This window comes from Vicugna pacos, unplaced genomic scaffold, assembly GCF_048564905.1.
Source record: "Vicugna pacos unplaced genomic scaffold, VicPac4 scaffold_21, whole genome shotgun sequence".
In the NCBI taxonomy this organism is placed as follows: domain Eukaryota; kingdom Metazoa; phylum Chordata; class Mammalia; order Artiodactyla; family Camelidae; genus Vicugna; species Vicugna pacos.
Window position 1 is genome coordinate 12,446,617 of NW_027328742.1, and position 70,511 is coordinate 12,517,127.

General features: G+C 53.0%; 1 protein-coding gene across 1 annotated transcript; it reads left to right on the top strand.

The window, feature by feature from the left end:
• Positions 1-5,873: 5,873 nt before the first annotated feature.
• LOC140694413 (rho GTPase-activating protein 20-like) lies at positions 5,874-35,667 on the top strand. The gene is made up of 9 exons (XM_072957672.1): positions 5,874-6,024; positions 10,069-10,135; positions 12,495-12,683; positions 19,766-19,944; positions 21,361-21,522; positions 24,837-24,946; positions 27,613-27,802; positions 28,958-29,072; positions 30,222-35,667. The coding sequence occupies exons 1-9, from the start codon at positions 5,881-5,883 to the stop codon at positions 32,069-32,071; spliced, it is 3,006 nt and encodes a 1,001-aa protein (XP_072813773.1). The 5' UTR covers positions 5,874-5,880; the 3' UTR covers positions 32,072-35,667.
• Positions 35,668-70,511: the final 34,844 nt, after the last annotated feature.

Here is a 70,511-nt window from a genome sequence, read left to right on the forward strand (position 1 = left end):
GAAAATCCTCTGGCTCACCAGGGGCACCCCAGTCCCCGGACCCTGTCCCCATCACTGTCCCCTGACTGCACTCCGCCTGTAGTGAGTGTGTCTGTCCGTCTGCCTGCCTGCCTGCCTGCCTGCCTGCCTGCCTGCCTGGCTGTCTATCTATCTGTTGGAGGAGGGGAGAGGCTAGTCTATGTCTGTGTGTCTCTGTGTGTCTATGGAATGGAGGAAGAGGAGGCTAGTATGTCTATCTCTCGGCCTATCTATCTCTCTGACAATCTATCTAAGCAATGGAGGAGGCAGAGGAGGCTAGTGTGTTTGTCTATCTACCTAATTGAGGAGGAGAAGGAGTGGTGTGTGTGTGTGTGTGTGTGTGTGTAAGTGTGTGTGTGGGTCTGTCCATTTCTGTATTTGTCTATCTAATGGAGGAGGAGGTGGAGGAAGCTAGCGTGACTTTCCGTCTGTCTGTCTGCATACGCACCTAATGAAGTAGGAGGAGGCTACTGTGTTCGTCTAAGTGTCTTTCTATTGGAGGAGGTGAGTGTGTCTGTCTCTCAGTCTGTCTGGGTGTTTCTTTATCTACTAGAGGAGGAGGCTAGTGTGTCTATCTACTTACCTACCTGATTGAGGAGGAAGAGGAGGCTGCTGTGTGTGTGTATCTCTCTGACCATCTATTTCATGGAGGAGGAGATTGGTGTGTCCATCTACCTACCTAACTGAGGAGTAGGAGGGGGCTTCTGTTTGTGTGTGTGTGTGTGTTGGTGTGTGCCTGTCTGTCTTTGTATGTATGTATCTGTGTACCTATGTAATGGAGGAGGAGGACGAGGTTAGTGTATCTATCTGTTAATAACAAAGAAAGAGACTAGCGTGTCTGCCTATTTATATGTCTGTCTCTCTGTGTATTGGAGGAAGCCTCCCGGGACTCCATTGACCTGGAGAGATGTCAAATGCCACCCTGAGGCAGAAGAAGGCGCCCAGAGAGCTGGCTGAGGGGGACTCGGGAGGAAATCCACAGGCTTGCCTGGGCAGCTCGCGTCCTTCGCTGCTGCCCTCTCTGCAGCCGCCCCGCCCCCTACCCCAATCCCGGCCCCTGGGCGTACAGCCCCAGCATACGCAGAAATACATTCAAAATGGCTTAGACACTTAAACGTAAGACAAGACACCACACACCTCTCGGTAGGAAACGTAGGCCAAACAGTATCCCACGTACACCTCACCCATTTTCTCCTAGGGTAGTCTCCCCAAGCAACAGAAAACTCAGCAAAAATACAAACACAAACGGGAGCAAACTGAATTCATCAGCTTTGGCACACCAAAGGAAACCAGAAGCAGAACTAAACCACGGCCTACGAAATAGGAGACAATCTTTGCCAAACATGAGACTGACTAGGGGTTCATTTCCACCATATCCAAACAGCTCATCCGACTCAACGGACAGAAGACGACCCAATCCAAAAATGGGCAGAAGACGACCTCAGGAAGCAATTCTCCAGCGAAGACCCACCAGCGACCAATGAGAGGCACATGACAAAACAGGCTCAAGGTTGCTAATTATCCGAGGAATACAAGGCAAAACTACAATGAGGTGGCATCTCGCCCCAGTTAGAGTGGCCACCATTCCAAAGCCCACACAGGATCAAGGCTACAGAGGCTGTGGAGAAAAGGGATCCCTCCTACACTGTCGGTGGGAATGTCGTTTGCTGCAGCCACTGTGCAAAACAGGAGGGAGAGTCCTCAAAAGACGGAAAATACACTGGTCAGAAGCTTTGGATCTCGGGGGGGAGGCTAACAAGCTCCCAAAGGCCCGGCCTCGCCCCTGCTTCTGCCCCAGCTCGCCTGTGCCCCACAGGGTCCGGGGCGGCCTCCACTCCCAGGGCAGGGCCACCCGCGCGGGAAGGCCTCGCAAGGCCTGAGGGCCAGTCTCGGCTGGCCCGGGGCCGTCCAGCGCCCTCCCATCTCCCGGGGCTGCTCCCACTTTGCCAAAGCCGCCTGGGAGCGGCGGCCAAGAAAGCCGCGCGGTTCAGCCAGTACTAAGGAGGGGGAGGAAGGCACCCCAACCAGGCCGGGGGGGGGCCCCGGGACCCGCCTCACGGTCCCAACCTGGACGCGCGGCCTGGACCCCACCGACGCACCCCTCCCCCCACCCCCGGGCGCCTCCCCAACTGCACAGCCCAGGCCTCACCCGCCGACTCCCCGACCTGCGCGCCCCCACCAGCGCCCCCTTACCTGGCTCGCGACGGCAGCAGAGGCGACAGCAAGCGGCGGGAGGCCGACACCCCAGGCAGCCTTCCTCCTCCGGGAGCTGGTCCAGGAGCACCCAGCTCCCGCCCAGCTTCCTCACGTTCTGGGCGCGCCCCAGCGCCCCGGCGTCCCGGCGCCCGTGCGCGCGCGCGCACGAGCACCTTTCAGCGCCCCTCCCCCTCCCGCCTGCCTGACAGCAGCATGGAGGCTTGGCTGCGACTCCAGCAGTAGGGATGCTGCGAGTGGGGCCGGGCGGTGGGCCGGTGGAGCTTCGGGCGGTGGGGCGGTGGGGCGGTGGGGCGGTGGGGCGGTGGGGCGAGCCCAGCCCGCGGCCAGGGCTGGCCGGGTCCCCAACACCAACGCGGCCCCCCACGCCCTCCTCCAGGGTCCCGGCCCCCAAGTAGGACCACCACGGGCCCAGGGCCAGGCCTCACCCCACCAGCCCCACTACCACTGCTCGCCGACCCCCCACCCAGTCAATGCCTCCCCACCCCCTGCCACGCCCGGTCCCCGATCCACTGCACCCCCGAGACAAAGCTGCTTCTCCTCACACCCAAATCCCGCCCCAGGTCTGCGCCCCACTCGGTCCTAAGCTACAGCCCCTGTAAACCGCGCTCACCCCAAGGGCCTCACCCCAGGTCCCCCCACCGTCCGGAGATACTCCCCTAACCCTTCACCTAGGAATGAGCCCCCACCCTTCAGCCGGGTCACTTCCGCTCCCAGCAACACCTCCCCCTCACCCTGTCCGCCCTCATCGCCAGATCGCCGCACACCCGGAGTGCACCCCTACCCCAGATGACCCCCTCAGCCCTCTCCTCGCGAGGGCCGGGCGCTCCGGGCTCCGATCACCACGGCGACAGCCGCTAGACAGGGATGCCCCGGGCCCACGGCAGGCACGCAGTCCTGGCTCCCAGGGGCGCGGCCCCGGCGGCCGGGTGGGCGGGGCTTGAGGCCATTCCAATTCCCAGCCCCACCCCCACGCCCCCATCCCACCCCGAAGCCCAATGCCTCCTCAGAGCCCATGGGATAGGTGGTCCCGAGCTGCACACCGCTTGCCAGTGGGCCTTGGCTGCTTGATGCTGGTGCGGGGAGGGAGGGTGCAGCCTTAGCCCGGCCCTCGGCCCCCGGGATGGACAGCGGGCAGCAGTGGCAGTGGCAGTGGTAGTGGTAGTGGGGGTGGCGGCGGAGGCGGCGGAGGCGGGACAGGGCGGCTGTCCTGGGAGAGCAAGTCCACTTGCTCCCACTTCCCCCGCCGCCTGGCCTCTGCTGCCAGAGCTTCCTGGAAGGAGTTTCCCCCTGTCAGCCTGCCCCTGGGAGGCAGGCCGGCTATGGCCAGGGGGGCGGGCCGGCGGCAGTAACACACAGGAGAAACAGTAAATCCAAGTGGTTCAGAGCCTGACCTGCGGGCAGACGCGGTAGTTTCAAGCCTGGCTTCACTGCTTACCAGGTGTTTAACAAGTTTTTTAACATCTTTGCAGCATGGATTTCCCATGTGTAAAATCACGTGTGTGAATATCTACCTTGTAGGATTATAAGGTAGATTTACGTTAATTAATATATTAAAATGCTTAGAATAGTGTCTGATATAAAGAAAGCATTCAATAAATATTATCTTTTGCTACTACAGAAGGTGTGCTCAATCCTGTGTTTGTGTGTTTGTGAGTGTGTGTATACACATACAGATATAAACATGTATATACACACATATACATATATATCCACATACATATGTATTAGCATGACTTATATAATTAAATATGTGTATGTGTGCATGATTTATAAAGCCTGTGTAAGCCTACTTTAAACCACATGAGATGGACAAGGCTCAAAATGGGCTGGAACATTTTCCCCCCATTACTTCCACTATAAACAATTCCGGGCTTTGGTGAGGTGTTTGTGTGTGGGTGTGTGTACGTGTGGGTGTGTTTTGGACAGCAACTCCTGTTTGGAATAGGGCCGGCCAGAACCCTGTTCTTCCTCAACCTGTCCCGGTAACAGTCCAATCCGGCAGGAACCTCGATCTGTTTCTTTCTTATCACAAATACAAACAAACCCCTTCAACAAGCTAGTATCATAGAGTGGCGTGCTTCATCACTAATCCGCCCTTTCTGCAGTCCTGACTCCAAGGGAAGAATGCCACCTACCCAACCATCCGCACCAGTCAGCCAGTCCTGCAAAGTGCGGCAATGCTCAACTCAGCCCGGGTCGGCTCCAAATCCCCTCCCTCTGATTATTCTTTGGCCTTAAAAAAATTTGCCACTATTCGGGCTGACAGGAAGTTATGCTCTCAGCACCCATACCTGGTAAACATTTCCGCATATTGTAGCCTTCTTGAGAAGCCAAATTTCGGATTCCGCTCTCTGCGTGCGTTTTCCCTAATTGCGCTTGCACTTTTGGAATGCCCGGGTCTCTGCTGCTCACAGACAGCGGAAAACGCCGGTGCAAATTGTGTGGGGGCTGCTGCCTGGCCCGGCCCGGCCTGGCGGCTGCAGAAGCCAGCGCAGGTCCCCCCGGGAGGCTAACGTGCAGGATTGCACAGGAAGTCAGCCGGTGCTTCCAAACCCCTCTGTGACGAGCGACTCCGTCCCGGGCCTCCCGGGCGGGGCGGGGCAGGGCGGGACGGGGGGCGGAGGCCCCCCCTGCTGCACGGAGAAAGCCTGACAGGCATCACCGGCGCTCCTCTGTTCGGTCTGAGGTCGCCACGGCCTCGCCGATGCATGGGCTGCCGCGGCGCCTTTCCCGCGGGCGCAGCGCGGGAAGGGATGGGGTCGGGGGCGAGTGGGCTGCGCGTCGGGAGTGGCGCGCATCCGCGCGCTAGAGGCCCGGTTAGTGACACCGGCCGCTGAGCCCCTTCGGACGGGACCCACTCGGCATCGCGGACTGAGAAGGTCAGTCGGTGGCCGGTTTCCTAATGTGTATCTAGAAAGGCGCGCGGCAGGCCGGGTCGCCACAGGGAGGGCCGTGGCCAGAGGAGGGCAGCCGGGGGCGGGCCCGGCGCAGGCCGCCTGGCACGGTGGGCGGACCCGAGGCGGGGTGGCCGCCGCCGCAGTTGCCTGCAGCCACGCTCCGGAAGGCGGGCGGCGGTGCATGGCCCCGACGGGAGGTGCGCGTCCCGGACCCGGAGCTCCGCGCGCCTCCTGAGCGCTGCAGCCGCCTCTGCGCTGCGAGTCCTAGGCACTCCGGCCGCCGTCCCGCGGACAGGACTGCGTAGCCTCCTCTTGGGCTGGGATTTGCTTGGAAGTCTTCTTCCTGGAAGCGATGTCCCCCCAACAGGAGACGCTAGGGGGGCAGCCGGGGCGCTCCTCTTCCCTGACAGGAGTGTCTCGAATCGCGGGCGGCCCCAGCACCAAGAAGGTGAGGACGCCGAGCGGAACCCCGCCCCCGCCGCCGCCGCCGCCGCCGCCGCATTCCAGGCGCGCGCCCTCTGCGCCCGTCACCTCCGTGGGGTTTAACGTTCGAAGCTCGCGTTCGGTGCCGTTTGTTCCAGACCATTCCCTCCTTACCCGCCCTCACGCCCGCGGCGCTCCCAGCACCTCCTGGCCTCTTCGCGTCTAGTCTCACTCGCTCCACAGAGGACCCCGCGGCAGCCCATCCACCGCGGCCCCGGCGGCCCCGCTCCCGCCCCCGGCGGGGGCGGGGGCCGGGAGCCGGGCAATGCCTTTTCCGGTCCCCTCCTGGTGCCGGCTCTCGGCGCCCCGCCCGAAGTCCCCCGGGCGATCACCGCTTCTTGACCGGGTCAGCTCCGACGTCGTTCAGGCCGGCGGCGTCTGCCTGGGCGCGGCTACCGCGCTGAGTAAGGTAGACGGCCGTGCTGTATCGCCCGCGGGACCCAACCCCTCACCTGGACCCCGCGGCGCGGCCGCTCCGCGTGATTTGATGGGGTCGGGGAGTGGGTGCGCGCCTCGCACTGCGCTCCTGGATGGACTCCGGGTCTTCGAGGCGGTGGGCAGCCTCCTAGGTGCGCTGGGGATGCTAACGGTCAGCGCCATGGAGGAGCCTGAGACCGTGCTGGGTGGGGCCGGTGAGCTGCAGCGGGGGGTCGTGAGGGCTGCGGTGAAGGGCCTTGGCCCTGCGCTCGGTCCTGGCTCCAGGAATCGGCGGGGCTGGGCAGGGGCCGGGTGTCAGTGTGGTTGTGCCGACAGTGCGCTTGATCCCTGTCAAAGCTCGGAGGAGGGATGCGGGCCACAACTTGCAGCGTACCATGCCAATAAACACAGCCGCCCTGTGGCGTGTCCATTACGATCAGGTGAGGTTTCCTTGGAACCGTTCCCTCCGCAAGTGCACGCGGCCGCGAGCGGCAGCCTCTGCGGCTTGGCTCTCTCTCCAAGTGATTGATTTGGGTGTTTCTAGCCTTGCCTTCTCTCGCTCCTCCCCTCCCCCAAGACCTTCTGCTAGTTGGCCATTTTTGCTCTGTGTCCTGGTGGTGCCCTTCCAGCTTCTGTGGAACCAAGTTGGGATTCGAGGGATAACTTAACTCTTCCTTAAGAAATGCCTTGAGGCATTTTATTTATATCTTTGGAGCCCTAAGGGACCGCGGAGGCTCCCTGATGTCAGAATCTTACAGCCTTTCATGACTCCTCTGACCAGGATCCAGATGGGCTCCAGGTCAGTGGAAGAGCGGCGAGATCCGTGCGTCCGTGCGCCAAGTTCAGAAGTGTGTGTGAGCTCCCAAGGACCATGACCATGTCAGCAAGCCATCTAGGTGTCGGTGAACTCGATGTATCGCTGTAGTGCAGGCTCAGCCTTTGATGTATTGAGGCTGAGGTTTGTCCTTGTTGCTTGTCCCCTTCAGAGATGCACGGATGGGGGGGGGGACTCACTAGGTTAGAGCTGTATTTGGGACGGTAATTGAATGTTCAGTAATTAGCATTTTAAAGCATTTTTATTCTTGTAAACTTAAGGAATTGGGAAAAATCAAATATTTCTATTCGTGAACAGATCTCTTCCTTTTTTTACTAACGGTAATTAGGCATACTGGTGAGGGGAGAACACATTAGAGGAGCTTGCTCATGTATCAGTAGTATTGTCCAATAAATGATAGGTTGCTTTGCATCTTAAGCCATTGTCCTAAGATGCTGTCCTTCATTATAAAACATAATGGGTTGTCTCGTTACCAATCCAGTCTTTTCCTTTTCCTTTTTTAAAAAAGTAAATGGATGTTGCCAGTCTGGTCTTTTGACAGCATTTTACTGCCTATAGAGCAGGAGTAAGGTTGAAGAACTGTTTCATTTTGCTTTTAACATTTTTTTTTCCAGAAAAGTGCGTCTCCGCCTGTTTCAAATATTAGTAGGCATGTCTGTTTGATTTCAGACCCCCAGAGCAATAGAAAGTAATACTAATAAAAGATTATTTACAAAAGCATAGCTCAGAGAACACTGCCATTTACACTCATGGACCGCAATCTTCATGTATCCCAAATACTCAACAGACTGATCTTTTTCAGATTTCATCTCACCATTCTAGTGCTTGGTAGTCCGAGTGAGTCATGGGATTTATTTCTAAAAAGTCTACTATGTGGTTGTAATGTTAATTACTAGGATTTGGATCAATGTTGTTTAAATTACCAGTTATAATCAACATTTAAAAATGAAATAGAAAAGAAAATATTAGCAGGGTAGTAAGGGTAAAGACTGTTTTGTGTAACTTCTTTTTCTCTGTTTCACATCCGTATATGTATTTTGGGTAGGGATGTAAAATGTATTTCTTACTGAGTGGTCAGAATTTTTAAAGATAGGTTTATTGGCCAGACCACTGTATGGGATGAGTTCACTTGGCTTTTAGTTCTAGCTCTATTACTGTCTCAGTAATCTTGACAAAAATCACTTAACTTGTTTGTTTCCTCATCTGTAAAATGGGAATCAAAGAGATAATGCTGCAGCAAGTGCTTTGAGAAGCATACACAGTGGACAGATACATCTTTTACTCTATGAAAATAAGATGCTCTTAAATAATAGGCCTTAAAGGAACACGCTAAGCAGTAAAGCAGTAGGATCTTTCAAGCTAGTCATCCTGAGAGTCTGTGAATTCAGTGGTGTTACCAGTGCCTCGAATGTGGTTCATGGTCCTAGAAACTGTTGCCAAGGATGCGGTTTTGTACACTGTGATGAAATTTGGAGTGTGATGACCTAGGTTCAATTCTACATTGTTTCTGTCCTAGCCTACTGACCTACTGAACCTTTCAGTTTCCTATGTGTAAAATGAAAATAACAATAGTACCTAACGCCTCGAGATTTTGGGGAAAATCGAATGTGAAATTGAGTGAACATTGACATATAATAAGCACTCAAAAGGTGTTAGCTCTTATTGTTTGTACTTAACGTGCATGTCTGTTGTAATTCATAGTACTATGTCCCAGTGGTTCAAGCCAAAAATCTAGGATTCATTTTCAGCTCCTGGCATTTCCTCACTCTATAGCAACCATCAGAAAGGCCAGTTGACTATCACTTCAAAACATGTCTTGAATTTCTCCACTTCATCTCCACTGTTGTCACTGTAGTCCAAGCCAAACCATCACCATCTCTCTTGTACCTTTGCAGAAAGTCCTTAACATGCCTAACACCTTTTCTCTTGCTCTTCCCTGACCCAGTCTCCATTTTGAAGCACCAGAGTGATCTTTTAAAAACGTAAATTGATGTTAATTAATGACATGACTCATTTTCTTATTTATGCTTTTCTTTTGGGTAAGTGATCGGTCTCATCACCCCAAAAGTATTTCTGTTCAGTGTGTAGTTAGGAATTGAGTCTCTCTGGTTATACTGCTCTAAGGAATTATTAATGTGTACACTACACTACATGAAAAGAAAGGATTTTTACTAGATTGCTCTTCCTGTTTGCAATAAAAATTTTTGACTAGAGGATAGGAAAGGAAGTGACAAAGTAGGGGAGGGGACTTGGCAGGATGATCTCCTAGCCAATTCCCTTCATTATAAGGTCAGGGTCATGATTTTTAATCAGAAGATAAAGGCAAGAATATTAAATATTGCCATTCTGTTCTGACTTCACTTTAAACATTTTTGCTTTATCCTCTTCTAGACAATACAGCAAAGTCTGTATAATTTGGTATTATTTCTTTCAAATAGGATTTTTAGTATTACTGGGTTGTAATTCTGCTAGTGAACGGTTTCATTGTTTCCCATAACTGGGCCTATTCTCTAGACAGAATTCTTGTCCTTTCTGTCCCCAGGACTGGACTTGCCCAAAATAAAGCCAGTGTACACTGTGCCAACTACCTGTCTCCTCAAAGCCCCTTGGTCAGTCTTTTCTTTCCACTCAGGAGCAGCTGACTTAATAATCAGCCTCTGAGATTTTACTTTTTCATCACAGACACAGCAGTGTTGTGGTTTTCTGGATAACAAGATTGTCTTTGCAGGGGCACATTGGAGATTAATTCTAGTATTTGCTAAGTAGTGCAGAGACCTAACAGAAGTCAGGACTCTAAGTAAGATAGATTGATCTTTTAGTAAACCAGGAAGGGTTTGGGGTTTTTTTTTTTGGTTTTGTTTGTTTGTTTGTTTGTTTACTTTACACAAGGGCATGTATGTGATCTCACATTCTGTGGGCTACCCTATTTATAATACTGAGAGCCTGATTCCACTGAAGTTCATGGATCCCTCATCATCACTAGGGGAAAAGGGCAAGATTTCTGAATCCTCTGTTAGGGGTTAGAGGAGAGATGGGTTGTAGGAACCAGCATTACCACCTTTTAAAACCATATCACCCCCATGAACCATGAAAGCATTTATATTGGCCCTATGTTTTTGCAAAACATAGAAATGCCAAAAAATATGTCTTTGTTTAGTTACCAAATGTGAGAGAATGATTGTTAATTCTTTTATCTCCAAGGGCTCTGAGAAAGAGTACCATTTCTGGGCGAATTCTAGCAAAGAAGAGGCACCATACCCACTTATTGGTAAGTTTCTGTGAAAATATAAGATGGATTGTGTTTTAATTATAGTTCTAAATGTCTCAGAGAATTGGTCATATGGCCCTAAATTTAAATACTATTAAATAATTAATCCCATGTAATATTCACCTATTCATTTAATAAATACATATATCAAGTATGTCCTATGTGCAGGTAAATGATATCTCTTCATTCAAGCAACTAGTGGTGTAGAGGGGAAGAGAAATGTCAATTTTCCTTTCTTTTTTTTTTCACTTTACAAACAGAACTATTTTGTCAAACCTTTTAAAACTTTCTTTCTAAGAGAAAGCAAGATGTGCTGGAATTCCATTTTCCCTGTATATTTATTTTTCATATTTAGTTCTTGAATCTCCTTTCCTTTTCCTACCGTTTGCCTCTATAGAAAACCTCCTATGATCCAGTCATGCCTCTTAATCTATCAGTGAGTACTTAACACTTGCCCTGTACCCAGATCTTTGCTAGGCATCAAAAAAGAAAATGAAATTAAACCGTTTAGATTCCTAAGACTCTTTATTGACTTATTTAGCAATAGGTAATACCTTACCAACTAACTACTTTGCTATTTCTCCAGCCAAATTTCCCAGCATCTGTTTTGAGGAATTACTGGTAAATAGGTCACATCTCACCTTATTTAAACCATTTAGCTACAAAAATATTTCTTGATCAGTGAAGTCCTTCAGTATAGTTAATGGAAGTAGGACAATTAAAATAAGGGACAGCATCTGTAGCAAATCTTGAGATGATGACACTGATGATGATGATGATTTCTGTTAATGATTTTTAAATGCTTGCTATCTGCCTAGCATTATGCAGAGCATATCACATGAGTTATCTCATGTAATCCTTTCATTGACCTGTGAGATCACTACAGTGTAATTTAGGTCTCAAGTGATATGAATAATCTAAATCCAAACTTTTCTATGAAATGTATATTCTCAAGCTTTAAAGCAAGCCATCATGCACATAGCACAAAATTCCCTGCATTTCCAGTTTATTTCTTAATGTTGTCATTTGTGTAAAAGTCAATGAGCAACAATTAAATCTGTGATGAAAAGTCAAATAAGTACTTAAAATAGTTGTTTTAATAAAATATATTAATTTAATTAAAACTATGTAGGTAGTAACTGTCAGGCTTAAAACAACATGAAGCTTCATTTTTAACTCACTAAAAAAGACACATAGCATATGGGACATGGTTGTTACTTAGCAGCAATTCTCCATTGTATATTTTACTGCATCTTGCAAATTTCAGTTGTGGATTAGCTACTGGCTATTTTGGTAAATCAATTTTGTTTTATTGCTGTCATAGAAGTCTTTATTTTTCTGCCTTTGTCCCTGAAAGTTGCTGTAGTACTTAATATCAATGAAACATTGACACTGTAGGCCTATGCGAGATGAAAAGGAAAAGTTCACTGAATTAGATTCAGTGATAAGTCTGGAATGGAAGAGACCTTACTCTCTGTACTTAAAAAGTAAACAAATCTACAGCACAATGGTACTTAAGAATTGAGAAAATGAAATTACTCAGCGTACTAAAGAGCAAAAACTGATATTGCAGTCAGATGTCCAGGGTTTAGTTTTTCTAGTTTGAAAATTCCTTTTTGAATCTTGTTTTTGTGTCTCTCATGCCCTGCAGTCTTCCTCCTAACTATTGCCTGTGAAAAACGGCCTCAGAGTGGCGTGGTGGGAGGGAAGCATAAGTCAGACAAGCCAGCCCTTGAGTAACTCTAATTGTGTATAACTAATAAAGAGTATAAAATGTCTTCTTTCAGGCAGATATCTTGTACTGAATAATAGTAATAATAGTGATCTTTGAAATATATAGTTATTTGCCCTTTGTATTTAAATACTATTAACCACTGAATTTTACTTATTTGATCCTTATAATACTGTGTGATGGGTAGGATAAATATTTTAAATCATGGATTTAAGGCGGAGAGAGGTCAGGGATTTGCTGAAGATTTACAGAGGTAGGTAGTGTCAAAGGAGAAACTAGAATGCCTTTCAGTATTCTCAGATGTGAACATAGGAAAAGTCAACATGATGCAACTCACAAACTAACCTGTGCATTCCCAAACAAGATATTCTTTAAAGACTTTTTCCTCTTTGTTTCTCCTCTCTACCCCCACCCCCCCCAAAAAGAACTACTTTGGTGGGCCACCTGCATTACACAGTGGTCTCCAAGTGTAAGAGTGTGCATGGTGATCGCTCAGTCAACAAAAGGATTCTTTATACCAAAAGTCCCAGGAGCAAATTGCAGGACATTCCATCCTGTAGCACACATGCTCATACTGACACAGTGCCAGTCAGCCTAAAGTCTACATTTAGATTTTTCTCTGTGTAGGACATGAATTCCCCTATGGGATTGAAATGGGTCACCTTCGAGACACGGCACTCCTGACGCGGGGGTCGAAGGACTCCCCGACACCTTCCAACCTCCAAGAGCCCTTCCTCATGGAACAGCTGCCCCAAGAGAAGCAGTGCCACTTCATCTTGAAGCCCAGCCGGCTGGCTGTGGCCCAACAACTGGGTGGTGAGTTGTCTTCCTCTTTCATGAGAGCCTCTTTTTAGCAAAACCTTTCTTTACTGAAAACCAAGTTTTCAAAGTTCTTTGCCTTTATACAGGCAAAGACCCAAACTTCCAGCCAGATGAGGTATTTTTTTCTTTTGAATTTTCTAAGTGTTTTGAAAGGAAAGATGGAGCTTTAGAAGATGGGTTTATAAATCAGCGGTAGGAGTGACTGACGGGTAATCAGCGGTTGGTTGTGGTACGGTCTGTTCTTTCTTCACTGTCCTTCCCCCTTTAACCTTATGCCCACTGCAGAGTCAAAGGCACCAGTCAGTGCGGCAGGTGCTTCAATGCCTTCTTTGTACTGTAATGCATTGCATTGTGTGTTCCCCCTAAATGATCACATTATTAAAAGAAGGCCGTCAGTGATGGGTGTCAGGAGACGCTGGTGCCCTACCTGGATCTGGCACTGATGATCATGGGAAGATGAAGGTAATTTCCACAGAAATCTCTCCTTAGCCTGCTAAGCTAATCTGAATTTCCTGGGAACATAGCCATCTGTTACCCTCCCCATAATAAAGACTCCAGAGTGATAAAAAGTGGTGCTCAACACAGGAGGACCATCATTAATTACCCTAACCCATGTTTGAGCTTTAAACCCTCAGTCTGAAAGTAAGATTGTATAGAAATAAAAGCATATGTATCATAACAAAAAGTGTGAGGTGGGGGGGTAGCTGAAAATTGATGCTGAATTTTTGGAGCTGCTTTTGTAAACCTGAACAAACTGGGATACCCCATGGACAGTGGCCACTGTTTTATGCTCATCTCCACACACATGCATGTCCAGCCCTGTCTCTTTCGGTTGATGACCTCGCCTCAAACTTTATACTTTATTGAAATCACTGGTCAGGACTCCTCCATCTTGCCAATACCAGTGATAAAAACTGACCCTGCATTTGCACCAGTCCTCCTCTCTCCCACAGAGTTAAAGTGAGTTTTTGAACTCTAAGGCTGTTTACTCACATCTTTGGGGTGTTATGGAGATATTACAGTTTTCCATCCCCTGAAACGTGAGCTCCATGAAGGCAGAGAGTTGAGTCTGTTTTGTTCACTGCTATGTTTTCAGCACCTGAAACAGTGTCTGCATATATAAATTGAACTCAATAAATATTTGTTGAATGAATTCTTTTATTGACAGGTCTGTTGCTGGTACTCATTGAAGACACAAAGGGAATGTTGCCTTTATAACTAAGCTGAGGAAAATGGTGTTTTACTCTTCTATCTTTATACCCATGTTGTTCAAAATGATTTCTCTGGGTCCCTTGTCAGTAAAATAAATTTATTTTAACTGACTTGACCAAAACAATCAGGGGTCAAGAATCCTAAGAGTTTTACCCAACTTTGTCAACAGCTTGCTTAATTAAACTGTAGGCACCCTGTGTGTGTTAGTCCTCTGTTTCTCTCTGTTGGAAGTTAGGATAAGATTGGTTGCAGCTGTAAGATGATTCACGCTAAGGGAATGGAGTGACTACAGACCCATGGTGGCAACCTACCTGTGAAACTAAAACTTTAACAAGTGAACCAGTTTTGTATTTTTTTAAATGCCCAAGATTTTGATGAACAACTGCTTTGGAAACCACTGACTTAGAGCAGGGCTCAATAGACTTTTTCTGTAAAGGGCCAGATAGTAAAATTTGCAGATCAAGAGACAGAATTGACGGTATTACACAGGTACTTAAATGACAAGAGGAAAAGCAAATTATAACAAATTTTTTTTATTGATGACATTCGATACATAGTAATAGAGTACAATTTTGTGTGGTACAGATCTACTAATGAGAGGAATTGGATTGTTTTGGGGGAATAACATTTCGCTTAATTGAAGTGCAAAGTTAGTATTCCAATTGTCACCATTGATTGGAAAGTGTTCTGATACGTAATTAGGTTTTACGTATTTCATCATCTTTGAAAATACCTTTTCACACAAGTAGGTACTGCCAAATACTGAGATACCAACGCTACAAGTGTACAATTTTAATTGAGCATGTTTCTCTCTTCAGAGATATTTGTAGAATTTTGTTAGATTCTTCTTTTGATATTTGCCTTTTGGCATGTCGTTTCATTGCATATTAATCACTTCCACTTGAAAGTTAGGTAGAAGTGAAAGACTTTTGAAACATGAAATTCCCCTTTGCACAGGTCAATTGCACAGTTACAGGATTTTCAAATGTAGAAATATCCTTTGCACTTACCTTGAGGCAGGTAAATACTGCTAGACATGTAGTTTGAGCTCAGAAAATATCACTGCTGCAGTTTTTTTTATGGGAATGGAGATCTTGCTTCTTGTTTTGACTTTAGACGGCGAGAAAAGTGTGAAAGTAGCTTGACATTACTTCATCACTAAATGTCATTAAATGTCAAAGTAGTGTTTTTGTTTTCTTTAGATAAATACCCAGCAGTGGAATTGCTGTGTCACATGGTTGTACTATATTTACTTTTTGGAGAAACCCCCGTGCTGTTTCCCATAGTGGCTGCCCCAAGTTGCATTCCCACCAACAGTGCGTGCGGGTCCCCTTTCTCCACATCCTCACCAACACTTGTCATTTGTGTCCTGCTGATAATAGCCATTCTAACAGGTGTGAGTTTCCATCTCATTGTGGTTTTGATTTGCATTTCCCTGAGAATTAGTGATGTTGAGCATCTTTTCATGTGCCTGGTTGCCATCTTTATATGTTTCTTGGAAAAAGTCTCTTCAAATCCTCTGCCTATGTTTAATTGGGTTGTTCATTTTTTTGCTGTTGAGTTATATGAGTTCTTTATATATTTTAGACATCAACCCCTTATCAGATATGTGATTTGCAAATAGTTTTTCCCATCAACTTATTGAAGTAGGTTGATTTTTCATTTTGTTGATGGGTTTCTTTGCTGTGCAGAAGCTTTTTAGTTTGATGTACTCCTGCATTTTTCCTTTCTTTGCTTTTCATTTTTGGTGCCAAATGCAAAAAAAAAAATCATTGCTCAGACCAGTGTCAAGTAATTTACCCCCATGTTTCCTTCTAGGAGTTTTATGATTTCAGGTCTTATATTCACGTCTGATCCATTTTGAATTAATTTTTTTTTGTATGGTGTGGTCCAGCTTCACTTTTCACTTACTGCTCTCCAATTTTTCCACTAGAACAAATCATAATAAATTTTATATGGAATCCCAAAAGACCTTGAATTGTCAAAGCATTACTGAAGAAAAAGAAGGAGGCGGGAGGAGTAACCCTCCCAGACTTCAGACAATACTCCAGAGCTACAGTAATCAAAACAGCATGGTATTGGTACAAGAACAGACATCTGGATCAGTGGAACAGAATAGAGAGCCCAGAAATGAACCCACATCACTTTTGAAGAGACTGTCCTTTTCCCATTTTATATTCTGGGGGGTATCCCAGCGGCCCTGCCCCTCAGACCAGTGCCTTAAAATTAGGAAATGAGTCTCTTTAAGATGAAGTCAGTGATTTGGAAAGAACTGCCTCTGCCCTGAGCCCTGGGGTGGGTAGTGTGCACACAAGGGCTTTAAGAACTGTTCCCCAGTCCACCATGGACCACAGACCTCCTGGGCGTGAGCTCTGTTGGCCTTCAAAGCGAGATGTTTTAGGAGTTTGTCTCACAGGTGCCAGACCTTAGAAGTTGGGGTGACCTATGTGGGGTACAAACTTTTCACTCCTTCTGGGGAAGGTCTGGGTTTTGAGGAGATTTTAAGTTCCCTCCCAACTGTAGGTTGTTGCACCAGGGATGGGTTTTACGGTGAGATTGTCTCAGCCTTTTGTAGCCACTTCCCTCTCATTTGCCCAACTTGACAGTCTCTCTGTCAGTTTTTAGGTTTTTTTCCAGAGGAAACTGTTGCATAGGTAGCTGTAGATATGGTGTGTGCGTGGGAGGAGGTGAGATCAGGATCTTCCTATGTCACCATCTTGCTAAAATCTTATTAAAGGGTTTTTTGTTGTGATTATTCTTTAATAATCTATGAGGACAGACTTCTGAGAATTATACTTTTTAATATTCAGCTCCCTAATTGAAGCATGGAGAAACACCGGCTTGGACCTTGTCGGGGCTGTCTGGGATGCTAAGCCTTCCTGAACTCCACCGGCCCTGCATTTACATCTCCCTTACAGTTTTTATAGCAATTGCATGTCTTTTCATCAGTCTTTGACATTTGGAAAGTAAGAGCTGTGTATTAAAGCTCTGCAAGAAAGTAAACTTTAATGAGATTTTTTTTCTCTCAGTCCCAGAGGGAACGTGAGCTTTAAAATTGAATGTTGTACATAGTAAAAGACATGGCTGCAGCTGAAAGTATTTATAATAAAGTTCAGGACTCAATTTCTGCTTTATCCTCTGCACTCGTAGGATAGCTGGGTATATAACTTTATGATAGAGCATTCTTTCTAAGAAGCGTATGAAAGCTAAAAAAAAGCAAATAATTCTGATAGTTTTAGAAATAATGAAACCAGATTAAATGTGAGGAAACTAGACTAAGTAGAACTACTCATCATATGTAAACATACATACCCAACAAACATTTGCACAGATTGGCATTGCTGGCACACAGGAACCCCCTCCTGGATTTAAGAATGGGTTCAGCTTTCTTTCCTGTTCTTTAAGATGGTGCAAGTTGGGAATGTCAGGACAGGAAGAAAGTGCTTTAGTTAAGCAGATTCTGGTATTTCTTCCTGTCCACACACTTCCAGAAGGCTGTTAAACAAGTGGAGAATGGATGTGGGGAGGAGGTCCTCTTTCTGGGGAGGAGATTGGTGTCTTGGCAGCTCTGTACAATGCTGCTGTGGACCTATGCCCTGGGCAAAGTAACACTTTTCAAACATTATCCTACTTAATTCTCTCGGTGAGGCTGTTAGCTGTAGGTGGTGTTCTCATGTTAAAGTGAAGAAGCAGGATAAGTAACTTGCACAAATAAATATCTGAAGCAGGAGTCTAGCTGGGCTCCTGACTCTTGAAGCAAAGAACTTTACACCTGGGTGTATGAGCATTTATGATGCACTTCTTGTATCCTGAGGAAGCCAGGGGTGGATGATGGTCTAGCTGCTGTTCAGTAAAATGTTTCCTATTTGATTATCTTCCCACGACGTGGCTTTTTTAGTATTTGGTTTATGTTGGGTATGCTGAGGAAATAAACAGTATGAAACACTTGCTTGAAATGAGCACTGGGCACTGCCGACTGTGCCCCTCCCACCCCCTGGAATCATCTCCTTCGGTGTCCCCACCACCCGGAATAGTGTCCTTCGTGTCCCCCAACCCCCGAATGTTCTCCTCGGTGCCCCACCCCCCAAGATTGTCCCCTTCATGCCCCGTGGTCAGAGAGAGCTGGGGGGTAATGCACCATCTCTGGCAGCATGGCTGGGGGTCAGGGCCTCAAAGCCACAGTGTGATGACCAGTTTCATGCACTGTCCCTGGTGAAAAATGTAGTCAGAATCTATGTGGGCACCACCTGTGGGCCCGTTCGCCTCAAGAGCTGTTTTGCATCTGCCCCACGCAACGCAGGCTTCGGGGGTCAGCCAGAGGTTTGGGCAGAATTCATGCCATTATTTGGGTTGGGGCTCCCACTAGTCTGTCTGCTCCTTCCTGGGGTTCCCCCTTCACCCTCCAGCTGCTGTGGTCACCTCCATCTCCATTCTCTATAGTTTTTTCAAACCAGCAAGAGGATAGGTTTCTCTCCACGTTTTAGTCACCCCTGCCAACCCGGGGTCCTACGCTCATGGAAGAAGCTGTAAAAGTGGGAAACTCACCCAGTGCCATGCCATTCCCTTCCTCCCAGGTGTCAAACTGTTACCTCCACTCTGTGCCTTCCTTTGGTCACTCTTTAGTGTCTTCAGGTCGGCTCTTATATCTTTAAGTGTTGCCTGGAGTTTATAGCTGTTACCTGTGTGTATTTGTTTAGGCCAGGGGGTGTAGGTGGCAGAAAGGTCAAAAAGGACCCTAAAGAGCTGTCTTTTTAGGTATCAGATCCTGTGCAGATCCATCCATTTTTGTCTTAAAATTAGATGCAGATGACATCAGAACTGTTTTAGAACTATGATCTCACAAAACCATGATTCACTGCTGACCTTTCTCCTGCCTGTTTTGTTCCTGCTGTCTTGTTTCACCTAAATGTCTGCTCAGTTCAATTACTGTTCGAGAATGATTTATTGATTACTCACTAGACATGAGGGATGATGCTGGATCCTCTACCTGTTGAAATCGTGTTGATTCCAAATTCACATCCAATGCAGGTGCCTGCAGGACCACTCCCTCTCTCCTGACGGGGAGGCAGATGTGCTTCATGGTTCTTCTGAACGCCTCTGGTGCCTTGTTCCTCCCTCAGGATGTCTTATTTATTAATATACTTGCTCTCCCCCACCCACCCATCACCAGTCTTGTCCCCCTGTAAGATTATAAACTTTACCGTGGCAAGGGTGAGTCTCACTCATGTTTTCATCCATCCATGCTGCCTTAAACATACTTTTTAAAGTCAGGAACCAAAAAGATACATGAAAAGTCTGCAGTTGGAGAGAAAGGGGGGGCACAGAGCATTAGCTTCCTGCCTCTGTGCTCCACAGCAGAGTGGGGCATCAGGTAGCAGAGCCTTCTTGTTCTCAGAGAGCACCTTCATAGCGACGCCTCCTCCCCTTCCCCCAGGTCTCCTCCCTCCCCTTTTCTTCCTCCTCCTCCTCTTCCTTCTCCCCTTTCCCCTCTCTTTCTCTCTCCTTTTCCTCCTCCTTCTTCCTTTCTTTTTCTCATTACTGAATTGTGGTCTAATTTGATCTTCAGCTTTTTTGTTCACTTAGCCTCCTCTTTAAAATGGCCTGTGTGTTGGTATGAAATGCTTTGTGCTGTAAGTTCAGTAAACAGGGAGCCCTTTCACCTTTGAAAATTTGGTACCAGAATTCAAGCACATAGATCAGTGACGTCCCCAAAATGGGGGGGGGGAGAATAACCCAAGCGTTTAATGTTTCCTTACCTTATAAAATACTGAGCCGTGGTGCTGTGCATACTATACAATGGAAACTATAGAAATAAGATTAAGTGAATTAAATTAGTTTTGCTAATAATCTCACTTCTTCCTTAGATTCAGGTCAGAAGACGTTTAAAAGAAGAAGATCTATCATTCACTGGGCCTTCTGGCGAGGCTCGAGCACCCACCTGGACAACCAGCCCGTGTCACCAACGTCTCTGATGCCGGGACAGCTCTTTGGAGTGTCTTTGCCAGATATCTGTGAGAATGACAATCTACCCAAACCTATCTTGGTAAGTCTCGTTTTGGTCTGTAACACTTAACAGGAAAGGAGAGCTCCGGAGGGAAAATCTACCCCAAATGGAAAAATTGTGGACACACATGGCTTTGGCTGAGAACCTTTACTATTACTTCAAAGAATACAAATCTTGACTAAACTATTGCAGCATCATAAGGCAGACGTGATGGGGAGAGATGGTCTTGTCTGCTGGCGCAGGAAGGAGCAGCATGAACCTGCTCTGATAAACTAGAGTCTGTCTGCTCTGTGGACGGAGAATGCACTTTATCCCACACGTTCCTCTCACATCCTTTCTTGAACCCTGTGTTGTTCAGAACATGACTCTTTTAGTCACCTTAGCAGCAAGGACTAAACCTCATACTTTTTATTAGTATTCTAAGTGTTTAGGCATGAAGATACATCCTCTGGCATTTAGTTACCTTTTGTATGTACAACAGATCAGGTGAAAGCCACTGAGTGTGTATGGTCTTCAGTGAAGGTAGTAAATGAACCCTGTCAAGCAGCATTTTTTGAGTGTCCAGTACCCTTCAGGCACCGTCCCGGATGCCTGGCACTTCATGCTCTGCTGTGTGTCTGTGAGTACCAGACGCTAGTCTAGTCACTTTATCGCTTGTCTTTCACAACAGATTTAGAGGGTAGTTGTCACCATCATCATCATCACCATCACCATCTCCATCATTCCTACTTTACAAATTAAAGCCCCACTCCCCCCCCCAAAAAAACCCTCAAGCTTACTGAAAGTCACACACAGCAAGCCTGAGCTGTAACTAGGTCTAAGGTCCTGTGGGTTGCATGTCTCCGACACCCACTTGTTCCTCCTCTGCAAGCATAGGATGCACAGCTGGAAAGGAAGCAAAATGAAACACTGATTGTAATGGAATGGGACAGAGAAGGCTTCCCAGAGGTGATGATTTTGGAGCCAGATTTTAAAAGAAGTCAATATAGGAAGTAGGATGAAGTGTAAAGTAGGATGAAATGTAAAGTCACAAGAAAAGAAAGACAAGCAAGTGGAGGATGAGTTAGGCAAGAACATTTCCATGTCTGGGGACAAGATTTCGTGTTAGAGAACAGTGGGCAAAGAATAGTGAGACAGGAGGGACATGAGGTAACAGGTACCTTGAAGTGACTATTGGATCGCTGAAAAAGGACAGTCGCATGAAAGCAAGTATTGAAATGTAGCAAGAACAAATGGGAGAAAATAGATTTAGACACACACACACACACACACACACACACACACACACACACACAAAGTGACTTTAATCCTCTGGCAGCCTGTCCAGCCCCAGCCCTTCAGTGCCTCCCGCAGGGCCGCCCCGGCCCCTGGCAGCCGGGGAGGGCAGCGATGTGTTCTCTGGCTCCTTCTCCGTCAAGTGCCATTTTGATTTTTGTTTCCTTTGTTTCCCCATAGGATATGCTTTTCTTCCTTAATCAGAAAGGACCCCTCACAAAAGGGATCTTCAGACAGTCGGCCAACATGAAATCCTGCAGAGAGCTGAGAGAGAAACTGAATTCCGGAGTTGAAGTACAGCTAGACTGTGAATCGGCTTTCGTGATAGCCTCTGTCTTAAAGGTGGGGAACACATGCCCTTCGTCCCCCCCACAGTGGAGCTCTGGGGGAAGACAGCTGGTCTCCCTCATTATAACGCTATCCCCGTCTTTGAAGAAGCGTCATAGTTAGAGTTTCACAGCCAATTAGCTATGTGATAAAAGTATTTGTAGCAGAAATTCTTGTGGCAAAGATGTCTATGGCAAATAGGTTTACTTATGGGGGAAAAAAAACCTGGAACCCAGCCCCATGGTCACTTAACTCACATCCATAGTTGAGTTAGACTTCTTCTAAAATGTTTTCCTCCCCCCATTCTTGAAAATGTCTCACGTCTTTGCAAAAGCTAAAGTCAAAATGAGCTTTCAGCAGCGCTCTTGACCACAGCAATGGCTTCTGCAGACCAGCGTCAGGCTGCCGTATCTCAGCAGGCTTGGTGTGCACCCGTGCCAGGGGTAGGGACAGGGCCCCAGCCTGCATCCCAGGGCCTGGAGCATAAAACCCAAATTCCAGAAAACGTGGTGAAGAAGGCTCTTACGTGTCCCTGCTCCCAGTCAGTTGCTCACAGAACCGTACTCTATGAATTTAGGAACAGTCAGATGTCTCTTGGTAAAAGGGCCATGTCTGCTCTTAAAACAATCCCTGCCACAGACTTTGACAATGAAGTGTCACTCAGAAGAGCTGGAGGGCGGAAGCGGGGAGCATCTTGTCTATTTTACACAGGGTTTGCACTTGCCTTTCAGTCGTGGAGCTCAGTAGAGATATGTGTGGTGCGCTAGCTGAGCAAGACCCATGTCAGGGACGTGTATGCATGGTGGATTTTTCTTTGCTTTTTTTTTTAACCATATGATTAGGCTTTGTCCCATCTCTTAATTTAAGAAGTTAAAGGCTATGTTTTAGAAGATTTTCCTAATTTTGCTATTCTTCACAGCACCACACTCCTCAAAATTTTGAACTAAATTGCTGAGGCTGTTAACAAAGAATTTTGGGTGTGAAAGAGTTAAGCTGCATTTCACATTGCAGAGAAAGTAGTTGTACAAGAATAAGCAAAGGGCAAAAATAATCCAAATGATTGGAAAGTCTGGTTAGATGGGTTCCAACTAATTAAATAAAGCTTTGTGATCATGGAACTGTGCTTTACTCTCAATTTTTTCCCAAGTGGTGGCAGGAAAGGAAATGCTTTTTGCCAAAAGTTATTGAGCTTTAGTTTTGTTTTGTTTCTTGTTCTTGAGACTATTTGGGAGTGGTACTTAAGTTTTCCCTGAATTTTTCCCTTAGGCTGGTTTTGCTTAAATATAAGCTTCACTCTGAACTATAATTGGAATAAAATTGCTTGAGAAAGCATAACTCTGATCCATCAGATGTTTGAGGAAAAGTTCGCTTTTTAATCCTGTAAGAATCTCATCTCAGATTAATCTGGGAGCTCTGCTGATGGCCAGGGCCCTGCCTTTGGAGGGGAGGAGACTTTGAGTCAAGCGCTGGGCACTGGTGATTCTAATTCAGAACCAGCTTTCACATCCTTCTCAGCTGTGATGGTTGTTATTTCATAACTTGTTATTCCAGCTGTGGAGAGTCCATTACGATGTTACGAATTATCTTTCAAGTGTAGGTTTTAAGATTTAATGATGTTTTTCTTCAAGACAGATCATAAGTATGTTTTCCACTGAAGTTTAAAAAGAGAGCTATTGTCACTGCCCCACTTTGAAATAACTGATTTCGGCTCTTCTGAATCTGACTTGTCAAGTAGGTGCAGCACTAATATTAGTTAGGAATTATGAAAATTTGATAGCTTTCCCCCCAAAAAAAGGTAACTTTTGTGATGATGCATCTGAATCACGAGTATCCAGGTACATCTCTCCTGGAAAATACAATAGAACAGAGACAGACTTTAAATCAGTCACTTTCCTGCTTACTAACCACTCCAAAACATTGTCTTATAATAGGTAACATGACCACGAAGAGGCTTTTAAATTATTTGAGAGCCTCAGCTATAGTTAGCTGGCCTTCCCTTGTCCCTCACTAATATTTGGCTATAGGACATACAGCAACATTTCAGTAATGACCCCTGCTACGTCTGCGACTATGCTTGGCATTGAGTGTATGAAGTGAAAGGCAAGGGTCTGGTCTGATCCTGCCCTGAAGGAGCTCGTAGGCTCGTGGGAGACATGCTCACCTAATCAGCTGACTGCAGCACCGAGGCTCAAGGCTTCCATGTTAGTCACAGAAACACGACATGTTGTCTGTCACAAGTTGTGTGTCACCTTTAGTAAGGCACATATGTAAGGCTGCTATTTGATTTTCCAGCAAGAATTAAAATTACTCCATTGCACACCTGTCTCTGTGTTGCAAGCAGAAACTTGCAAGAGGGTGGTCAGCCATGGGTCCAGCACTTAGACATGGAATTGGGTTTTCTCTGCCTGAAGTTTCCTAAGGTGGAGATCAGACTTCGCAAGCTTGGCTTGTTAGGACCGTGCCAAAAGCAACAGAGGGTGTTGGCCTAGAAAGGAAAGGAACATAGGACCAGGACCAAAGTGTGTTTACTTTTAAGCTTTTTTATAAACAAATGTCAAACAACAACCTCCCTTGGTCAGATCCTACTTGTGTCATAGTCTGGTTTCACCCACACCTGGCCCCACAAGTGCTCTAAGGAGGAGTCTCGAAGGCCGAGAAGGATAATGTACCAGGGACATGTTATTTAATATACATTAGGGATGAGAGTGCTGCCCCAGGCTTCCAGAGCCAGCCATAGCCTGGAATGCCTTCTCCCCTCCTATGAAGAATACAGGGGGAAACTGCAGACACCTCTGGATGGAATTAGTCACCAATGCTGCTGGAATCTAAAGTTCTAAATTACCAGGGACTTTGTTTTATTTACTACCCTGTTCCCGGCACCTGAAACAGTGCCTGGCACAGATGAGTAAATATGTGTAGAATGACTGGATGACTGACTACCACATTATGAATCTCACAGATACCTTCGTGCATTCCTTTTAACCAGTGATTTGAGAGACAGAGAAAAAAAAACAAGATTAGGATGGTTTGCCAGACCCTGCCATGTTATACTAGTTTGCTAAGATGTATACAAACAGGAGGTTTCAGCCCAAACAGGTTGTCCTTTATCTTTCCCACTGTAGTCCAGACCCCAATTTCCCTCTGGTTTTTTGTTAGAAAAAAAATCAAAGCATATTTTTCTGTGTGCGCACATCATTGGAGGGCTGGCGCAGAGCTCTGTGTGTTCCAAAGAAGGGAGGACTGAACTTTCCAATAAAGTGTCTTCTTTCTAATTTCTCCAATACAAATTATTAGAATAACAATTTAAAATTTTTTTCCCTCTATGTAAGGATTTTCTACGATGTATTCCGGGAAGCATCTTTTCATCAGATCTCTATGATCATTGGGTCTGTGTAATGGACGAAGAAAATGATGAGGAAAAAATAAATGCAGTTCAAAGGTAGTTATTCCAATTTGGTCATTTCTCAAAAATACTTTTTAAAAAACTTATATTTTACAAGCTTGTCTGTTAATGTAATAATAACTATCAAAGTCATATCCATAGGGGCTAGTTTAAAAATAGATTTATGCTAGCAACTGTCATTGTTATTACTGGGTTTTTTCCTAATCTTATTAATATGGAATACTCGACCATTGTACACCTTCTGTATATTCTAATCTGATAGGCACTGAAACCCATTAGACTAATAGCAAATACTGTAGACCCAATCTACAATTTATGACCTTAATTTTGGTAAGTATTTAATTAACCAGACGATTCCTTACACACTTCATTTAGCAGCCAAATTCATACAGAGAAAATTCCTTCCTCTCAAGGAGCTCACAGTCTAGTAGAAATAGACAGATAAAACCCAGAATTCCAGTGCGGTACAGTCAGTGCCATGACAGGGGTATGTGGAGAAGGGGATGTGAGGACACTCCAGAGAGACAGTCAACTCATTGAAAAGTGTCAAGGGAAAAGGGAGTTGCAGAGCCTTAGCCTGATCACAGAGAATGCATTGTCTGTCCTCATGGAAAGGGAAGTTGCCGGCAGAACCCAGCACCCCCATTCCTGAGTATTTCCCGCATCATAAGAGAATAGGAAAAAAGTGTCCATTAACAAAAAGCAATACTTGCATTTCTGTGAAACCCAAGAATCCCAGTATCATTTATTTGCAAACGCTTGTTCAGTGCAGTGTTATCTTGAGCAACTTTCAAATGTAAATCATTATCTACACGCAGCTACTGATGGTGTAAGTGTTGAAGGCACCAGACTCAGAGCCATGCACAAAATGCTGTCTCTGCTTTCGTGACAGCTTGGTGGGAACCGTTCAGGTACAGGGAACTTGAGATTCTGTATGTTGTTGCTCATTGTCTAAAATTTTATATCGTAGAAGCTGTTAAAGGATGATTTTTAAAAGGCCAGAATTATGGCTCTCATATAAACATATACACATGAAAGAAATTTTATTTAAAACATGGATTAATAAAGAGAACTACTAAGACGTTACTGCCGCCGGTTCAGAGAAGACAGTTAACTACCACAAGTTGTAATAGTTGAATCAGAAATGCTGAAATGAATTTATAAATAGACATAAAAAACAAAACTGGCTTTTTCTGCTGGGGCATGAGGCAGTGCAAGTAAATCACGTGACTCTTCACCAGAGAGAATTTTCAGGTCTATGGACAAGTCTTATGTGTGTTGCTGTCAATATTCTATAGTTTACAGAGGTGTAAAATAACTCAAAGGCTCAGGGCCCCCTCAGAATCTGACACCCCAAAAGAGCACACTAGGCAAGGCCTCACTGTCCAATGAAAACATTCAGTAATCTTTTGGCCCATTGCAATCTGTCATAATCTGTCCCTAGAAAACCATACTCATTGTCAGTCTGTGGTGCTGAAGAAGCGCCTCTCTGGTATTTATGCAACAAGAGCCAGATGACCTGATGTTCTTCCCCAGGCTGTGATACAGGAAAACGGGGCACGAGAGGAGGGCTGTGTCCCAGGTCTCACTTGAGTCCCTGGGATGCGCCCCGCCAAGTGAGGGTCGTTGGCTTCACGCGGGAAAGAATTCAAGAGCGAGCCCTAGTTGAGTAAAATTAGATTTGTTTAGAGAGATGTACACTCTGTAGACAGAGCGCAGACCATCTCAGAACGCAGGAGAAGGGTAGAGGGGAGCAGGGTTGGGTGTTTAGTTTAAAGGAGAAGTAGACACACAGTCCATAGACAGAGTGCCGGGCATCTGGGAAGGTGAGGGAGCAAGAGAGTCCACGAGGCGCGGTGTTGCGAGTTTTTATACGTTAACAAGTGAGAGGATTACTCCAACTGCTTTGAGGAAGGGGTGGGGATCCCCAGGAATTGGGCCACTACCCTCTCCTTGACTTCCATGGTCAGCCTCAGAGCTGTCATGGCACCTGTGGGTGTGCCATTTGCGGTGCTAGTACATTACAGTGTGTGTGAGGGAGCTCAGGGTCCACTGGAGGTCAGCTCTCCATCCATCCTGGTCCTCAAGGTCCATCAGGAGTTGACTTTTCCTCCACCTTGTTGCTAACTGCTGTGTCATTCCTTTAATGGCTGTGTCCTGCCCCCTTCCCTCCTGTCTCAGTTACAGGTTCTTGTTGGAAAAAAGCAACAACCATGAAAATATATATATGTATGTATAAAATATATATATATTTCCTGGATGGTACTAAATGATGGTGAATGATAATTTAAAAATCCCTCATCAAGTACAAAATCGGAACAGTAGGAAATATACTGTTATAAGCTAGACTGACATGTGAAAGTGGTACCACTGAGATAAAGAGACATGGGACAGAATTGACCTTAGAAGCTGGTAGAGCAGAGTGTAAGCTCTCAGGATGGAACTGGGTGTCTTTGTGGCTGAGGCTTGAAAGGTTCTCACCCAGAGACAGAATATACAAAATAAATGAATAACCCCCCTGAGTCTTACTCTCTCCCCTCTGTAAGACAGTCCTCGCTCTGCACGTACCATATGAGCTGACACTCCCGCATACCTGAACTGTGTTTCTGCTTCGCGTGGTTCCCCATGAAAAGCGAAGAAAGGTTGCCCTGTCTACAAGTTTTCCACGAAATGTCTTGCTTAAAGAGCACCTTTGTCTTTAGGCTATTAGACCGGCTCCCAAGAGCGAATGTTGTTCTGCTAAAGTATCTTTTCGGGTTATTGCACAAGATTGAAAACCATGCCTCATGGAACCAGATGAATTCATTTAACTTAGCAGTGTGCATCGCTCCAAGCATCCTTTGGCCTCCTGCTTCCTCCAGCCCCGAAATAGAAAGTGAATTTACAAATAAGGTAATGAAGTTTTTCATTTTTCTGCCCTGGGGCACTGAGTCCCCGTTTTGAACCTAAAGTTTGGGGTATTAGTTCTGAAAGACACGTCCTTAAGTACATCTTCTTATAAGTCTGAGTTCATCGACTGTTCTGTCCTCTCCTGGTAGACTGCAGAAAGCTGATTTCTTAAGCAAAGAAAGTGATAGTAATTGGGTTACTTCTGTTTTCCCTTTAAGGAGGCAAAACAGCTGTGATTGACTGAAACCATAGAGGGAGAAGAGCAGTTGATAAGATTTTAAAAAGAAACAAAAGACTTTGAAATTGAACAGGCGCAGGTGGAAATCTCAGCCCTCCCCACTTGCCAGATGTACAATCTAGGGCAGAATTAGTTACACTGTTCCACAGTTTCCTCATCTAACACAATGGAGGTGGCGATGGTACCACACTCACTCAGTACTTACTTGAAATCACACTCCTGCAGTACCTGATGGTTAGTACAAGGATGGGGCACTGATTCCTCTTCCTCCCAACGTTCTGCCTGCTCCTTTGCCTCAGCTATTGGGGCAAGAAGACTATGGAAAGGTTCCAGTATATCTCAGTGGAGGCACAGCTCTCCCCAGTGAGCTCTTCTCCAAGCATCTCCAGTTCTGGCTCCTCAGGGAGGCAAATGCATAGGAAGAGGCTGGTCAGGGAAAATGTACGCTTTTCTCTCCAGCCGTCCCTCTCCTTCACAGTTAATCCACAGAGGATGCCCACCTCCCACACTTATGACACCTGCCTTTTACATAAGAAACATATTTTATAACTCTATCTAATGATGCTTCATGAATTTTAATAAGAAAGTATATTTCTTCATCCCAAATGCCCAGTACAGAGAATACTTAAAATTACCCTAATTTTAAAGACAGGACCATTAGTATAAAACTGTTAGCATTAAACCAAGGCCAGAAATAATAACTTTAAGCCACTGATTAAAATGGATTTCTATACTCAAACTACTGTTGTTTTTTTAGGGGAAACGGTCTGTTTAGTTTCCAAGCAGACATGAACTTTGAATTTTTCTCAGGATTCTTCACTTTTTCTTTTTTGGTTTGAACCAGGATTCGTATATGAAGTGTGATTTATAGGTGCGCTATGTGAAAAGTAACCCTTCATTTTTGTTCCTTTTTTGTGCAGGTTTCTCTGCTTATACAATTTCTGATTGAAAATTGCTGTAGAATATTTAGAGAAGAAATCACTTCCCTTTTGGAAGAGGTTTCAGTGACATGTGCTACGAAAGAGAATGTCTCAGGTACTGTGAATAATGGGGTTGTTTTTGTGTGTGAGAAATAGACACACACGTGAAGGTCAGCAAGGGCACCGATTACCCTGCAGCCCAGAGCAGCTCGGGTGAAGGGGCCTCTCACCTGAGTCAGGGGCCGCGGGCTTCCGCCCCTTCCTTAGAAGGCCTGCTCGTAGGTCAGGCTGTGTTAACACTGTGGTCAGGTTACCTAGTGTATAAGACAAGGTTCCCAAACTCCAAGAAGTTGTTAGTGGCAGAATTCTAACTTCTTGTTTCAAAATAAAACCTTACAAGGATATACAATAGAACAATTAACAGATTTACAATATAACAATATTGTTACAACATATTGTTGCAATATCTTACAATATAACAGAAGTGCTGTGGTTGAAACTGGAGTAGGAGACCCAGAAGCAGGCCTGGCCTGGTTGCTCCTCATCTTCCTCTCCGAGGTCCCTGACATCTCTCAGAAATCCAGCGCCCTGCAAAGTACTTGAGAAAACAGCTAGCCTCATGGGGCGGGGCAGGGTGTGTGGGGCTTGAAGACATTCAGCCTTCCAAAATATGAATGCCTGTACCACCAATTCTTGGTTATCTTTGAACAATTATTCTGTGCCACCGTAACATTAGTATCTTCTCCTGTAATTATGGGAAACCATAACATCTAACTGGTCTGATTGCTGTAAAAATAAACAAAGTAATAGATATTAAAGGACTTTGTCAAAGGGAAATTGATAAGGTTGGTAAATGGTTTCTCTGAGACTAACAGAGTTAATTAGGTGTATCCACCAGCTAATCCATTTAAAAGACACAGTCTTATTCAGAACCTGAGTGTATCTGCATTAATTTCTTTGTATTTTTTACCATTTCCTGGTATTATGACATGTCTTCATTGCTTTGAGGAAACCTTACTTAAAGAAAAGCTATTTCTTCAGGGACTGAGGTAAATCTAGTATACCCCCAAAATTTACTTTTAGTTTCTGCACTAACAACTAGAAAGATTATGAAAGATGCTTTCTTTCTTGAGAGTAGGAATTTGAAAAATCTGCATGAAAACAGAATTAAACTAAACATCATAGTTGTTTAGTTTTTTTTTTTAAGGCAGCATGTATTTGAGGCAAATGCAAATGTTAATCATGGTTTGATTTTTTTCGACAGATAACTCTTTCTTCCAGCTGAATGACTCCTCCTATGACAGCCTGGAAAATGAGCTGAACGAAGAAGTTGATGCTCCATGCAGTGACTTGGTAAAGAAACTCGGTCCAGGCAGCAGAAGCATGGACTCCATGTTAACCCTCAGTGACTATGACCTCGAGCAGCCTGAGGCGGAAGGCGTTTTAACCCTGAGCGACTTTGACTTAGACCATCCTAAAGATGAAGACGTTCAGGTGGAACAGCCCAGTGAGCCTGAGCCGGTGACCGTGGCGGCAGTGTACAGAAAGGCCTCGCTGCAGGACCAGGCCAGTGCCCCCTCTGGCATGAGCACCCCCAGCCACCTGTCCGCAGCTATGGAAGATGCTCCAAAAAGCCCGAGGCAACAGTGGCGCTGCTCGGAGCCCAGCATCGGCTACCTGGGTTCAAAGCTTTCCATTCTCAGGGCGTTTTATCAGAAAAGGATACGCAAGTCCAGCTGTGATGCGATTCTCCTGAAAAAAGATGAGAACCATCTGAGTCAGAATCCACCCCTCCAGAAAGAGGGTAAGACAGGTTTTAAAACAAGTTTAGTCACAGACACTGATGTCAAGAAAAATGCCACTGATGAAAATGATAAGAAGAAAAGCTGGTGTGATAGCGAAGGAAATCACGTAAACCTTTTTCCTAAATCCAAGCCAGTGACCATTTCTCACAGCCACCTGTCCTCACACGATTGTCCCACGAACCAGCCCATCGCTGTGGACACGGCTGGGTACTCCCCGCCATGCCCAGCAGAGCCCCTCAAAGGCTCAAGGAGGCAGCGGCGCTGCTCAGAGCCCAGCACCGATGACCGACACTGCAAACTGACCTATCTCAGGGGACTTTATTCAAAAAAGAAGCAGCACAACGCAAGCTGTGACGCCAGTCTCTTGCACAAAGAGGAGGACTATCTCAAGCGGCACAAGTCTTTGCAGATGGAGGGGCAAAAGCTTATCAGTCGGAGCTTGGTCATGGGGATCGAGGTTGGCAAGAGTGGTGCCGCAAACCAGAACACTGAGAAGGTCTTCCCCCCAAGGTTAAACATTTGCCCGAGGAGTAGCTGTTCCAGCTTGTCCTCCCCAGACACGTCCCCATCTGGCTCGCCAGTGAGCTCCCAAGACAGCGCTTTTTCTCAGATTTCTGAACAGTCAGTGTTTACACCCACTGAAACATCCTCTCCAATAGATTGCACTTTTCGACCTCAAGGAAAACAGGAAGAGCTTTCTTCTGACTTAAGCAGTTCCAGCCTCATTTCTGGAATTCCCGGTCCCTCATCAGGGCAGGCCAGTAGCCACCAGGCTCATACAAAAAAGGACAGTCTAGAGGGGCATTCACAAATGCGTTCTGTAACTCTGCACCCCAGCACATGGTTGAGAAATGGTATAGCCAGTTTGAAAAATTGGTCTCTCAAAAAGAAGGCAAGGGCACCGAGACCAGAAAACAATAAAACAGGTTCTCTAAAAGCACCCACGGAGCCACCTCCATGTGCTCCTGGCATTCCAGAAGCCAGCGCACCGCAAGAGAGACAGACAGACATTCCCCAAATGGCAGCCGAAGGGCTTGGGGCTGTGCAAACAGCCCAGTCCTGTAGTTCTTACCCCAGCCAGGAATCAGAGAAGGATGGTCGCTCTCCATCCAGCCTGGCGGAAGACGGACTTGAGCTTTGCTTGAAGTCACCTGAGGAAGGAGAGAAGGATGGGCAGTGTTCTCCTGGTACTCTGCCTCTAGAAGGATCCTCACCCAGCTCTTTGACAGTGGATGACGTGTCCAGCCCAGACTCAGGGCCAACAGTGGTTTCTGATGTTGAGGACACGCATGTAACCAAAGACATTTAACCACAATCAGAATCTAATATTTGCAAGGACAGAAACCGGGCTACTAATAACATAAAGATAATAATTACTATGACCCCTGTGTATAGAATAACCGAGACAGGTAGCATCGGGGTTATCACTGCTGATATTTAGGACAAAAAAAGAATCCTCTTTATTGAGACTATTTGGCAAAAAGTCAAGGCTAAAAGATTTTATCACCTAACTGCTTGGGAGGCTTTTCCTTATTAGAGCATGGATTGATCCTGTCATGCATTTTAAGAGATCCCAGCAGAGGGCTAAAGAAGCATCATCTCTAGAGGAAACACGCCTTAGATGACACTAAGAAGGCCAGGATATCAAAAGTGAAGAATAAAAACCATGGACAGAGGGGGAAGTCTGCAAAGAAACCATCCACATTCCATGAAATGTTTTTAATAAGCAAGAAGAATGCCACCAATCAAAGCATTAAGAAGGAAAGCATGTCAGATGATCAAGGAAATCACGCCAGACTTTTCCCCGAAACCAAGCAAGTGGCCAGTTCTGAGACATCTCATGGTCAATCACGTGCCCTCACAGAATCATTCCAGGTACCAGCCCATTAAGGCAGCTAGTGTGGAAGAAACTCGAGGAATTCGAGCCATGAGTACCATGACATCGTAGTTTTTGTTGGTCGGTTCGTTTTTCCATGAGCGTCTCACTGCTCTGCAGAGGCCCCCGGACACAGCTGTGGGGAGAAGGAAGGAAATGGGTGCTCCTTTCAGTGTTCTTTCCAGAGGTGCCTGAGCCAGAAACATTCTCCAGAAATGCACTTTTTCCTCCTAGGAGGTGCCCTCCTGACAGCATTGGCTGTCTTAGTGAGGAGGAAGAGTCTGCAACAACAGTCCTTCCTTTGTTGCACGGTCACTGTTGCCAACAGGTGATCAAAGCAGGACTCCTCTTTGCTGAAATGTTTTTCTGCAGCCTTGCCTCTTGGATTAATCAACCAGGAAAAAAATTGCTGATAGATCTTCCCTTTTCTGATGGCCATTTAACAGCTGAGAGAGCAGTTTTGAGAGCTGGCAGGTTGTAAAGAGTCACAGAACAGAAGAACCACCACAGTGGCTGTCTGGCCTTCTTTCAGATACTCCTCAATGCTGGATTTTCTCACCTCCAGAAGTTTTTACATCATTTTGTCCCCAAATGATTCATGGTGTATACCCCACCGGTCTATTCCAGTGGGGTATACACCACGGTGTGTACCCCACCAGTCTATTCCAGTGGGGTATACACGGTGGTGTGTACCCCACTAGTCTATTCCAGTGGGGCATACACGGTGGTGTGTACCCCATTGGTTTATTCCAGTCGGGTATACACCATGAATCATCTTGGGACAAAAAGATGTAAAAACTTCTGGAGGTCAGAAAATCCAGTGTCGAGGACTGTCTGAAAGAAGGCCTGACAACCACTGTGGTGGCTCTTCTGTTCTGTAACTCTTTACAACCTGCCAGCCCCTCTCTCTCAAAGGTTACACCTCTCCTGGATTACCTCCATGGATTATTAGGCCTTGCCAGACAGTACGAAGGGACAAGCAGGAATGGCTGTGCACCTTCCTTCATTTTAAACACTTACTTATTAGAAATTGCTTAGAACCCATTTGACCTCTTTAATTCAAATTCCAATGGCCCTTTCTCCCACAAACTTGCTTATTCCAAATCACTTTTCTTAGCCACCCAGAAACTTTCATGCCAAATATGCTTCCCCTGTTGTCCTAAAGATTGCATTTTTTCGTTATAAAAAAAAATTTTTTTCTGTAAGCTAGAAGAAGTCCTTTCAGTATTAGCCATAGGTGCTACCTACCTCTTGGGGACATGGCCCTTTTTGTCCTTAGCATTATAATAAACCTTTAGAATTCTGTGTCCAAAGAGCTCCTTTATGACAATGGCCATCTCAGTCACAGATGTGAAGTAGATTTTACCTTATCACCAACCACTCCTATATTTAGACTCCTCTAAGTGTCCATATGCCTCTCACGTGATATGATATATGAGAGCAGCAGGGATTCCCCTCACCCTGAGGGCACACTACTGTCAGAACTGCAATATGTGAATGAAGCTCTATGGCTTGGAGTGTCTTTTGCAGAAGCAAACTGCTTCTCTACTTAACAAAATAATAGTTCTAGCCATTTTTTTGTTTGTTTTTCTTTTGTATTGGTGGGAGAAAATCATACGCCCAGTTTGAAGCAGAGAAAAGAATAGACACTCGAGTTCTTTAATAACCATTTCTACTCTGTGTTCCCTTAGATACTCCTTACATACTTAATGTGAATACTTAATATTGCTGTAAAGTATTATATTGTATGATTTGAAGGCAGACTACATGTCATTTTATTACACTCTTGTCAACCTGTAATATATCAGACTGATGCTTTATCTAAGATTCTTTTGAGTTTGTATAATATATCTTGACAAATTTTACTACCATATGTTATATAAGAAATGTGTATTTTTGTACTTGCAGAAACCACTACTAACTTTTAAAGTTGTTTGATTTTTCAAGGCACTGATAATGGATGTGTATGAAGTCCATGCTATGTATTAAATGAAACACCATTCTTCAACAGTTAACAATCCCACCAGAGTAATACTGTCCTTTGTGTAATTGTTTTAGCTAATGAGTTCAATTTCTCCTTAACATTGGGAATTTCATAAAATGTAATTAATACTGAACTGGAACTTTGAACTTTTCGTCATAGGCCATGGTCAGTCTTTCCAGAAAAAGACACTTTTCTAATTTTATCATTTACCAAACAAGTCATGCTTTAGACACAAAGTCTTCATTTTCTTAGGTAGTATATTCTCACGGTGCTCCTAGAATCAGATGCAAACATATAGTCTACATTCTTGTAGCAAAAAAAAAATCAACTTGGTTTGATTGTATAAGATTTTCTAATCTAAATTTGAACTATTCTGACCAGAGTGTCCAGTTGATTCCAGACACATCCAGGCATCCCAGGATGTCTGGATCCAGATACTACAAGACATCAGTACTTCGAAAGTCATGTAAACTTAAGCAGTATTACTGGTTTCTTATGACTGCTGCGTTTTTGCCCTCTCAAAGCTCACGGAGTTCACTCCGTGTGAGTTTAAGCACCATTTCAAAGAGATTCAAAAATATATATACTACCTAAGTCCAGAAAAAAAAATGATTTGCTTTGAGCAGTAAAGACCTACAACCCACTGTCAGAAATGTCACTGATTAAATTTGGGCAATGTACACATATACTGATGTTAATTTCTACTTAATGTTAAACAAATAAAGTAATTTTTTGCTTTTAAAGAAGAATCTCCATCTACTGTGAAAACATTGGATTGAATAAATTGTCTCACATTGTATTTTTCTGCTTTTCATGGTGTGATACTGAATTGAAAGCGTCTAATGTATCCTTGAACCAGTGGCATATTTTGTCTGTTGAAAGGTAACTGAGAATATTATGTATCTTAGTCCGACTTCTGGTAGTAAATGTTTAACTGATCTTTTCCTACCTGGTCATGTTTTAATGAATTGAGAGGAAGTCTTTGGAAAGTGTTTATTTCAATACAAAGAAAAAAATTGAACCATAAAGTTGGGTAAAATGTTAACTTTTTAAAAAAATATCTATTCTGGTTATGAGGATATCTCATAAGCTAACTTTCCTGCTGAAAGGAAGAGTACTCTTGAGTTCTGGGTTTTCTACACCAAGCATGGGTCTCCCTTATTTCTGAGCCACTTATGGGCATAAGTCCTTCATTTTTTTTTTTGAGTAAACTCCTTAAGCTTCCGTTATGCATGATGTCAGATGTGTGATAGAATTGGCAGAGGCTCTGGGGTGTGATTTGAAAAATTTTGTTTCCTAATCCTCAAAAAATTTACACAGGATGGTATTAGATATATACTGTTACTTCATTTGTACAGCATGTGTGCTCATTGTGCAGTGCCAGGGTGCACATACGTACATAGGTAGATAGTTCAAAGTGTTTCTCTAACCTATTTTAATTTGTTAAGGCAAAGTAAATATGCTTTCTGGAGTTTGATATTACACGACAATGTGAGATGCAGGTTTGGGAGGTGTTGAGATTTAAATGCTAGTTGTTTTACCTAGGTTTGATCTTTAGATTACAGCAACTTGGACTTCAGTTTAGGACTCCTCGCAGCCTCTTGGTCTGCTGTGAGGAGTGAATAAATGAGCTAAAAACCTGTACTTGTGAGGCAGGCCCTTTACTTTGAGCAAGTAAAATAGGTATTTTAAAGAAATACTCCATGTTTCCCAGGTCACAGGGATGGTGAATATTATTGCCTAAAATTTTCAGAAGGAAAAGAAACATTCTATCTTTCCCAGGAATGAAATGACTGAAAAGCAGAGAATCTTCACATTGTGTTATTTCATTTAATGTTCACCGTATCCTATGTGGTGGGTACCTTCAGAACCTCACTCTGACTCCAGGCTCTTTTTTTCACGCTTTCTTAAAATAGGCATGATAATACTTCTTCCATAATAAAGCAGACACAAGGCGTGTACATGAGGACCCATCCAAACCTTACTATGTTATTGTGTCTCTGCTAAATATCTGTAAGAAAATGCCCTCTCCCCTCCATGCGCCTTCCAACAGGGACACCTGCTGATGCCACACACGCACTCAGAGCTGTGGCAGCGGACAGAGCAGCAATTGGATCTGCAAGAGGGGGACACGCAAACAGAGCTCCCCTCAGCCGGGCTGGGTCTGAGGGATGCTCTGACCTACAGCTCTACCTGTCCCCGACCTGGTGTCCAACACAGGCCACAGGCGACGGACAAAGTCAGAGGAGCTGATTTCAGTCAAGGCAGCTCTCTGTGCCCTGTCACACTAGCTCAACCAGTGGTTGGTCTCGTATCATGTGGACAAAACAACTCTTTGATGAGTGAGGTTTTTCACTTCCCTCAGCTCAAGTCAGCATGAGTCCAGGGTGGCACCTGCCAAGTACGTGGGCGAACTGGGGCCCTGAACACCTTGCTGTTGGCCATGCTGGAGGCAGCCTCACTTTCTCACTGCCCTCAGAGGGGTTTGGTTTGGAGCTGGGGGCAACAGAAGGAAGCTAAGACTGGGAAACTGACAACTAGGATGGGGCTAACCTGAAAAGGTCTCAGGGGTTTCCCAAGTTTAGTTACCCTCTTGTCCAGAGTGGGGTTGGCAGAGACCTTGGCCTCACCCCAGCGTGTGCCTGTGTGTGACTGACCAGGCTGTAACAAAGGCTTTCTCGGAATCTGAGGTTAAGAAAGACGAAGGGCAGGGGCCGCCTGTCGACTGCAATGGGCATACTGCATAATAATAGCTTTCTCTGATCTTTCTTCCGCCTGTTTGTGGTTTCTCTACTTCCTTTCAACTGTGTAACGTGACACCCAGCTGCTGGCTTCTTATCTCTGCTACCTGCCCCCACCTCCCAAGTCTCCTCCTCAGACTCGCACAGAGAACAGAGACCCCTCCTCTTTTGAAGCCTGGAGGATCACACCAGTTCCCTTACCATCCCTCTTGTTTGCTGGACTCATTGTTTAGTGATGCTGTAGCCAGTTGAGGACCATTCATCCTGCCTCCATGTCTTCTTCTCCCAGTTTAGTCTAAGGTTACTTACTCAGGCAGGTCACATGCCCCCGTAAGCCAAGAGGACCCATCTCGGGGCCAGGATAGAGCCTAGATTTGAATATTTTATCTGGAGTGTTTCCACTCCTACATAAACTCAGGAGATGGAAAACAAGACTGCTGACTTTCTTAGACTGATGCTTGGAGGATAACAAAGACCCCTGTGCCATCAGGCTGAGCCCAGGAGAGACAGCATCTCCCGGGGCTGCACAGCTGGGAGGGGGGTAGGTTCAGGAGCAGGTGGCTTGGTGATGAGCTATAACAGGGCCGGCCCAGGTCAACACTTCTGGGTCTGAGGACTCCTAAGCTGCTGGCTAGGCAAGAATGTAATGAGAGTGTTTTCCAAGTGTCCCAAATTTGGAAACATCATTCCCATCAAAATAAACAGATTACTTTGTAAAGAGATTCTCTGCCTGCATTTTTTGCTCCTTCTAAAAAGGAGAACTGTGATTTGAAGGAAAAAAATGCCCTCTATGTAGCTTTTCTCAAAGACACTATGATGAGCAGGAGTTCCCTGTCCGGGGTCCCCAAATGCCTGGGCCTCTCAGAAGCAGAAATGGAGACACACACATAATCTCAACAGTGAAAAAGCCAATTATCAAACTGCACAGGCTAATGACGATATTAGCAGCAGCAGTGTCCTTTACTTTTAGATCTAATTCCTGAACTTAGTATGTTAACTCTGGGGGGAAATAAGGTCTGTGTCCTGACAAAAGAAAGTACCTGCAATCACATAAGTGTGTTGGTTGGTTTTTGTGGGGGGTTTGGGGGGTTTGGTGGAAAAGAATGTTAAAAATTGAGAAAAGAAGTAAGAATCTACAGGAAAAGGAAAAACTCAGGAGGAAAAGCAAATATGTAGTAAGGACTGAGGATCAATTGCTTGAAGAAGCCACTACATAGTTTAAAGACAAAAAATGGCAAAAGCAGCTATAACTGTAATAAACAGATAAAAGATAAGCAAGAAAGATGTAAAGTGTAACATAAAAAAACAAATGTAGGGGAGGGCAGTTAAAATGTAGCTCATTTACCATATGATTGAACTTAAATGACTATCTTATTTAAAACAAGTAGATATAATTATACATCAACATCTATGAAACGCATGGTAACCACAAAACAAAAAATCTACAATAGAACATAAAAACTAGGAAGAAAGGAACACAAACATTCTGCTAGGGGAAATCATCAAACCACAAGGAAAGAAACAGAAAGAAGAAGAAATGGACGTAGGAGAACTACAAAAACAACTGGGAAACAATGAAGCGGCAATAGGTTCTTCTCTATCAGCAGTTACTTTAAATGTCAATGGACTAATTGCTCTTGATCAAAAGACAAGGGTGGTTGTTTGGATAAAGAAACAAGAGTCATCACTACGCTTCCTAAAAGAGACTCACTTCAAAGCTAAAGACACACTGAAAGAGAGAGGATGGAAAAGGTATTTCATGCTAACAGAAACAAGAAAGCAGGGAAAGCAGAATTCCTATCAGACAAAATAAACTTGAAACCAAAGGTTATAACAAAAGACAAAGAAAGGCATTTTGTAATGACAAAGGGATCAGTACAAGAAAAAAAGTGTATTACATCCCTAAACACATGCACCCAAAACAGTAGCATCTAAAGAAACATAAAAGCAAATACTAACAGACATAAAGGCAGAATTAAAAATACTATAAAAATATTAGGGGATTTTAACACCTGCACTTAAATGAATGGATAAGTCATCCAGGCAGAAAATCATTAAAGCAGCAGTTGTCATAAATGATACAATAGAACACTTGGTCTTCAAAGAGACTACAGGACATTCCATTCAAAACCAAACCAATACACTTTTTTTTTTGGACTGTAAAGTATTCCTCAGGACATGACACAAGTAGGTTAGAAGAGCTGACAATTCCAAGAAAAGACCAGGAAAGGGGCTGATCATGGGAAGAGGCTTCCAACAGATCAGGCATCACCAGGGGTCCCAGGGCTGCGTGTTCCCCAGGGCTGCGTGTTCCCCAGGGCTGGGTGTTTCCCAGGGATGGTAGCAGAGCTTTTGAGGAAACGACCATGCTAGATGCTGCACTCTGCATGAACCCAGGCCAACAAATAACATAAATAATCAGGATAAAAATTACATTCTCCCATCTCCCCAGCGGCCTGGCTTGTGGGCAGCATCTGGTTCCCGAGGTTTGCAGCACTCATGTGTTGAGGACAGCCTCATTCCTGGAACTGCGCGGTTCGGTCAGGGAGCACAAGGGAAGACCAAAACGATGGCAGCTGATGCCCTGGCGGAAGAGACGGCAGGAGAAGAGAGCGTTGATTTCCGCCAGCCAGTAGCTTTGCTACAATCTCCCAAGCAGCCTGGCCTCGAGGTGACCTCTGCTGCACCAGGGAACCTGGAGACTTCTCCTCAAGTCACCCTGATCCTGAAGGTGGGCGTGGTGCAGTCAATGTGCAGGGGTGGGGGCAGCGACAGGGACAGAGAGAGCGACAGCGGGAAATGGGAGTAAGTCCCACATCTAGCAGCATGGGGCAGCCCCAATCCTGCCATCTCCAGCGCTGCTGCTGCCACTGCCACCCACCCGCCCCCCTGGCCATAGCCGGCCTGCCTCCCAGGGGCAGGCTGACAGGGGGACACACACTGATTCCAGGAAGTACTGGCAGCAGAGGTCAGGCGGCGGGGGAGGTGGGAGCAAGGGGACTGGCTCTCCAAGGGCAGCCGCCCTAAACCTCCGCCATCTACACCACTAGAACTGCAGCCCGCTGTCCATCCCGGGGGCCGAGGGCCGGGCTAAGGCTGCACCCTCCCTCCCCGCACCAGCATCAAGCAGCCAAGGCCCACTGGCGAGCGGTGTGCAGCTCGGGACCACCTATCCCATGGGCTCTGAGGAGGCATTGGGCTTCGGGGTGGGATGGGGGCGTGGGGGTGGGGCAGGGAATTGGAATGGCCTCAAGCCCCGCCCACCCGGCCGCCGGGACCGCGCACCTGGGAGCCAGGACTGCGTGCCTGCCGTGGGCCCGGGGCATCCCTGTCTAGCGGCTGTCGCCGTGGTGATCGGAGCCCGGAGCGCCCGGCTCTCGCGAGGAGAGGGCTGAGGGGGTCATCTGGGGTAGGGGTGCACTCCGGGTGTGCGGCGATCTGGCGATGAGTGCGGACAGGGTGAGGGGGAGGGGTTGCTGGGAGCGGAAGTGACCCGGCTGAAGGGTGGGGGCTCATTCCTAGGTGAAGGGTTAGGGGAGTATCTCCGGACGGTGGGGGGACCTGGGATGAGGCCCTTGGGGTGAGCGCGGTTTACAGGGGCTGTAGCTTAGGACCAAGTGGGGCGCAGACCTGGGGCGGGATTTGGCTGTGAGGAGAAGCAGCTTTGTCTCGGGGGTGCAGTGGATCGGGGACCGGGCGTGGCAGGGGGTGGGGAGGCATTGACTGGGTGGGGGGTCGGCGAGCAGTGGTGGCGGGGCTGGTGGGGTGAGGCCTGGCCCTGGGCCCGTGGTGGTCCTACTTGGGGGCCGGGACCCTGGAGGAGGGCGTGGGGGGCCGCGTTGGTGTTGGGGACCCGGCCAGCCCTGGCCGCGGGCTGGGCTCGCCCCACCGCCCCACCGCCCCGCCGCCCGAAGCTCCACCGGCCCACCGCCCGGCCCCACTCGCAGCATCCCTACTGCTGGAGTCGCAGCCAAGCCTCCATGCTGCTGTCAGGCAGGCGGGAGGGGGAGGGGCGCTGAAAGCTGCTCGTGCGCGCGCGCGAGCCGGGGCGCTGGGGCGCGCGCAGAACGTGAGGAAGCTGGGCGGGAGCTGGGTGCTCCTGGACCAGCTCCCGGAGGAGGAAGGCTGCCTGGGGTGTCGGCCTCCCGCCGCTTGCTGTCGCCTCTGCTGCCGTCGCGAGCCAGGTAAGGGGGCGCTGGTGGGGGCGCGCAGGTCGGGGAGTCGGCGGGTGAGGCCTGGGCTGTGCAGTTGGGGAGGCGCCCGGGGGTGGGGGCAGGGGTGCGTCGGTGGGGTCCAGGCCGCGCGTCCAGGTTGGGACCGTGAGGCGGGTCCCGGGGCCCCCCCGGCCTGGTTGGGGTGCCTTCCTCCCCCTCCTTAGTACTGGCTGAACCGCGCGGCTTTCTTGGCCGCCGCTCCCAGGCGGCTTTGGCAAAGTGGGAGCAGCCCCGGGAGATGGGAGGGCGCTGGACGGCCCCGGGCCAGCCGAGACTGGCCCTCAGGCCTTGCGAGGCCTTCCCGCGCGGGTGGCCCTGCCCTGGGAGTGGAGGCCGCCCCGGACCCTGTGGGGCACAGGCGAGCTGGGGCAGAAGCAGGGGCGAGGCCGGGCCTTTGGGAGCTTGTTAGCCTCCCCCCGAGATCCAAAGCTTCTGACCAGTGTATTTTCCGTCTTTTGAGGACTCTCCCTCCTGTTTTGCACAGTGGCTGCAGCAAACGACATTCCCACCGACAGTGTAGGAGGGATCCCTTTTCTCCACAGCCTCTGTAGCCTTGATCCTGTGTGGGCTTTGGAATGGTGGCCACTCTAACTGGGGTGAGACGCCACCTCATTGTAGTTTTGCCTTGTATTCCTCGGATAATTAGCAACCTTGAGCCTGTTTTGTCATGTGCCTCTCATTGGTCGCTGGTGGGTCTTCGCTGGAGAACTGCTTCCTGAGGTCGTCCTCTGCCCATTTTTGGATTGGGTCGTCTTCTGTCCGTTGAGTCGGATGAGCTGTTTGGATATGGTGGAAATGAACCCCTAGTCAGTCTCATGTTTGGCAAAGATTGTCTCCTATTTCGTAGGTCGTGGTTTAGTTCTGCTTCTGGTTTCCTTTGGTGTGCCAAAGCTGATGAATTCAGTTTGCTCCCGTTTGTGTTTGTATTTTTGCTGAGTTTTCTGTTGCTTGGGGAGACTACCCTAGGAGAAAATGGGTGAGGTGTACGTGGGATACTGTTTGGCCTACGTTTCCTACCGAGAGGTGTGTGGTGTCTTGTCTTACGTTTAAGTGTCTAAGCCATTTTGAATGTATTTCTGCGTATGCTGGGGCTGTACGCCCAGGGGCCGGGATTGGGGTAGGGGGCGGGGCGGCTGCAGAGAGGGCAGCAGCGAAGGACGCGAGCTGCCCAGGCAAGCCTGTGGATTTCCTCCCGAGTCCCCCTCAGCCAGCTCTCTGGGCGCCTTCTTCTGCCTCAGGGTGGCATTTGACATCTCTCCAGGTCAATGGAGTCCCGGGAGGCTTCCTCCAATACACAGAGAGACAGACATATAAATAGGCAGACACGCTAGTCTCTTTCTTTGTTATTAACAGATAGATACACTAACCTCGTCCTCCTCCTCCATTACATAGGTACACAGATACATACATACAAAGACAGACAGGCACACACCATAACACACACACACACACACACACACACACAAACAGAAGCCTCCTCCTACTCCTCAGTTAGGTAGGTAGATGGACACACCAATCTCCTCCTCCATGAAATAGATGGTCAGAGAGAGACACACACACAGCAGCCTCCTCTTCCTCCTCAATCAGGTAGGTAAGTAGATAGACACACTAGCCTCCTCCTCTAGTAGGTAAAGAAACCCACAGACAGACTGAGAGACAGACACACTCACCTCCTCCAATAGAAAGACACTTAGACGAACACAGTAGCCTCCTCCTACTTCATTAGGTGCGTATGCAGACAGACAGACAGAAAGTCACGCTAGCTTCCTCCACCTCCTCCTCCATTAGATAGAAAATTACAGAAATGGACAGACCCACACACACACTTACACACACACACACACACACACTACACTCCTTCTCCTCCTCAATTAGGCAGATAGACAAACACACTAGCCTCCTCTGCCTCCTCCATTGCATAGATGGATTGTCAGAGAGATAGATAGGCCGAGAGAGAGACATACTAGCCTCCTCTTCCTCCATTACATAGACACACAGAGACACACAGACATAGACTAGCCTCTCCCCTCCTCCAACAGATAGATAGGCAGCCAGGCAGGCAGGCAGGCAGGCAGGCAGGCAGGCAGGCAGACGGACAGACACACTCACTACAGGCGGAGTGCAGTCAGGGGACAGTGATGGGGACAGGGTCCGGGGACTGGGGTGCCCCTGGTGAGCCAGAGGATTTTCTCCCATGTCCCCAACGGCCTAGCCTGGGGGCGACCGCCGCTCTCCCACGTTCCTCAGACTGAAGCCATTTAATCAGCCTGCTCTTGGGAGCGGGCGTGGTGCGGTCAGTGAAAGAGGTCAGTGGTGGAGGGGCCGGAGGCACTGCGGCTAAGGGGGCTGCCCTGGCGAGTTGGTAAGTTTCCTCCCATCTCCCCCTCTCCTTGGCCTGGGGACAGCCTCTGCCACCCCAGGTTTGCGGGATTGAAGTCTCCTTGTCAGCCAGGTCATGGGAGGCTGGGGCGGTTCGGTCAGGGGCTGCAGAGAGGAGGCGGGGCTGCCCTAGAAGCCCGAGTGTTTGCTCCCATGATCCCTTGGCCTGGCCTGGGGTCGGACTCTGATACCCCAGGTTCACTAGCTGCACATCTACGTGTTGGATGCCTCCCCGGAGGCAGGCGCGGTGCGCTGAGGGGATGGTGGCCCGGGGCGGGGAAGGGGAGGCTGCAGAGGGGTCAGCAGCGGTGGCGAGGGCTGCCCAGGTAAGCCTGTGGATTTCCTCTCGTGACCCCTCAGCTTCCTCAGGGGCCGCCCTGTGCTACGCCAGGTTCACTGGGTGCACATGTCCGTGTTGTCCGGCTCCCGGGATGCTGGCGCGGTGTGCTCAGGGGGCAGTGGTGGTGGTGGGGGCTGGGGCGGCTGCAGAGAGGGCGGGCGGCAGCGTGGGGCGGGGGCTGCCAAGGCAATCCTGTGCATTTCCTCGCGTGTCCCCCTCAGCCTGCTCTGGGGGCGGTCTCTGCTGCCCCAGGGTCCCTGGAGGCTTGTCCTCAGGTGATCCTGCTCCTGAGAGGTGGGCGTGGTGCAGTCAATGTGCAGGGGCGGGGGCAGCGACAGGGACAGAGACAGAGACAGCGACAGCGACAGCGACAGAGACAGCGGGCAATGGGAGCAAGTACCTGGCTAGTAGTATGGGTCAGCCCCAATCCTGCCATCTCCAGCTCTGCTGCTGCCACTGCCGCCGCCCCGCCCCCCTGGCCATAGCCGGCCTGCCTCCCAGGGGCAGGCTGACAGGGGGAAACTCCTTCCAGGAAGCTCTGGCAGCAGAGGCCAGGCGGCGGGGGAAGTGGGAGCAAGTGGACTTGCTCTCCCAGGACAGCCGCCCTGTCCCGCCTCCGCCGCCGACGCCGCCACCCCCACTACCACTGCCACTGCCACTGCTGCCCGCTGTCCATCCCGGGGGCCGAGGGCCGGGCTAAGGCTGCACCCTCCCTCCCCGCACCAGCATCAAGCAGCCAAGGCCCACTGGCGAGCGGTGTGCAGCTCGGGACCACCTATCCCATGGGCTCTGAGGAGGCATTGGGCTTCGGGGTGGGATGGGGGCGTGGGGGTGGGGCAGGGAATTGGAATGGCCTCAAGCCCCGCCCACCCGGCCGCCGGGGCCGCGCCCCTGGGAGCCAGGACTGCGTGCCTGCCGTGGGCCCGGGGCATCCCTGTCTAGCGGCTGTCGCCGTGGTGATCGGAGCCCGGAGCGCCCGGCTCTCGCGAGGAGAGGGCTGAGGGGGTCATCTGGGGTAGGGGTGCACTCCGGGTGTGCGGCGATCTGGCGATGAGGGCGGACAGGGTGAGGGGGAGGGGTTGCTGGGAGCGGAAGTGACCCGGCTGAAGGGTGGGGGCTCATTCCTAGGTGAAGGGTTAGGGGAGTATCTCCGGACGGTGGGGGGACCTGGGGTGAGGCCCTTGGGGTGAGCGCGGTTTACAGGGGCTGTAGCTTAGGACCAAGTGGGGCGCAGACCTGGGGCGGGATTTGGCTGTGAGGAGAAGCAGCTTTGTCTCGGGGGTGCAGTGGATCGGGGACCGGGCGTGGCAGGGGGTGGGGAGGCATTGACTGGGTGGGGGGTCGGCGAGCAGTGGTGGCGGGGCTGGTGGGGTGAGGCCTGGCCCTGGGCCCGTGGTGGTCCTACTTGGGGGCCGGGACCCTGGAGGAGGGCGTGGGGGGCCGCGTTGGTGTTGGGGACCCGGCCAGCCCTGGCCGCGGGCTGGGCTCGCCCCACCGCCCCACCGCCCCACCGCCCCACCGCCCGAAGCTCCACCGGCCCACCGCCCGGCCCCACTCGCAGCATCCCTACTGCTGGAGTCGCAGCCAAGCCTCCATGCTGCTGTCAGGCAGGCGGGAGGGGGAGGGGCGCTGAAAGCTGCTCGTGCGCGCGCGCGCACGGGCGCCGGGACGCCGGGGCGCTGGGGCGCGCCCAGAACGTGAGGAAGCTGGGCGGGAGCTGGGTGCTCCTGGACCAGCTCCCGGAGGAGGAAGGCTGCCTGGGGTGTCGGCCTCCCGCCGCTTGCTGTCGCCTCTGCTGCCGTCGCGAGCCAGGTAAGGGGGCGCTGGTGGGGGCGCGCAGGTCGGGGAGTCGGCGGGTGAGGCCTGGGCTGTGCAGTTGGGGAGGCGCCCGGGGGTGGGGGCAGGGGTGCGTCGGTGGGGTCCAGGCCGCGCGTCCAGGTTGGGACCGTGAGGCGGGTCCCGGGGCCCCCCCGGCCTGGTTGGGGTGCCTTCCTCCCCCTCCTTAGTACTGGCTGAACCGCGCGGCTTTCTTGGCCGCCGCTCCCAGGCGGCTTTGGCAAAGTGGGAGCAGCCCCGGGAGATGGGAGGGCGCTGGACGGCCCCGGGCCAGCCGAGACTGGCCCTCAGGCCTTGCGAGGCCTTCCCGCGCGGGTGGCCCTGCCCTGGGAGTGGAGGCCGCCCCGGACCCTGTGGGGCACAGGCGAGCTGGGGCAGAAGCAGGGGCGAGGCCGGGCCTTTGGGAGCTTGTTAGCCTCCCCCCGAGATCCAAAGCTTCTGACCAGTGTATTTTCCGTCTTTTGAGGACTCTCCCTCCTGTTTTGCACAGTGGCTGCAGCAAACGACATTCCCACCGACAGTGTAGGAGGGATCCCTTTTCTCCACAGCCTCTGTAGCCTTGATCCTGTGTGGGCTTTGGAATGGTGGCCACTCTAACTGGGGTGAGACGCCACCTCATTGTAGTTTTGCCTTGTATTCCTCGGATAATTAGCAACCTTGAGCCTGTTTTGTCATGTGCCTCTCATTGGTCGCTGGTGGGTCTTCGCTGGAGAACTGCTTCCTGAGGTCGTCCTCTGCCCATTTTTGGATTGGGTCGTCTTCTGTCCGTTGAGTCGGATGAGCTGTTTGGATATGGTGGAAATGAACCCCTAGTCAGTCTCATGTTTGGCAAAGATTGTCTCCTATTTCGTAGGTCGTGGTTTAGTTCTGCTTCTGGTTTCCTTTGGTGTGCCAAAGCTGATGAATTCAGTTTGCTCCCGTTTGTGTTTGTATTTTTGCTGAGTTTTCTGTTGCTTGGGGAGACTACCCTAGGAGAAAATGGGTGAGGTGTACGTGGGATACTGTTTGGCCTACGTTTCCTACCGAGAGGTGTGTGGTGTCTTGTCTTACGTTTAAGTGTCTAAGCCATTTTGAATGTATTTCTGCGTATGCTGGGGCTGTACGCCCAGGGGCCGGGATTGGGGTAGGGGGCGGGGCGGCTGCAGAGAGGGCAGCAGCGAAGGACGCGAGCTGCCCAGGCAAGCCTGTGGATTTCCTCCCGAGTCCCCCTCAGCCAGCTCTCTGGGCGCCTTCTTCTGCCTCAGGGTGGCATTTGACATCTCTCCAGGTCAATGGAGTCCCGGGAGGCTTCCTCCAATACACAGAGAGACAGACATATAAATAGGCAGACACGCTAGTCTCTTTCTTTGTTATTAACAGATAGATACACTAACCTCGTCCTCCTCCTCCATTACATAGGTACACAGATACATACATACAAAGACAGACAGGCACACACCATAACACACACACACACACACACACACACAAACAGAAGCCTCCTCCTACTCCTCAGTTAGGTAGGTAGATGGACACACCAATCTCCTCCTCCATGAAATAGATGGTCAGAGAGAGACACACACACAGCAGCCTCCTCTTCCTCCTCAATCAGGTAGGTAAGTAGATAGACACACTAGCCTCCTCCTCTAGTAGGTAAAGAAACCCACAGACAGACTGAGAGACAGACACACTCACCTCCTCCAATAGAAAGACACTTAGACGAACACAGTAGCCTCCTCCTACTTCATTAGGTGCGTATGCAGACAGACAGACAGAAAGTCACGCTAGCTTCCTCCACCTCCTCCTCCATTAGATAGAAAATTACAGAAATGGACAGACCCACACACACACTTACACACACACACACACACACACTACACTCCTTCTCCTCCTCAATTAGGCAGATAGACAAACACACTAGCCTCCTCTGCCTCCTCCATTGCATAGATGGATTGTCAGAGAGATAGATAGGCCGAGAGAGAGACATACTAGCCTCCTCTTCCTCCATTACATAGACACACAGAGACACACAGACATAGACTAGCCTCTCCCCTCCTCCAACAGATAGATAGGCAGCCAGGCAGGCAGGCAGGCAGGCAGGCAGGCAGGCAGGCAGACGGACAGACACACTCACTACAGGCGGAGTGCAGTCAGGGGACAGTGATGGGGACAGGGTCCGGGGACTGGGGTGCCCCTGGTGAGCCAGAGGATTTTCTCCCATGTCCCCAACGGCCTAGCCTGGGGGCGACCGCCGCTCTCCCACGTTCCTCAGACTGAAGCCATTTAATCAGCCTGCTCTTGGGAGCGGGCGTGGTGCGGTCAGTGAAAGAGGTCAGTGGTGGAGGGGCCGGAGGCACTGCGGCTAAGGGGGCTGCCCTGGCGAGTTGGTAAGTTTCCTCCCATCTCCCCCTCTCCTTGGCCTGGGGACAGCCTCTGCCACCCCAGGTTTGCGGGATTGAAGTCTCCTTGTCAGCCAGGTCATGGGAGGCTGGGGCGGTTCGGTCAGGGGCTGCAGAGAGGAGGCGGGGCTGCCCTAGAAGCCCGAGTGTTTGCTCCCATGATCCCTTGGCCTGGCCTGGGGTCGGACTCTGATACCCCAGGTTCACTAGCTGCACATCTACGTGTTGGATGCCTCCCCGGAGGCAGGCGCGGTGCGCTGAGGGGATGGTGGCCCGGGGCGGGGAAGGGGAGGCTGCAGAGGGGTCAGCAGCGGTGGCGAGGGCTGCCCAGGTAAGCCTGTGGATTTCCTCTCGTGACCCCTCAGCTTCCTCAGGGGCCGCCCTGTGCTACGCCAGGTTCACTGGGTGCACATGTCCGTGTTGTCCGGCTCCCGGGATGCTGGCGCGGTGTGCTCAGGGGGCAGTGGTGGTGGTGGGGGCTGGGGCGGCTGCAGAGAGGGCGGGCGGCAGCGTGGGGCGGGGGCTGCCAAGGCAATCCTGTGCATTTCCTCGCGTGTCCCCCTCAGCCTGCTCTGGGGGCGGTCTCTGCTGCCCCAGGGTCCCTGGAGGCTTGTCCTCAGGTGATCCTGCTCCTGAGAGGTGGGCGTGGTGCAGTCAATGTGCAGGGGCGGGGGCAGCGACAGGGACAGAGACAGAGACAGCGACAGCGACAGCGACAGAGACAGCGGGCAATGGGAGCAAGTACCTGGCTAGTAGTATGGGTCAGCCCCAATCCTGCCATCTCCAGCTCTGCTGCTGCCACTGCCGCCGCCCCGCCCCCCTGGCCATAGCCGGCCTGCCTCCCAGGGGCAGGCTGACAGGGGGAAACTCCTTCCAGGAAGCTCTGGCAGCAGAGGCCAGGCGGCGGGGGAAGTGGGAGCAAGTGGACTTGCTCTCCCAGGACAGCCGCCCTGTCCCGCCTCCGCCGCCGACGCCGCCACCCCCACTACCACTGCCACTGCCACTGCTGCCCGCTGTCCATCCCGGGGGCCGAGGGCCGGGCTAAGGCTGCACCCTCCCTCCCCGCACCAGCATCAAGCAGCCAAGGCCCACTGGCGAGCGGTGTGCAGCTCGGGACCACCTATCCCATGGGCTCTGAGGAGGCATTGGGCTTCGGGGTGGGATGGGGGCGTGGGGGTGGGGCAGGGAATTGGAATGGCCTCAAGCCCCGCCCACCCGGCCGCCGGGGCCGCGCCCCTGGGAGCCAGGACTGCGTGCCTGCCGTGGGCCCGGGGCATCCCTGTCTAGCGGCTGTCGCCGTGGTGATCGGAGCCCGGAGCGCCCGGCTCTCGCGAGGAGAGGGCTGAGGGGGTCATCTGGGGTAGGGGTGCACTCCGGGTGTGCGGCGATCTGGCGATGAGGGCGGACAGGGTGAGGGGGAGGGGTTGCTGGGAGCGGAAGTGACCCGGCTGAAGGGTGGGGGCTCATTCCTAGGTGAAGGGTTAGGGGAGTATCTCCGGACGGTGGGGGGACCTGGGGTGAGGCCCTTGGGGTGAGCGCGGTTTACAGGGGCTGTAGCTTAGGACCAAGTGGGGCGCAGACCTGGGGCGGGATTTGGCTGTGAGGAGAAGCAGCTTTGTCTCGGGGGTGCAGTGGATCGGGGACCGGGCGTGGCAGGGGGTGGGGAGGCATTGACTGGGTGGGGGGTCGGCGAGCAGTGGTGGCGGGGCTGGTGGGGTGAGGCCTGGCCCTGGGCCCGTGGTGGTCCTACTTGGGGGCCGGGACCCTGGAGGAGGGCGTGGGGGGCCGCGTTGGTGTTGGGGACCCGGCCAGCCCTGGCCGCGGGCTGGGCTCGCCCCACCGCCCCACCGCCCCACCGCCCCACCGCCCGAAGCTCCACCGGCCCACCGCCCGGCCCCACTCGCAGCATCCCTACTGCTGGAGTCGCAGCCAAGCCTCCATGCTGCTGTCAGGCAGGCGGGAGGGGGAGGGGCGCTGAAAGCTGCTCGTGCGCGCGCGCGCACGGGCGCCGGGACGCCGGGGCGCTGGGGCGCGCCCAGAACGTGAGGAAGCTGGGCGGGAGCTGGGTGCTCCTGGACCAGCTCCCGGAGGAGGAAGGCTGCCTGGGGTGTCGGCCTCCCGCCGCTTGCTGTCGCCTCTGCTGCCGTCGCGAGCCAGGTAAGGGGGCGCTGGTGGGGGCGCGCAGGTCGGGGAGTCGGCGGGTGAGGCCTGGGCTGTGCAGTTGGGGAGGCGCCCGGGGGTGGGGGGAGGGGTGCGTCGGTGGGGTCCAGGCCGCGCGTCCAGGTTGGGACCGTGAGGCGGGTCCCGGGGCCCCCCCGGCCTGGTTGGGGTGCCTTCCTCCCCCTCCTTAGTACTGGCTGAACCGCGCGGCTTTCTTGGCCGCCGCTCACAGGCGGCTTTGGCAAAGTGGGAGCAGCCCCGGGAGATGGGAGGGCGCTGGACGGCCCCGGGCCAGCCGAGACTGGCCCTCAGGCCTTGCGAGGCCTTCCCGCGCGGGTGGCCCTGCCCTGGGAGTGGAGGCCGCCCCGGACCCTGTGGGGCACAGGCGAGCTGGGGCAGAAGCAGGGGCGAGGCCGGGCCTTTGGGAGCTTGTTAGCCTCCCCCCGAGATCCAAAGCTTCTGACCAGTGTATTTTCCGTCTTTTGAGGACTCTCCCTCCTGTTTTGCACAGTGGCTGCAGCAAACGACATTCCCACCGACAGTGTAGGAGGGATCCCTTTTCTCCACAGCCTCTGTAGCCTTGATCCTGTGTGGGCTTTGGAATGGTGGCCACTCTAACTGGGGTGAGACGCCACCTCATTGTAGTTTTGCCTTGTATTCCTCGGATAATTAGCAACCTTGAGCCTGTTTTGTCATGTGCCTCTCATTGGTCGCTGGTGGGTCTTCGCTGGAGAACTGCTTCCTGAGGTCGTCCTCTGCCCATTTTTGGATTGGGTCGTCTTCTGTCCGTTGAGTCGGATGAGCTGTTTGGATATGGTGGAAATGAACCCCTAGTCAGTCTCATGTTTGGCAAAGATTGTCTCCTATTTCGTAGGTCGTGGTTTAGTTCTGCTTCTGGTTTCCTTTGGTGTGCCAAAGCTGATGAATTCAGTTTGCTCCCGTTTGTGTTTGTATTTTTGCTGAGTTTTCTGTTGCTTGGGGAGACTACCCTAGGAGAAAATGGGTGAGGTGTACGTGGGATACTGTTTGGCCTACGTTTCCTACCGAGAGGTGTGTGGTGTCTTGTCTTACGTTTAAGTGTCTAAGCCATTTTGAATTTATTTCTGCGTATGCTGGGGCTGTACGCCCAGGGGCCGGGATTGGGGTAGGGGGCGGGGCGGCTGCAGAGAGGGCAGCAGCGAAGGACGCGAGCTGCCCAGGCAAGCCTGTGGATTTCCTCCCGAGTCCCCCTCAGCCAGCTCTCTGGGCGCCTTCTTCTGCCTCAGGGTGGCATTTGACATCTCTCCAGGTCAATGGAGTCCCGGGAGGCTTCCTCCAATACACAGAGAGACAGACATATAAATAGGCAGACACGCTAGTCTCTTTCTTTGTTATTAACAGATAGATACACTAACCTCGTCCTCCTCCTCCATTACATAGGTACACAGATACATACATACAAAGACAGACAGGCACACACCATAACACACACACACACACACACACACACAAACAGAAGCCTCCTCCTACTCCTCAGTTAGGTAGGTAGATGGACACACCAATCTCCTCCTCCATGAAATAGATGGTCAGAGAGAGACACACACACAGCAGCCTCCTCTTCCTCCTCAATCAGGTAGGTAAGTAGATAGACACACTAGCCTCCTCCTCTAGTAGGTAAAGAAACCCACAGACAGACTGAGAGACAGACACACTCACCTCCTCCAATAGAAAGACACTTAGACGAACACAGTAGCCTCCTCCTACTTCATTAGGTGCGTATGCAGACAGACAGACAGAAAGTCACGCTAGCTTCCTCCACCTCCTCCTCCATTAGATAGAAAATTACAGAAATGGACAGACCCACACACACACTTACACACACACACACACACACACTACACTCCTTCTCCTCCTCAATTAGGCAGATAGACAAACACACTAGCCTCCTCTGCCTCCTCCATTGCATAGATGGATTGTCAGAGAGATAGATAGGCCGAGAGAGAGACATACTAGCCTCCTCTTCCTCCATTACATAGACACACAGAGACACACAGACATAGACTAGCCTCTCCCCTCCTCCAACAGATAGATAGGCAGCCAGGCAGGCAGGCAGGCAGGCAGGCAGGCAGGCAGGCAGACGGACAGACACACTCACTACAGGCGGAGTGCAGTCAGGGGACAGTGATGGGGACAGGGTCCGGGGACTGGGGTGCCCCTGGTGAGCCAGAGGATTTTCTCCCATGTCCCCAACGGCCTAGCCTGGGGGCGACCGCCGCTCTCCCACGTTCCTCAGACTGAAGCCATTTAATCAGCCTGCTCTTGGGAGCGGGCGTGGTGCGGTCAGTGAAAGAGGTCAGTGGTGGAGGGGCCGGAGGCACTGCGGCTAAGGGGGCTGCCCTGGCGAGTTGGTAAGTTTCCTCCCATCTCCCCCTCTCCTTGGCCTGGGGACAGCCTCTGCCACCCCAGGTTTGCGGGATTGAAGTCTCCTTGTCAGCCAGGTCATGGGAGGCTGGGGCGGTTCGGTCAGGGGCTGCAGAGAGGAGGCGGGGCTGCCCTAGAAGCCCGAGTGTTTGCTCCCATGATCCCTTGGCCTGGCCTGGGGTCGGACTCTGATACCCCAGGTTCACTAGCTGCACATCTACGTGTTGGATGCCTCCCCGGAGGCAGGCGCGGTGCGCTGAGGGGATGGTGGCCCGGGGCGGGGAAGGGGAGGCTGCAGAGGGGTCAGCAGCGGTGGCGAGGGCTGCCCAGGTAAGCCTGTGGATTTCCTCTCGTGACCCCTCAGCTTCCTCAGGGGCCGCCCTGTGCTACGCCAGGTTCACTGGGTGCACATGTCCGTGTTGTCCGGCTCCCGGGATGCTGGCGCGGTGTGCTCAGGGGGCAGTGGTGGTGGTGGGGGCTGGGGCGGCTGCAGAGAGGGCGGGCGGCAGCGTGGGGCGGGGGCTGCCAAGGCAATCCTGTGCATTTCCTCGCGTGTCCCCCTCAGCCTGCTCTGGGGGCGGTCTCTGCTGCCCCAGGGTCCCTGGAGGCTTGTCCTCAGGTGATCCTGCTCCTGAGAGGTGGGCGTGGTGCAGTCAATGTGCAGGGGCGGGGGCAGCGACAGGGACAGAGACAGAGACAGCGACAGCGACAGCGACAGAGACAGCGGGCAATGGGAGCAAGTACCTGGCTAGTAGTATGGGTCAGCCCCAATCCTGCCATCTCCAGCTCTGCTGCTGCCACTGCCGCCGCCCCGCCCCCCTGGCCATAGCCGGCCTGCCTCCCAGGGGCAGGCTGACAGGGGGAAACTCCTTCCAGGAAGCTCTGGCAGCAGAGGCCAGGCGGCGGGGGAAGTGGGAGCAAGTGGACTTGCTCTCCCAGGACAGCCGCCCTGTCCCGCCTCCGCCGCCGACGCCGCCACCCCCACTACCACTGCCACTGCCACTGCTGCCCGCTGTCCATCCCGGGGGCCGAGGGCCGGGCTAAGGCTGCACCCTCCCTCCCCGCACCAGCATCAAGCAGCCAAGGCCCACTGGCGAGCGGTGTGCAGCTCGGGACCACCTATCCCATGGGCTCTGAGGAGGCATTGGGCTTCGGGGTGGGATGGGGGTGTGGGGGTGGGGCAGGGAATTGGAATGGCCTCAAGCCCCGCCCACCCGGCCGCCGGGGCCGCGCCCCTGGGAGCCAGGACTGCGTGCCTGCCGTGGGCCCGGGGCATCCCTGTCTAGCGGCTGTCGCCGTGGTGATCGGAGCCCGGAGCGCCCGGCTCTCGCGAGGAGAGGGCTGAGGGGGTCATCTGGGGTAGGGGTGCACTCCGGGTGTGCGGCGATCTGGCGATGAGGGCGGACAGGGTGAGGGGGAGGGGTTGCTGGGAGCGGAAGTGACCCGGCTGAAGGGTGGGGGCTCATTCCTAGGTGAAGGGTTAGGGGAGTATCTCCGGACGGTGGGGGGACCTGGGGTGAGGCCCTTGGGGTGAGCACGGTTTACAGGGGCTGTAGCTTAGGACCAAGTGGGGCGCAGACCTGGGGCGGGATTTGGCTGTGAGGAGAAGCAGCTTTGTCTCGGGGGTGCAGTGGATCGGGGACCGGGCGTGGCAGGGGGTGGGGAGGCATTGACTGGGTGGGGGGTCGGCGAGCAGTGGTGGCGGGGCTGGTGGGGTGAGGCCTGGCCCTGGGCCCGTGGTGGTCCTACTTGGGGGCCGGGACCCTGGAGGAGGGCGTGGGGGGCCGCGTTGGTGTTGGGGACCCGGCCAGCCCTGGCCGCGGGCTGGGCTCGCCCCACCGCCCCACCGCCCCACCGCCCCACCGCCCGAAGCTCCACCGGCCCACCGCCCGGCCCCACTCGCAGCATCCCTACTGCTGGAGTCGCAGCCAAGCCTCCATGCTGCTGTCAGGCAGGCGGGAGGGGGAGGGGCGCTGAAAGCTGCTCGTGCGCGCGCGCGCACGGGCGCCGGGACGCCGGGGCGCTGGGGCGCGCCCAGAACGTGAGGAAGCTGGGCGGGAGCTGGGTGCTCCTGGACCAGCTCCCGGAGGAGGAAGGCTGCCTGGGGTGTCGGCCTCCCGCCGCTTGCTGTCGCCTCTGCTGCCGTCGCGAGCCAGGTAAGGGGGCGCTGGTGGGGGCGCGCAGGTCGGGGAGTCGGCGGGTGAGGCCTGGGCTGTGCAGTTGGGGAGGCGCCCGGGGGTGGGGGGAGGGGTGCGTCGGTGGGGTCCAGGCCGCGCGTCCAGGTTGGGACCGTGAGGCGGGTCCCGGGGCCCCCCCGGCCTGGTTGGGGTGCCTTCCTCCCCCTCCTTAGTACTGGCTGAACCGCGCGGCTTTCTTGGCCGCCGCTCCCAGGCGGCTTTGGCAAAGTGGGAGCAGCCCCGGGAGATGGGAGGGCGCTGGACGGCCCCGGGCCAGCCGAGACTGGCCCTCAGGCCTTGCGAGGCCTTCCCGCGCGGGTGGCCCTGCCCTGGGAGTGGAGGCCGCCCCGGACCCTGTGGGGCACAGGCGAGCTGGGGCAGAAGCAGGGGCGAGGCCGGGCCTTTGGGAGCTTGTTAGCCTCCCCCCGAGATCCAAAGCTTCTGACCAGTGTATTTTCCGTCTTTTGAGGACTCTCCCTCCTGTTTTGCACAGTGGCTGCAGCAAACGACATTCCCACCGACAGTGTAGGAGGGATCCCTTTTCTCCACAGCCTCTGTAGCCTTGATCCTGTGTGGGCTTTGGAATGGTGGCCACTCTAACTGGGGTGAGACGCCACCTCATTGTAGTTTTGCCTTGTATTCCTCGGATAATTAGCAACCTTGAGCCTGTTTTGTCATGTGCCTCTCATTGGTCGCTGGTGGGTCTTCGCTGGAGAACTGCTTCCTGAGGTCGTCCTCTGCCCATTTTTGGATTGGGTCGTCTTCTGTCCGTTGAGTCGGATGAGCTGTTTGGATATGGTGGAAATGAACCCCTAGTCAGTCTCATGTTTGGCAAAGATTGTCTCCTATTTCGTAGGTCGTGGTTTAGTTCTGCTTCTGGTTTCCTTTGGTGTGCCAAAGCTGATGAATTCAGTTTGCTCCCGTTTGTGTTTGTATTTTTGCTGAGTTTTCTGTTGCTTGGGGAGACTACCCTAGGAGAAAATGGGTGAGGTGTACGTGGGATACTGTTTGGCCTACGTTTCCTACCGAGAGGTGTGTGGTGTCTTGTCTTACGTTTAAGTGTCTAAGCCATTTTGAATTTATTTCTGCGTATGCTGGGGCTGTACGCCCAGGGGCCGGGATTGGGGTAGGGGGCGGGGCGGCTGCAGAGAGGGCAGCAGCGAAGGACGCGAGCTGCCCAGGCAAGCCTGTGGATTTCCTCCCGAGTCCCCCTCAGCCAGCTCTCTGGGCGCCTTCTTCTGCCTCAGGGTGGCATTTGACATCTCTCCAGGTCAATGGAGTCCCGGGAGGCTTCCTCCAATACACAGAGAGACAGACATATAAATAGGCAGACACGCTAGTCTCTTTCTTTGTTATTAACAGATAGATACACTAACCTCGTCCTCCTCCTCCATTACATAGGTACACAGATACATACATACAAAGACAGACAGGCACACACCATAACACACACACACACACACACACACACAAACAGAAGCCTCCTCCTACTCCTCAGTTAGGTAGGTAGATGGACACACCAATCTCCTCCTCCATGAAATAGATGGTCAGAGAGAGACACACACACAGCAGCCTCCTCTTCCTCCTCAATCAGGTAGGTAAGTAGATAGACACACTAGCCTCCTCCTCTAGTAGGTAAAGAAACCCACAGACAGACTGAGAGACAGACACACTCACCTCCTCCAATAGAAAGACACTTAGACGAACACAGTAGCCTCCTCCTACTTCATTAGGTGCGTATGCAGACAGACAGACAGAAAGTCACGCTAGCTTCCTCCACCTCCTCCTCCATTAGATAGAAAATTACAGAAATGGACAGACCCACACACACACTTACACACACACACACACACACACTACACTCCTTCTCCTCCTCAATTAGGCAGATAGACAAACACACTAGCCTCCTCTGCCTCCTCCATTGCATAGATGGATTGTCAGAGAGATAGATAGGCCGAGAGAGAGACATACTAGCCTCCTCTTCCTCCATTACATAGACACACAGAGACACACAGACATAGACTAGCCTCTCCCCTCCTCCAACAGATAGATAGGCAGCCAGGCAGGCAGGCAGGCAGGCAGGCAGGCAGGCAGGCAGACGGACAGACACACTCACTACAGGCGGAGTGCAGTCAGGGGACAGTGATGGGGACAGGGTCCGGGGACTGGGGTGCCCCTGGTGAGCCAGAGGATTTTCTCCCATGTCCCCAACGGCCTAGCCTGGGGGCGACCGCCGCTCTCCCACGTTCCTCAGACTGAAGCCATTTAATCAGCCTGCTCTTGGGAGCGGGCGTGGTGCGGTCAGTGAAAGAGGTCAGTGGTGGAGGGGCCGGAGGCACTGCGGCTAAGGGGGCTGCCCTGGCGAGTTGGTAAGTTTCCTCCCATCTCCCCCTCTCCTTGGCCTGGGGACAGCCTCTGCCACCCCAGGTTTGCGGGATTGAAGTCTCCTTGTCAGCCAGGTCATGGGAGGCTGGGGCGGTTCGGTCAGGGGCTGCAGAGAGGAGGCGGGGCTGCCCTAGAAGCCCGAGTGTTTGCTCCCATGATCCCTTGGCCTGGCCTGGGGTCGGACTCTGATACCCCAGGTTCACTAGCTGCACATCTACGTGTTGGATGCCTCCCCGGAGGCAGGCGCGGTGCGCTGAGGGGATGGTGGCCCGGGGCGGGGAAGGGGAGGCTGCAGAGGGGTCAGCAGCGGTGGCGAGGGCTGCCCAGGTAAGCCTGTGGATTTCCTCTCGTGACCCCTCAGCTTCCTCAGGGGCCGCTCTGTGCTACGCCAGGTTCACTGGGTGCACATGTCCGTGTTGTCCGGCTCCCGGGATGCTGGCGCGGTGTGCTCAGGGGGCAGTGGTGGTGGTGGGGGCTGGGGCGGCTGCAGAGAGGGCGGGCGGCAGCGTGGGGCGGGGGCTGCCAAGGCAATCCTGTGCATTTCCTCGCGTGTCCCCCTCAGCCTGCTCTGGGGGCGGTCTCTGCTGCCCCAGGGTCCCTGGAGGCTTGTCCTCAGGTGATCCTGCTCCTGAGAGGTGGGCGTGGTGCAGTCAATGTGCAGGGGCGGGGGCAGCGACAGGGACAGAGACAGAGACAGCGACAGCGACAGCGACAGAGACAGCGGGCAATGGGAGCAAGTACCTGGCTAGTAGTATGGGTCAGCCCCAATCCTGCCATCTCCAGCTCTGCTGCTGCCACTGCCGCCGCCCCGCCCCCCTGGCCATAGCCGGCCTGCCTCCCAGGGGCAGGCTGACAGGGGGAAACTCCTTCCAGGAAGCTCTGGCAGCAGAGGCCAGGCGGCGGGGGAAGTGGGAGCAAGTGGACTTGCTCTCCCAGGACAGCCGCCCTGTCCCGCCTCCGCCGCCGACGCCGCCACCCCCACTACCACTGCCACTGCCACTGCTGCCCGCTGTCCATCCCGGGGGCCGAGGGCCGGGCTAAGGCTGCACCCTCCCTCCCCGCACCAGCATCAAGCAGCCAAGGCCCACTGGCGAGCGGTGTGCAGCTCGGGACCACCTATCCCATGGGCTCTGAGGAGGCATTGGGCTTCGGGGTGGGATGGGGGCGTGGGGGTGGGGCAGGGAATTGGAATGGCCTCAAGCCCCGCCCACCCGGCCGCCGGGGCCGCGCCCCTGGGAGCCAGGACTGCGTGCCTGCCGTGGGCCCGGGGCATCCCTGTCTAGCGGCTGTCGCCGTGGTGATCGGAGCCCGGAGCGCCCGGCTCTCGCGAGGAGAGGGCTGAGGGGGTCATCTGGGGTAGGGGTGCACTCCGGGTGTGCGGCGATCTGGCGATGAGGGCGGACAGGGTGAGGGGGAGGGGTTGCTGGGAGCGGAAGTGACCCGGCTGAAGGGTGGGGGCTCATTCCTAGGTGAAGGGTTAGGGGAGTATCTCCGGACGGTGGGGGGACCTGGGGTGAGGCCCTTGGGGTGAGCGCGGTTTACAGGGGCTGTAGCTTAGGACCAAGTGGGGCGCAGACCTGGGGCGGGATTTGGCTGTGAGGAGAAGCAGCTTTGTCTCGGGGGTGCAGTGGATCGGGGACCGGGCGTGGCAGGGGGTGGGGAGGCATTGACTGGGTGGGGGGTCGGCGAGCAGTGGTGGCGGGGCTGGTGGGGTGAGGCCTGGCCCTGGGCCCGTGGTGGTCCTACTTGGGGGCCGGGACCCTGGAGGAGGGCGTGGGGGGCCGCGTTGGTGTTGGGGACCCGGCCAGCCCTGGCCGCGGGCTGGGCTCGCCCCACCGCCCCACCGCCCCACCGCCCCACCGCCCGAAGCTCCACCGGCCCACCGCCCGGCCCCACTCGCAGCATCCCTACTGCTGGAGTCGCAGCCAAGCCTCCATGCTGCTGTCAGGCAGGCGGGAGGGGGAGGGGCGCTGAAAGCTGCTCGTGCGCGCGCGCGCACGGGCGCCGGGACGCCGGGGCGCTGGGGCGCGCCCAGAACGTGAGGAAGCTGGGCGGGAGCTGGGTGCTCCTGGACCAGCTCCCGGAGGAGGAAGGCTGCCTGGGGTGTCGGCCTCCCGCCGCTTGCTGTCGCCTCTGCTGCCGTCGCGAGCCAGGTAAGGGGGCGCTGGTGGGGGCGCGCAGGTCGGGGAGTCGGCGGGTGAGGCCTGGGCTGTGCAGTTGGGGAGGCGCCCGGGGGTGGGGGGAGGGGTGCGTCGGTGGGGTCCAGGCCGCGCGTCCAGGTTGGGACCGTGAGGCGGGTCCCGGGGCCCCCCCGGCCTGGTTGGGGTGCCTTCCTCCCCCTCCTTAGTACTGGCTGAACCGCGCGGCTTTCTTGGCCGCCGCTCACAGGCGGCTTTGGCAAAGTGGGAGCAGCCCCGGGAGATGGGAGGGCGCTGGACGGCCCCGGGCCAGCCGAGACTGGCCCTCAGGCCTTGCGAGGCCTTCCCGCGCGGGTGGCCCTGCCCTGGGAGTGGAGGCCGCCCCGGACCCTGTGGGGCACAGGCGAGCTGGGGCAGAAGCAGGGGCGAGGCCGGGCCTTTGGGAGCTTGTTAGCCTCCCCCCGAGATCCAAAGCTTCTGACCAGTGTATTTTCCGTCTTTTGAGGACTCTCCCTCCTGTTTTGCACAGTGGCTGCAGCAAACGACATTCCCACCGACAGTGTAGGAGGGATCCCTTTTCTCCACAGCCTCTGTAGCCTTGATCCTGTGTGGGCTTTGGAATGGTGGCCACTCTAACTGGGGTGAGACGCCACCTCATTGTAGTTTTGCCTTGTATTCCTCGGATAATTAGCAACCTTGAGCCTGTTTTGTCATGTGCCTCTCATTGGTCGCTGGTGGGTCTTCGCTGGAGAACTGCTTCCTGAGGTCGTCCTCTGCCCATTTTTGGATTGGGTCGTCTTCTGTCCGTTGAGTCGGATGAGCTGTTTGGATATGGTGGAAATGAACCCCTAGTCAGTCTCATGTTTGGCAAAGATTGTCTCCTATTTCGTAGGTCGTGGTTTAGTTCTGCTTCTGGTTTCCTTTGGTGTGCCAAAGCTGATGAATTCAGTTTGCTCCCGTTTGTGTTTGTATTTTTGCTGAGTTTTCTGTTGCTTGGGGAGACTACCCTAGGAGAAAATGGGTGAGGTGTACGTGGGATACTGTTTGGCCTACGTTTCCTACCGAGAGGTGTGTGGTGTCTTGTCTTACGTTTAAGTGTCTAAGCCATTTTGAATTTATTTCTGCGTATGCTGGGGCTGTACGCCCAGGGGCCGGGATTGGGGTAGGGGGCGGGGCGGCTGCAGAGAGGGCAGCAGCGAAGGACGCGAGCTGCCCAGGCAAGCCTGTGGATTTCCTCCCGAGTCCCCCTCAGCCAGCTCTCTGGGCGCCTTCTTCTGCCTCAGGGTGGCATTTGACATCTCTCCAGGTCAATGGAGTCCCGGGAGGCTTCCTCCAATACACAGAGAGACAGACATATAAATAGGCAGACACGCTAGTCTCTTTCTTTGTTATTAACAGATAGATACACTAACCTCGTCCTCCTCCTCCATTACATAGGTACACAGATACATACATACAAAGACAGACAGGCACACACCATAACACACACACACACACACACACACACAAACAGAAGCCTCCTCCTACTCCTCAGTTAGGTAGGTAGATGGACACACCAATCTCCTCCTCCATGAAATAGATGGTCAGAGAGAGACACACACACAGCAGCCTCCTCTTCCTCCTCAATCAGGTAGGTAAGTAGATAGACACACTAGCCTCCTCCTCTAGTAGGTAAAGAAACCCACAGACAGACTGAGAGACAGACACACTCACCTCCTCCAATAGAAAGACACTTAGACGAACACAGTAGCCTCCTCCTACTTCATTAGGTGCGTATGCAGACAGACAGACAGAAAGTCACGCTAGCTTCCTCCACCTCCTCCTCCATTAGATAGAAAATTACAGAAATGGACAGACCCACACACACACTTACACACACACACACACACACACTACACTCCTTCTCCTCCTCAATTAGGCAGATAGACAAACACACTAGCCTCCTCTGCCTCCTCCATTGCATAGATGGATTGTCAGAGAGATAGATAGGCCGAGAGAGAGACATACTAGCCTCCTCTTCCTCCATTACATAGACACACAGAGACACACAGACATAGACTAGCCTCTCCCCTCCTCCAACAGATAGATAGGCAGCCAGGCAGGCAGGCAGGCAGGCAGGCAGGCAGGCAGGCAGACGGACAGACACACTCACTACAGGCGGAGTGCAGTCAGGGGACAGTGATGGGGACAGGGTCCGGGGACTGGGGTGCCCCTGGTGAGCCAGAGGATTTTCTCCCATGTCCCCAACGGCCTAGCCTGGGGGCGACCGCCGCTCTCCCACGTTCCTCAGACTGAAGCCATTTAATCAGCCTGCTCTTGGGAGCGGGCGTGGTGCGGTCAGTGAAAGAGGTCAGTGGTGGAGGGGCCGGAGGCACTGCGGCTAAGGGGGCTGCCCTGGCGAGTTGGTAAGTTTCCTCCCATCTCCCCCTCTCCTTGGCCTGGGGACAGCCTCTGCCACCCCAGGTTTGCGGGATTGAAGTCTCCTTGTCAGCCAGGTCATGGGAGGCTGGGGCGGTTCGGTCAGGGGCTGCAGAGAGGAGGCGGGGCTGCCCTAGAAGCCCGAGTGTTTGCTCCCATGATCCCTTGGCCTGGCCTGGGGTCGGACTCTGATACCCCAGGTTCACTAGCTGCACATCTACGTGTTGGATGCCTCCCCGGAGGCAGGCGCGGTGCGCTGAGGGGATGGTGGCCCGGGGCGGGGAAGGGGAGGCTGCAGAGGGGTCAGCAGCGGTGGCGAGGGCTGCCCAGGTAAGCCTGTGGATTTCCTCTCGTGACCCCTCAGCTTCCTCAGGGGCCGCCCTGTGCTACGCCAGGTTCACTGGGTGCACATGTCCGTGTTGTCCGGCTCCCGGGATGCTGGCGCGGTGTGCTCAGGGGGCAGTGGTGGTGGTGGGGGCTGGGGCGGCTGCAGAGAGGGCGGGCGGCAGCGTGGGGCGGGGGCTGCCAAGGCAATCCTGTGCATTTCCTCGCGTGTCCCCCTCAGCCTGCTCTGGGGGCGGTCTCTGCTGCCCCAGGGTCCCTGGAGGCTTGTCCTCAGGTGATCCTGCTCCTGAGAGGTGGGCGTGGTGCAGTCAATGTGCAGGGGCGGGGGCAGCGACAGGGACAGAGACAGAGACAGCGACAGCGACAGCGACAGAGACAGCGGGCAATGGGAGCAAGTACCTGGCTAGTAGTATGGGTCAGCCCCAATCCTGCCATCTCCAGCTCTGCTGCTGCCACTGCCGCCGCCCCGCCCCCCTGGCCATAGCCGGCCTGCCTCCCAGGGGCAGGCTGACAGGGGGAAACTCCTTCCAGGAAGCTCTGGCAGCAGAGGCCAGGCGGCGGGGGAAGTGGGAGCAAGTGGACTTGCTCTCCCAGGACAGCCGCCCTGTCCCGCCTCCGCCGCCGACGCCGCCACCCCCACTACCACTGCCACTGCCACTGCTGCCCGCTGTCCATCCCGGGGGCCGAGGGCCGGGCTAAGGCTGCACCCTCCCTCCCCGCACCAGCATCAAGCAGCCAAGGCCCACTGGCGAGCGGTGTGCAGCTCGGGACCACCTATCCCATGGGCTCTGAGGAGGCATTGGGCTTCGGGGTGGGATGGGGGCGTGGGGGTGGGGCAGGGAATTGGAATGGCCTCAAGCCCCGCCCACCCGGCCGCCGGGGCCGCGCCCCTGGGAGCCAGGACTGCGTGCCTGCCGTGGGCCCGGGGCATCCCTGTCTAGCGGCTGTCGCCGTGGTGATCGGAGCCCGGAGCGCCCGGCTCTCGCGAGGAGAGGGCTGAGGGGGTCATCTGGGGTAGGGGTGCACTCCGGGTGTGCGGCGATCTGGCGATGAGGGCGGACAGGGTGAGGGGGAGGGGTTGCTGGGAGCGGAAGTGACCCGGCTGAAGGGTGGGGGCTCATTCCTAGGTGAAGGGTTAGGGGAGTATCTCCGGACGGTGGGGGGACCTGGGGTGAGGCCCTTGGGGTGAGCACGGTTTACAGGGGCTGTAGCTTAGGACCAAGTGGGGCGCAGACCTGGGGCGGGATTTGGCTGTGAGGAGAAGCAGCTTTGTCTCGGGGGTGCAGTGGATCGGGGACCGGGCGTGGCAGGGGGTGGGGAGGCATTGACTGGGTGGGGGGTCGGCGAGCAGTGGTGGCGGGGCTGGTGGGGTGAGGCCTGGCCCTGGGCCCGTGGTGGTCCTACTTGGGGGCCGGGACCCTGGAGGAGGGCGTGGGGGGCCGCGTTGGTGTTGGGGACCCGGCCAGCCCTGGCCGCGGGCTGGGCTCGCCCCACCGCCCCACCGCCCCACCGCCCCACCGCCCGAAGCTCCACCGGCCCACCGCCCGGCCCCACTCGCAGCATCCCTACTGCTGGAGTCGCAGCCAAGCCTCCATGCTGCTGTCAGGCAGGCGGGAGGGGGAGGGGCGCTGAAAGCTGCTCGTGCGCGCGCGCGCACGGGCGCCGGGACGCCGGGGCGCTGGGGCGCGCCCAGAACGTGAGGAAGCTGGGCGGGAGCTGGGTGCTCCTGGACCAGCTCCCGGAGGAGGAAGGCTGCCTGGGGTGTCGGCCTCCCGCCGCTTGCTGTCGCCTCTGCTGCCGTCGCGAGCCAGGTAAGGGGGCGCTGGTGGGGGCGCGCAGGTCGGGGAGTCGGCGGGTGAGGCCTGGGCTGTGCAGTTGGGGAGGCGCCCGGGGGTGGGGGGAGGGGTGCGTCGGTGGGGTCCAGGCCGCGCGTCCAGGTTGGGACCGTGAGGCGGGTCCCGGGGCCCCCCCGGCCTGGTTGGGGTGCCTTCCTCCCCCTCCTTAGTACTGGCTGAACCGCGCGGCTTTCTTGGCCGCCGCTCCCAGGCGGCTTTGGCAAAGTGGGAGCAGCCCCGGGAGATGGGAGGGCGCTGGACGGCCCCGGGCCAGCCGAGACTGGCCCTCAGGCCTTGCGAGGCCTTCCCGCGCGGGTGGCCCTGCCCTGGGAGTGGAGGCCGCCCCGGACCCTGTGGGGCACAGGCGAGCTGGGGCAGAAGCAGGGGCGAGGCCGGGCCTTTGGGAGCTTGTTAGCCTCCCCCCGAGATCCAAAGCTTCTGACCAGTGTATTTTCCGTCTTTTGAGGACTCTCCCTCCTGTTTTGCACAGTGGCTGCAGCAAACGACATTCCCACCGACAGTGTAGGAGGGATCCCTTTTCTCCACAGCCTCTGTAGCCTTGATCCTGTGTGGGCTTTGGAATGGTGGCCACTCTAACTGGGGTGAGACGCCACCTCATTGTAGTTTTGCCTTGTATTCCTCGGATAATTAGCAACCTTGAGCCTGTTTTGTCATGTGCCTCTCATTGGTCGCTGGTGGGTCTTCGCTGGAGAACTGCTTCCTGAGGTCGTCCTCTGCCCATTTTTGGATTGGGTCGTCTTCTGTCCGTTGAGTCGGATGAGCTGTTTGGATATGGTGGAAATGAACCCCTAGTCAGTCTCATGTTTGGCAAAGATTGTCTCCTATTTCGTAGGTCGTGGTTTAGTTCTGCTTCTGGTTTCCTTTGGTGTGCCAAAGCTGATGAATTCAGTTTGCTCCCGTTTGTGTTTGTATTTTTGCTGAGTTTTCTGTTGCTTGGGGAGACTACCCTAGGAGAAAATGGGTGAGGTGTACGTGGGATACTGTTTGGCCTACGTTTCCTACCGAGAGGTGTGTGGTGTCTTGTCTTACGTTTAAGTGTCTAAGCCATTTTGAATGTATTTCTGCGTATGCTGGGGCTGTACGCCCAGGGGCCGGGATTGGGGTAGGGGGCGGGGCGGCTGCAGAGAGGGCAGCAGCGAAGGACGCGAGCTGCCCAGGCAAGCCTGTGGATTTCCTCCCGAGTCCCCCTCAGCCAGCTCTCTGGGCGCCTTCTTCTGCCTCAGGGTGGCATTTGACATCTCTCCAGGTCAATGGAGTCCCGGGAGGCTTCCTCCAATACACAGAGAGACAGACATATAAATAGGCAGACACGCTAGTCTCTTTCTTTGTTATTAACAGATAGATACACTAACCTCGTCCTCCTCCTCCATTACATAGGTACACAGATACATACATACAAAGACAGACAGGCACACACCATAACACACACACACACACACACACACACAAACAGAAGCCTCCTCCTACTCCTCAGTTAGGTAGGTAGATGGACACACCAATCTCCTCCTCCATGAAATAGATGGTCAGAGAGAGACACACACACAGCAGCCTCCTCTTCCTCCTCAATCAGGTAGGTAAGTAGATAGACACACTAGCCTCCTCCTCTAGTAGGTAAAGAAACCCACAGACAGACTGAGAGACAGACACACTCACCTCCTCCAATAGAAAGACACTTAGACGAACACAGTAGCCTCCTCCTACTTCATTAGGTGCGTATGCAGACAGACAGACAGAAAGTCACGCTAGCTTCCTCCACCTCCTCCTCCATTAGATAGAAAATTACAGAAATGGACAGACCCACACACACACTTACACACACACACACACACACACTACACTCCTTCTCCTCCTCAATTAGGCAGATAGACAAACACACTAGCCTCCTCTGCCTCCTCCATTGCATAGATGGATTGTCAGAGAGATAGATAGGCCGAGAGAGAGACATACTAGCCTCCTCTTCCTCCATTACATAGACACACAGAGACACACAGACATAGACTAGCCTCTCCCCTCCTCCAACAGATAGATAGGCAGCCAGGCAGGCAGGCAGGCAGGCAGGCAGGCAGGCAGGCAGACGGACAGACACACTCACTACAGGCGGAGTGCAGTCAGGGGACAGTGATGGGGACAGGGTCCGGGGACTGGGGTGCCCCTGGTGAGCCAGAGGATTTTCTCCCATGTCCCCAACGGCCTAGCCTGGGGGCGACCGCCGCTCTCCCACGTTCCTCAGACTGAAGCCATTTAATCAGCCTGCTCTTGGGAGCGGGCGTGGTGCGGTCAGTGAAAGAGGTCAGTGGTGGAGGGGCCGGAGGCACTGCGGCTAAGGGGGCTGCCCTGGCGAGTTGGTAAGTTTCCTCCCATCTCCCCCTCTCCTTGGCCTGGGGACAGCCTCTGCCACCCCAGGTTTGCGGGATTGAAGTCTCCTTGTCAGCCAGGTCATGGGAGGCTGGGGCGGTTCGGTCAGGGGCTGCAGAGAGGAGGCGGGGCTGCCCTAGAAGCCCGAGTGTTTGCTCCCATGATCCCTTGGCCTGGCCTGGGGTCGGACTCTGATACCCCAGGTTCACTAGCTGCACATCTACGTGTTGGATGCCTCCCCGGAGGCAGGCGCGGTGCGCTGAGGGGATGGTGGCCCGGGGCGGGGAAGGGGAGGCTGCAGAGGGGTCAGCAGCGGTGGCGAGGGCTGCCCAGGTAAGCCTGTGGATTTCCTCTCGTGACCCCTCAGCTTCCTCAGGGGCCGCCCTGTGCTACGCCAGGTTCACTGGGTGCACATGTCCGTGTTGTCCGGCTCCCGGGATGCTGGCGCGGTGTGCTCAGGGGGCAGTGGTGGTGGTGGGGGCTGGGGCGGCTGCAGAGAGGGCGGGCGGCAGCGTGGGGCGGGGGCTGCCAAGGCAATCCTGTGCATTTCCTCGCGTGTCCCCCTCAGCCTGCTCTGGGGGCGGTCTCTGCTGCCCCAGGGTCCCTGGAGGCTTGTCCTCAGGTGATCCTGCTCCTGAGAGGTGGGCGTGGTGCAGTCAATGTGCAGGGGCGGGGGCAGCGACAGGGACAGAGACAGAGACAGCGACAGCGACAGCGACAGAGACAGCGGGCAATGGGAGCAAGTACCTGGCTAGTAGTATGGGTCAGCCCCAATCCTGCCATCTCCAGCTCTGCTGCTGCCACTGCCGCCGCCCCGCCCCCCTGGCCATAGCCGGCCTGCCTCCCAGGGGCAGGCTGACAGGGGGAAACTCCTTCCAGGAAGCTCTGGCAGCAGAGGCCAGGCGGCGGGGGAAGTGGGAGCAAGTGGACTTGCTCTCCCAGGACAGCCGCCCTGTCCCGCCTCCGCCGCCGACGCCGCCACCCCCACTACCACTGCCACTGCCACTGCTGCCCGCTGTCCATCCCGGGGGCCGAGGGCCGGGCTAAGGCTGCACCCTCCCTCCCCGCACCAGCATCAAGCAGCCAAGGCCCACTGGCGAGCGGTGTGCAGCTCGGGACCACCTATCCCATGGGCTCTGAGGAGGCATTGGGCTTCGGGGTGGGATGGGGGCGTGGGGGTGGGGCAGGGAATTGGAATGGCCTCAAGCCCCGCCCACCCGGCCGCCGGGGCCGCGCCCCTGGGAGCCAGGACTGCGTGCCTGCCGTGGGCCCGGGGCATCCCTGTCTAGCGGCTGTCGCCGTGGTGATCGGAGCCCGGAGCGCCCGGCTCTCGCGAGGAGAGGGCTGAGGGGGTCATCTGGGGTAGGGGTGCACTCCGGGTGTGCGGCGATCTGGCGATGAGGGCGGACAGGGTGAGGGGGAGGGGTTGCTGGGAGCGGAAGTGACCCGGCTGAAGGGTGGGGGCTCATTCCTAGGTGAAGGGTTAGGGGAGTATCTCCGGACGGTGGGGGGACCTGGGGTGAGGCCCTTGGGGTGAGCACGGTTTACAGGGGCTGTAGCTTAGGACCAAGTGGGGCGCAGACCTGGGGCGGGATTTGGCTGTGAGGAGAAGCAGCTTTGTCTCGGGGGTGCAGTGGATCGGGGACCGGGCGTGGCAGGGGGTGGGGAGGCATTGACTGGGTGGGGGGTCGGCGAGCAGTGGTGGCGGGGCTGGTGGGGTGAGGCCTGGCCCTGGGCCCGTGGTGGTCCTACTTGGGGGCCGGGACCCTGGAGGAGGGCGTGGGGGGCCGCGTTGGTGTTGGGGACCCGGCCAGCCCTGGCCGCGGGCTGGGCTCGCCCCACCGCCCCACCGCCCCACCGCCCCACCGCCCGAAGCTCCACCGGCCCACCGCCCGGCCCCACTCGCAGCATCCCTACTGCTGGAGTCGCAGCCAAGCCTCCATGCTGCTGTCAGGCAGGCGGGAGGGGGAGGGGCGCTGAAAGCTGCTCGTGCGCGCGCGCGCACGGGCGCCGGGACGCCGGGGCGCTGGGGCGCGCCCAGAACGTGAGGAAGCTGGGCGGGAGCTGGGTGCTCCTGGACCAGCTCCCGGAGGAGGAAGGCTGCCTGGGGTGTCGGCCTCCCGCCGCTTGCTGTCGCCTCTGCTGCCGTCGCGAGCCAGGTAAGGGGGCGCTGGTGGGGGCGCGCAGGTCGGGGAGTCGGCGGGTGAGGCCTGGGCTGTGCAGTTGGGGAGGCGCCCGGGGGTGGGGGGAGGGGTGCGTCGGTGGGGTCCAGGCCTCGCGTCCAGGTTGGGACCGTGAGGCGGGTCCCGGGGCCCCCCCGGCCTGGTTGGGGTGCCTTCCTCCCCCTCCTTAGTACTGGCTGAACCGCGCGGCTTTCTTGGCCGCCGCTCCCAGGCGGCTTTGGCAAAGTGGGAGCAGCCCCGGGAGATGGGAGGGCGCTGGACGGCCCCGGGCCAGCCGAGACTGGCCCTCAGGCCTTGCGAGGCCTTCCCGCGCGGGTGGCCCTGCCCTGGGAGTGGAGGCCGCCCCGGACCCTGTGGGGCACAGGCGAGCTGGGGCAGAAGCAGGGGCGAGGCCGGGCCTTTGGGAGCTTGTTAGCCTCCCCCCGAGATCCAAAGCTTCTGACCAGTGTATTTTCCGTCTTTTGAGGACTCTCCCTCCTGTTTTGCACAGTGGCTGCAGCAAACGACATTCCCACCGACAGTGTAGGAGGGATCCCTTTTCTCCACAGCCTCTGTAGCCTTGATCCTGTGTGGGCTTTGGAATGGTGGCCACTCTAACTGGGGTGAGACGCCACCTCATTGTAGTTTTGCCTTGTATTCCTCGGATAATTAGCAACCTTGAGCCTGTTTTGTCATGTGCCTCTCATTGGTCGCTGGTGGGTCTTCGCTGGAGAACTGCTTCCTGAGGTCGTCCTCTGCCCATTTTTGGATTGGGTCGTCTTCTGTCCGTTGAGTCGGATGAGCTGTTTGGATATGGTGGAAATGAACCCCTAGTCAGTCTCATGTTTGGCAAAGATTGTCTCCTATTTCGTAGGTCGTGGTTTAGTTCTGCTTCTGGTTTCCTTTGGTGTGCCAAAGCTGATGAATTCAGTTTGCTCCCGTTTGTGTTTGTATTTTTGCTGAGTTTTCTGTTGCTTGGGGAGACTACCCTAGGAGAAAATGGGTGAGGTGTACGTGGGATACTGTTTGGCCTACGTTTCCTACCGAGAGGTGTGTGGTGTCTTGTCTTACGTTTAAGTGTCTAAGCCATTTTGAATTTATTTCTGCGTATGCTGGGGCTGTACGCCCAGGGGCCGGGATTGGGGTAGGGGGCGGGGCGGCTGCAGAGAGGGCAGCAGCGAAGGACGCGAGCTGCCCAGGCAAGCCTGTGGATTTCCTCCCGAGTCCCCCTCAGCCAGCTCTCTGGGCGCCTTCTTCTGCCTCAGGGTGGCATTTGACATCTCTCCAGGTCAATGGAGTCCCGGGAGGCTTCCTCCAATACACAGAGAGACAGACATATAAATAGGCAGACACGCTAGTCTCTTTCTTTGTTATTAACAGATAGATACACTAACCTCGTCCTCCTCCTCCATTACATAGGTACACAGATACATACATACAAAGACAGACAGGCACACACCATAACACACACACACACACACACACACACAAACAGAAGCCTCCTCCTACTCCTCAGTTAGGTAGGTAGATGGACACACCAATCTCCTCCTCCATGAAATAGATGGTCAGAGAGAGACACACACACAGCAGCCTCCTCTTCCTCCT

What these genes read in the sequence shown, in the direction of transcription:
- LOC140694413 (XM_072957672.1), top strand. Translation starts at nt 5,881, where the DNA reads ATGCCTTTTCCGGTCCCCTCCTGGTGCCGGCTCTCGGCGCCCCGCCCG. An exon ending in GGCACCATACCCACTTATTG is followed by an intron (nt 10,136 to 12,494) that starts GTAAGTTTCTGT and finishes TTCTCTGTGTAG; the next exon opens with GACATGAATTCCCCTATGGG. An exon ending in TGATAGCCTCTGTCTTAAAG is followed by an intron (nt 21,523 to 24,836) that starts GTGGGGAACACA and finishes CCTCTATGTAAG; the next exon opens with GATTTTCTACGATGTATTCC.